The 71,754-nt window shown below is 42.9% G+C and overlaps 1 protein-coding gene across 1 annotated transcript; it reads left to right on the forward strand.

Annotated features, from left to right (window-relative positions):
• The first annotated feature begins 12,692 nt into the window (after positions 1-12,692).
• LONRF2 (LON peptidase N-terminal domain and ring finger 2) lies at positions 12,693-46,604 on the forward strand. Its single transcript, XM_053935567.1, has 12 exons — positions 12,693-13,452; positions 27,178-27,296; positions 30,432-30,554; positions 31,478-31,639; positions 32,109-32,334; positions 34,313-34,409; positions 34,772-34,886; positions 36,108-36,229; positions 37,039-37,197; positions 40,146-40,308; positions 42,227-42,376; positions 42,720-46,604. Exons 1-12 carry the CDS (start codon positions 12,693-12,695, stop codon positions 42,876-42,878), a joined length of 2,355 nt encoding a protein of 784 aa, XP_053791542.1. The 3' UTR covers positions 42,879-46,604.
• Positions 46,605-71,754: the final 25,150 nt, after the last annotated feature.

Consider the following 71,754-nt stretch of genomic DNA (forward strand, 5'->3'; position numbering starts at 1 on the left):
CAGTTGGTACAAAAGGCTGGGAAATACCAATACTAGGGACTTCCCCCATGCTCTTCTCACCCACACTTCTTAGCACAGAAGTTATTCTCATTATATTGTCACATGCTATTTTTTCTACAGAATTCATGTCTCATTCATTGTACTGGAGAAATGAGGCTCCTGGCTTGAGCAGATCTTGAAGATGAGTAAAATGCCTATGGTTCTTCTTTCTTACCTCTTGCAGAAAACAGGAGGTGGGTACTGAGGGAGGAGGGAACTGCATAAAGAAAAAGAATAATCTTGTAATGTGCAGGCAGTTGCCACAAAAGTTTTGCATAATGCCAATTATGTGACCTAACCATGAGTCTCACAAATCCTGTCACTGGTTACAGGTTCCTCATTCTTTAACTGCAAACCTTCAGCTATGACATTTTACAAGCCCTGTTTGTTCACAGCTGCAACTGAAGTCTGAGAAGGCAGGAGCCTCAATTGGACGCTTGGGTTTAGGTACCTCAGCTGACAGTCCAAACTGGATTTGTATTTTTTCTTTAGGCTGCTGTACAGTAGCTCTCCACTTAAAAACCCAGATTGCTCCATCTCACAGGCTTGCTTTTTGAGAAAGTAATTACTGGCTAGAAAAAGAAAACACGGGGAGTTTCTCAGTCTTGCTCTGGGCAGTGTCATATAAACATACTCTGAAGGACCAAAACTAAACAGAAAAGCTGCTCAGCCATGAAGGAGGAGAACCAGGCACAACACATAGATGTGAGGGGACAAGTTAGGGAGCCAGGATTAGCAAGCATGTTTCCCTAGAGACCAGCGTTTCTGGTATTAATGTTGGCTATGAAATCATAGACTGTCCAGAGCATGCCTTTGTAGAAGTTATGAGTGGGGGTAGAGCGTTTCTGTGAAATAAAGCTCTTACTGGCCATTCCTTTGATGCTGTTGTTCAAATGTCTTGTTCATGCAGCATGAAAACTGGACTCCTCACATGAGTGTGAACACCTAACAAGTCCTGCTGAATAGAAACCTCTCAAGTGTGGATATAGCATCCCCATTTAGTGATCCTGTCTTCTGCTAGACTTTTTTGTCCATCTGTTTAACATTACTTTCTTCAACCCCTTGGCATACAAGCAAGACACCTTGTAGAATTCCTTACATTCCAAATCCCCTCTTTGAGACACAAAGTTAGCTTGGCTGTACTCTTGACCTCCTTACCTTGTTTTCCACCAGCACCTTCGTACCCAGGCAATGTGATCTCCAGCTCACACGCTGTTTTCCAAGTAACATAGACTGGGTGTGACATGCTGGGCAGAACACAAACAGCAATTTCACTTGTCAGGGAGTTCCTCTGCCTTGACAACTCATGCTGTTGACTCACCAGGAGGCTTTTAACCTGGAGCACTACAGCTGTGGGACCCAGTTTTACTGAGGGCAGTCCCTTTGGCACACCTGAATGGCTCTGTGCAAGTACTGTGCCTTTCAAAGATACACAGTAAGTAAGTGTTTGATGGGTGCTACACATTGCCTTGATTGAAGCCTGACACCCACGTAGCAACTGGGACGTTCAGTGTATGGTGGGAAGGGAAACCACTCTTAGTAATCCTTCTACAGCTGCAGAAGCCGTAACATATTTGTGTGAAGGTAATAAAATGTGCATGGAGAAAATCCTTATAAAAGGGTAATGATTAGTTTACATCATTATTGCTTATTTGGCCTATCATGAGGGGTTTTGGTCATTTTACGTTTTGGGAGGAGGCCAGGGTCAGACTTCAGAAACAAAGAGAGTATTTTCTGTTAATTAAGAAAAATTATGCTTGAGTTCTAAATTAAATCAGAATACCCTAAAGCTGCCCTGCTGCAAATGCTTCTACGCAGATCTTCTGGCACCAAGTCAAGCACTGTCACCACTCCTGTGCCTACTATTTCTTATTTAGGCATGTACATGGGGATTTCTGGTGAAGACAGGGTAATATTAATGCTGCTGTGCAAGCCCTGGGTGAAACTTCATCCAAACATGGGCAAACAACTCCAAGAGAGACTTCTGAACCAGAATGAGTGCAGAGAAGCTTGGAAGAAGATGTGTTAAGGATCTGTGGCCTAGACTGATGCATAGGTTGTACAGACTTTGTAGTCATCTTTTCTGACTTTCTGTATTACACAGCCATTAAACTGTACTCCTGGATTGACTCTGTTTTGACCACAGGTGCATGTTTAGGAAATGGGAGGAGGAAGGAATCTGACCTCAATTTACAAAATTTCATTGATGGAGAAGTCATCACAGCTCTTGGTAAAAGAGCTGTGAAGGTCTTTATTACCTTCACAGGTAATTACCTTCCATTATCATCACCACAGTTAAATGCCTATTATTCATTTCTACTCTAAACTTTCTTCAAGCTTCATATGTTCAGGCTTGGGATGCTTTAGTTCGCTACAGCCAGGAGATTCGATGTGATGTCTGTTCTGGCACAGATGCCAGTGGAGGATCCAGCACCATACCAGAAGAATCATTAGAGGTGGGAAGAACTGGGATTTGACTTGTAGCAGAGGGGTTTGTAGCCTAGTATTCTCATGTATGTCACCACTCCAGTAACCCTCATGGAATAATGCTCTGTTCCTGGCATGCACTGCAGAAGCACGGTCAGCTTCTCAACTTCTTTGACCTTGTACGTCAGCCCCATGATACGTGGGATCAATAGAAATTCACTTTAAGAATCAAATCAAGCTGACGGAGCTAGGAATTAACAAGAGAGGCATTAGGAACTAATTTATTTCCTCATGGTGTAAATCTAAACCCCTGTCATGGTATCCAGAAGACATTTAATTTTGTAACTGCATAGCAGCAGTCTGTATCTTTCTGCAAATCACCTTCATCTATTCACACTTAACAGCACTGTTGTTTGTTCTCTTTGACCTGACAAACCAGAGATGAGAGAATTAGGTTTCCAGACATTGTGAGTCTTAATGACCAATTTGAATTTCAGGCTCAAGTGAGCCAGTTGACTGCCTGGTGAGATATGGCACACCTTGGAACTAATGAGCCTTGACTCTAGTTGTAATTCATCAGTGACACCTGCCTGTAATATTTTACCTGGTTAGCTGGCATTGACTGTGGTATGTGAAATCTGCTGGCTTTATTGAAGGATTGGGCAGGCTGCCGCACTTAGAAAACTAAAGACACTAAAAGACGCCATCTAAATAAGGTTTACAGAGGACCTAAGCCAAGCAATCTGGAAAGAAGAGACTGCTGGAAGAGATCAGTGGTGTGCAGTCTGCTGATTACTGTTTAATAAAACCAGAGAACAGGTGTGTGTATGTATGCAGGGAGAATTCAGGTAGACTGTGTAGACTATGTATTGTGCACAGGTTGCTTCAGAGTAAGCTGGAAAAAGATCTATACGTGTAATAATCAATACATTAATGGTCGGCTTTAGCGGTCAGCTGTGATTATCCCATAACAGTACTTTATAGGAATGACCATTTAAAGTAAACCTCCCTATAGGTCTTAAAAGTAAGTACCATGCATGTCTGTGACTGGAAATTGCACATTTTTGTTTATATCATATGGATAGGAGAATATGCTTTATGTATAAGCTTCACAAGCACTTAAAATCCATATCTGGTTCTGCATGATTCTGCTAGCTGTTCTGAGTACATTTCACTGGAAACCTTAACAATTTTCAGAGACTTCATTCTAAATATCTTGGAGGAAGACATTCTTAATATGTTCTTACTCATTGTAATCGTGGCTGCTTCCATTACAAAATATTTTGACTGAAAATTGCTACAAACTCCCTACACCTATTTTTGTACTCTTTTCCATGTACAAAATACTTTCTTGCATGCTAGCTAACACACTGCAATTGCAATTAATCACAGAAATATTTTCCCTCCTTGTCTTATTTCTTTTCAAATAATTAGTTTTAACTGGGGAGATGGTGATTATTACATAAGCACTCACTTTCCAGTGTTCTTTAGCTCCTGGACAGTGATTCACAAATGTGCCACTCTAATTCTACTTTAGGTCACTCCAGTATTTTTTTGTGTCCTACCCAATGTGTTCTTCAGTAACATCCTGTCCTGTGTGGAAACCTTGGGACCATTGCCTTCTGATTCCCTTTCTTTCGGATCTTAAGGCAGAAGAGTGCTGTCCATTAGAGCTTTCCTCTCCAATGCCCCTCTGAGTGATATGAACCACAAACACAGCTTCAGCTCTTAGCTTCATTCTGCCCACAGCTAACTCCCCACAAACAGGATTCATGCTCCTTGGTGGGTACCTAGCCCTTGGCTATCCCACTTGGTCACAATCATCAGTATCATTGTACTTCTTCTACATCAGACCTGTAATCTTGGTTTCCTATGGTTAGATCCTGATGTTCTGGTTTTGTCTCAATAATTTTATTCCTGTCTGCCCTGCATTTTCCAATCAAGATCTCATGTCTCTTCACAATCCTATATTATTTTCCTGGTCTCAGCCACACTGTTCCCATACAACTGAGTAGCCTGCTCTCTCTCTCTCTGGCCTCTTTTCAGATGATGCTCATTTATTAGTCAATTGTTCAAATCTCCTCCCCTTCCTGTTTGTTATTCTCTTATTTCTCCTTCAGGTTATCTTACTCCCTCACCTACTCCTGAGAAGGAAACCCCCTCAGACTCCTCCATAGCTTTGTTCAGCCCTACTTGCCTGGCTTTTTAGCTTCTGAAGCAGTCTGCTCTGCTATGGTGATCCAAAATCAGCTGTTAATTAAAATATGAGAAACCACTATACTGTTCTTCCAATCCTTGCCTCTCCCCCCAGAAAACCAACCAACCAAAAAAAAAAAAAAAAAAAAAGACAAACAGTCACTGCTTAGGAGATGAAAACTTGCCTTGTCCTGTCTGTTCCTTGCTGGCAAACAACAGCAGACGTTATAGTTTTGCTCTCCCCAAATTTTATCATCCAATGCATTTTGTACACTGCCAGACTCCTAGTACCAGGGATGTCATTGAGAGGTTTCTAGTGCTTGAGCTGATGAGAGTAATGTGGCTCAAGGTGACAGGTCCTCTGTGAGGGATCCACACTAAACATTTTACCAGGAATCACTGATAGCTGCAGCAGGGACTTCCAGAGCATTCCGTGAGTGGGGACGTGAAGACAGCGACTAGCAGTTTACAGAGCAAGCAAGGCATGGTACTGATCCCCACCTGTAAGAACATGATCTCTCTTCTACCTTAACACTGTCAGCTCTTCACAATGTTTTTCCCATCTGACCCACATTTAATTTTGCTAGCATAATGTCTGGGAGTTTTCATGAAAATGTGTCATAGGCTGACTCACAGTAAAATAGCAATCAAAACAGGACAAGAAAATCTCTTTCAGGCAAAATAGTATCTCATGTATGCATCCAACTGATGTTATTTGCCTTTTTAATACTAGATTGCCACTGAACAAGAATTTCAAAGTTGGAAAAGAAATTTGTGCTTGAGGTCCAGCTTTCCCTTCAGTGAATCCCAGGCAGCATTCCCTAAATGAATGCCCTCACACCTCTGTTAATAAGGGTAGTACCTGGGCCTCAGCACACAGAGCATAGGAACCTGTGACCACAGGTAGGATGCTCAAAAGCAGCACCAGAATGTTCTCCAGTCTCCTAGAAAACTCATTCCAGAGCACAGTCTCAGAGAAGACTTGCTGGCACGTGGTGTCACGCCAACACTGTAAAACTATAGAGGAATTGTTTATTAAAAGGATTTAAAGTGCTTAATTTCAATGGATATTTTTCCAACTAACAGTAGTAGCCAAAGAACAAGATTAAAAAAATGCCATTTGAAAAGAGAGATGTAAGATTATATGTACTCAAGTCAAGTGTGACATGGATGAGAGACAACATCTGAGAATATAATGGTGTCCTAGCAGGAATGGGAGAGAAGTTTGAGAAAGCTTCTCCCCAGCTACATTTCCAAGGGAGACCATCTCCCTGAAAAATGTTAGTGCAGGGCTGCAGAAATGGAAGAGGCCCCCAGATGCCAACAGATGTCTCTTGTCCCCATGAAGATGACACATGTGGTGCCTACCATCTGACTGGATGACCACCCTTGTGGATGGCTGGCACCAGAGGGAATTTGGTATGCCATGAACTGCAACATGCTGTCCTGCTTTTTAAAATGAGCTCAGTGCCAGATGCCAGAAGAGCCCCTTGCCAGGGCATGTGTAATCTCACTGAACTTCAGGATGCCTTGGTGCAACATGAGGCAGGAATCTGCTTACTACACATGCAGGGTAAATGCACCTGGCTGTTGCCTTTCAGCCTCAGCCACGTGCTGCTGCACTGCAGCATCTGCAGCAGCTCAGAGGAGTGTGAGATCTGCTTTGCTAAGTCACAGCTCAAACAGGGATTGCAAGCAAGTGTAACTTCACCCAATTTCACCATGGATTTGTTTGCAGAACCCCCTCCCCTCAGTGGGCAAACTGACCCCGGGTATCAAAAGTTGGACGGAGATCAGTCATCATGAGGACATCCTGCTTCAGCCCTGTGCCTGACAAAGGCCCTGATGATGCCAGCACCAGAGAGAAACACAGGTCTTGATATTTCTTCAGGTATGTGAACCAGCACAGTGGAAAATATCGGTGTATTATTCCGAAAATCCAAACTGATGTTTACCGAACAAGACCAAAAAGTTCCCTGATTCTGTGCTGGGAGAAAGCAAAGCAACTGGGACTGGGCTGTCCTTCAGTTTTTTTTACTTAAGCATGAAGAATGCTACCTCATTTAACTACAGTGTATAATGTGAACTAATGCATAAATTGAAAAAGATAATACACTTTCATTCTATAAAGACTGTTGTCATAGTTAGGGAAGGGGGTTTTCTTAGAAATGCTTATCTCAGAAGCTATTGGAAAGGAATCCGGTAGTACACTTTAATTGGCTGCTTTTGCATCATAAGATGTGTTAATGATTTGTTGGACAATTATTAAGCTGTTTAATCTTCCCATCAGCCCATGCAGGATGTAGTTATGAAAAACATCGCTTGTACAGAACACATGTGTGACTCTGGAAAGATGAGATCCATCTCCCTCTTTAGGATCTTGCAAAGAAAAATGAGAATCTCCAGAAACAGTCCTAGCTCCTGCAATTCACAGCAGCTGGATTAATGTATTACATGTCTTCTGGGGGGGAAAAAAGATCTTTTTTTATGTTTAACATCAGTAGATTTTTAGCTAGCACCTTTTTCATCACTGGCACTACTCTGCAACTTTCTTACAAAAATACTTCTGAAAGAAGGCTTTCTTGAAAAAAAAAAATTACACTATTGCTATATAAGGTGGGGAAAATTCATTAAACTGGCAAAGACTTTAGTAGTAATAATTATACAGTGACCTTTTCTTTTGAAAGCTGGAAAGCTTGTAATAAATGAGTCAGTGATTAGGGAAGGAGAAAAGCAGTTGAGTGCTGGCTGGAAGGACTGCATTCGGCACTGTGCTGTGGGTTTTCTCTGTGCCAAAGTGTAAGGCATTTATATCATGCCTTGGGAGGTGGTGGTGGTGCTAATTGTATAGCTCTTGTTTGCAGAGTGTTTTAGCTGAGGCCCAAACACAGACTGAAGTCTCAGCACCTCTGTCCAAGTTGCAGCCCAACCCAAGGAAGATGTACTTCTGAAATAATCTGCATATGTGAAAAATCATATTCTGAAATTTCATCTAAATTTCACTAAATCCAGTGCCTCAGGTTAGCAGCCACTCTGGACCTACCTCAATTTTCCAGCTCTCAGAGGGTGAACTATTATTCCTTTTGACTCAAACTCTTGTTGAAAATATAAATGTGTGTGTATTTGTGAATATTCCAGTGCTGTATCCTGAATTTTACAGAAAAACACACAAGTAAATTTATAATTCTGCAACTACAGCAAAGTATAACTAATACAAATTAAAAGGTGCAAGGGGACTGCACAGTGACCAAGGAGAACATTACACTTTGGATGCCCATTAATTATCTTCTTTCCTGTGACTAAACCAAGACAGGAATGCATCCTGTAGAGAAAATAGCATGTCATTAATTAAAATCATATCAGGTTAATGCATGAAGGAGACATTAAATAAGACTACACAGACTTAATTATACTGTACCCCAACTTTCATGTCTTTGACTTTACAGCTTCTGTAATATTTTATCAGGGTACCTGTATGTGTGCCTGTGCATTGATTATATCCTAATTAACTTATTCTGAAACAATAAAAGACAGATTTCCTCCAAAAAAATTATCAAAACAAACTGGAGTTTAATACTTCAAACTACCTTGGAACAGAAAAAATGTTAGAGGAATTAAAAATGCCCTCCAAATATGTAAATTCTGTCACTTCAAAGTTACTTCATCTCCTTTACCCTTCAAGCTCCAAGTAAATTCTACCCTGGGGAAAACCCTGTGGAAGCTGGGCCTCAGGAAGAAGTTGAAAATTAGGCTATGAACATAAAGGAAATCCCATGATAACTTTGAAGTGTGTAACCGTGACTCACTGGGGTAAGTACCTGTAATTCTCCCGTTGGGAAGTGGATGGACTTCTACACGTTGCTTGAGAGTGTGTGATGAGGCCAGTCCTAAGGGGAAGCACATTATTAACAGGAACATAATATTGCTAACGGAGAGAACCTCCAACAGCCTTCCACTGAGCAGCCAATTTTGGGTGATGGGGCTTTTTGAAAAATGATTAAGCCAGAAGCAGTTTTGCCTGCTGGTGAGTTTATGAGTACAAAAGATGGTTCTTTATTTCCTGTGGTAGGCAACATTTCAATCCGATGCAGTAGCTACAGCTTTTCTTCAAATAAAAATTATAAATCAACTTGGTGTTTCTGTCAGCTTTCAGTTCCTTTACGGAAAATCCATTCTGTTTTGTGGCTGTTGCAATCAGTTGCTTGTAGTTTGTCCAGGAAGAAGCCATAAACCACATGACCATGTCATGGGGCACCTGTTCGACTGGACTTTCCTGGCAGGAGTCCCCATGTCACGTTTGCTGTAGTAGGTATACTACTGATAATTTCAATAAGAAGAATGAGCTTCTTCATTTTTAATAATTTTACTTTTTTTTCTTTCCCCCTGGTTCTTGCTCTTTCTTAGTCTATCATTATCATTCTTTCCTGAAAATTATTAATACTTTGAGGTGGCTCAAGTGGTGAGTCCACATTTTCATCATCCCTCCAAGATCTGCAGCTCAGTGAATTCTTATCAATTTTGCAAAAGGCAGCTGCATTAAAATGGCTTTGTTGCTCAGATAAGAAAAAAGCAAATACAAGTGCACTCAGATGTACAAATGAACCATGTTCTGGAGTAAGAAGGCCTGTGAAAGAGCATGGCCCCCAAAATAGGCATTGGGGAGGAGAGTGATACAGGTGTGCTCAGATACAGGTGGCAAGCAGTTCTGCTCCTGGGAAGCAGGGAAAAGATGGCATGCTGGGCCAGTTTGAACAGCAGTGAGGTAATTTTGTTCCCTTGTAAATAAATGCCTTGGAAAAACATAGAGGCTGCGTGCCAAGAGGCTATTGATCACATTGCTAAACTAAAGTAGTAGCCTCACTTCATGGGAGGTTCTTCTAGAAGTGCCTGCTAAGCATTGATGAGGAAAGGACTGGAGCCATCCCAGCATGCCAGCCTGGCATGACACATGCACAGCAGCAGATGGAGGCCATGTTCAGTACCAGCACCTTCCAAATCACCACCCATCAGAAGGGACAGATGGAGCTGAAGGGCCATCACACAGCAGTCCAAAGACATGTGGGGAAAAGTGGCGTGACAGGATGGATTTGCCTGCTGTCTCCTTCCTCAGGAAAGCAAGGAGGGCTGCTAGGGAGTTCCCAGCCAAAGAGCCTAATCGCCAGATGAGTGGGATCGGGGCAGTCAGCAAAAATGCTGCTGTTCCTTATTGGGATCATAGGAATGACAGAATAATGCGGTGGGGTGGCTCAAGCAGTGAGTCCACATTTTCATTTTCTGTCCAAGATTCCATGGCTTGTCCTTGATACTACAGAATAGAACAAGCCACCGTGTTTCTGTCCTCTATGCTATCAATAATGTCCGTAAATGACTTAGATAAAATGGCAATGGGATTCCACCCTGTGATAAATGGATAGGATTCATGCTAACTAAATTGTAGAAAATATTTAAAAAAAAATTTAGAAAAATATTTTAGAAAAAATATTTTAGAAAAATTGTAGAAATTATTTTAGAAAATAATTGTTATAAAGTAATAAAGGAAAAGTATATGTGATTAGTTACAAAGCGGATGGGCCCCTTTGCAGATGTTACATGTGAAAAATAGGATACAGGATGTAGTATTGAGATAAGCAGAATCGGCCTTGGGATGAACAAAGTTGGGACAATTCCAGGTATGGAATCTAAGTTGTGGTTTTATCTGTGAAATAATAAGGCTTATTTTTGGAAGATAATGCTTACTTACATAGCACAAAGCTTAGTGCACATGTGCAACCTGTAAAGTTATTCAGAGGACAGCGAAGAAGACAGCAAGCCTTCCTCTGAAAAGACCACCAAAAAGCCAGGAGACCCCCTAACAACAAGTGGAGCATGCACCATGCAGTGTAGTGATGTAGATTTCAAGAATCAAAAATAGGAGGAGATTTATGGAAAAATATGATGAATATGTATTAGCATACAGTATATAAGTTTAGTTTGGATTCCTTTGTTTCATAGGTGAGGCAGGGTGAGAAGCCCTCCCAGTACCCCAGTCAGTTTTGCTTATGCTTTATATGAACCTTGATCATACTTAATTAATCACTGCCAATTTTTTTGTATATGCTTGATTATATTTAATATACTTGATTGTATTCATTTATATAAAATTGCTGTTCAATTAAAATTGTTGCTAAATTCAATTTTGTTGTTTATTAAATTAGACATATAGAACTTCATTCATAACAATCTCATCTTAATTCCAAGTGAACATGTCAAGAAAGGGAATGATGAAATACTAACAGGATGCCAGGGTCACCTTCTGAGTAGAAACCTTGAGCCAAGGAGGATGGCACAATTCTTGGAGCAGTGAGTATTGCTCAGAGAATCAACTGTTAGAAACACGAACAGTGCAAAATGGAAAAGTCCTGGAGCAATTTAGTGCAAACATATTACTGTTCTGAAAACCAGCAATACTTCGATAGCCATCATCCACCTGCTTCTTTATTGACTAGACATCCCAGAGTCAGTCTTGCTACAGTTTCTAATCTATGATGAAAGTAAGAGGAGGGTTTTACAGAGGTGCTGGAGGGGCTAGGATGGCTTTTGCTAGCTTGGTAGTCCCCGGGTATCCTTTATCTGTCATGAATGGCTTTGGGGATATGAGGAACAAAGGTCCTGTTCCTTGCTGTTAGCGGGGGTCCTTTGGTCATGCTTACTCCACCATGAATACTGATGCTTACCTAAGCCAGACTGTGCAGTATGATATCAACCACATACATCTAAAGAAAGTTAATACCTTACTATTTAGAAAATCAATACACTTTAATAGTATAAAGACTATTTGGTACAATAGTTAATGAATGAGATTTTCCTGATTTGCCGGAGGCCGGAGGCCTAACAGGAGAGAGGCAAAGCCAAAAATATCCTCTGCTGTCCAGCTGCAGCCCAAAAAGCAGCTGGAGGTGGGTTATCTCCCCATTGGATTGACAGGCTTTCCGCTTCTCAGAGAAGTTTGTTTACAGCTGTGTCTAAAATAAACGTTGCTTAACTTTTTTTTCCCCCCCCCCCCCCCCGCTCCTGTTATTCCTGCGGAGCAAGTTGGATTCCTCTCTGACTCACACATGATTAACTAACTTCCAGCTGCATTATCTTTATTGTTGCTGCCGATGCACAAGCCAGCGCTCAGCACGACTCGTGGATCCCAAGCTGTGCTGGCGAGGCTGCCACTTACAGAAAAGGATTTTTTTTTTTTTTCTAACAGTTGTGGTGTTTGGGAAATGTTATTATTTTTTTATTTGTGTATTTATTTATTTAAGAGACAGCAAGTACCTGCTTTCTCGGGGACCAGAGAAATAAAAAGAAACAAACGATAACGCTCCCCGACACACACGGTGCGGTTCTGCTGGTAGAGAGGCCGCGTCCGGCGGCGGGGGGGCACCTAGGGGGTCCAGGCGCACGGCGGGACGGGAGGCGATGGGACAGGAGGGTCCGGCAGCCCCGGCGAGGAAGCGGTTAACGCCGGGCACCAGGATACGGGAAGGAAGAGGCTGAGCTCGGCAGGAGCCGCACGGCGGAAGCTCCCCCGACCCCGCTCCCGCTGGGAGCCGCCGCCGCCGCCGGACCGGGAGCACGTGCGGGCGCGGCGGCGCAGGGGCACGTGCGGGGCGGGCACGTGCGGCACCGGCACCTGGCAGCGGCGGCCGGGCGGGCCGGAGGGAGGGGTGGAGGGAGGGAAGAGGAACTCCCGCCGCGCCACCGCTGCCCCCGGGGAGAGCGGGCGGGCGGTCTGTCGGCCTCGGGTGGTTTTACCCAGCCACTCGCCCCTTACATAAGCCCGGAGCCGCTCTCCTCCTCCCCCCACCCCCATCCCCCCCGTCGTTCCCCGTTCCCCCTTCCCCCTCCCGGGAGCCGCCCCCCTGCTGCAGAGATGTGACACGCCCCCTCTCCATCCCTCCCTCTCTTCCGTCGCCGTCCCCTCCCAGGAAGAAGCCGGAGTCGGCAGCGCCGCGGGCCCAGCATGGAGTAGGGCGGCCCGGGGCCGGCGGCGCCGCGCGGGCATGGAGCTGGGCCCGGGGCCCTGCGCGCTGCCGCCCGCCGCCGGGGCCGGGGCGAGGGCGGCGGCGGCGGGGGGACCCTGCGCCGAGATGCTGCAGGTGGCGGAGGAGGCCTTCCGCGGCGGCAACTTCGAGCTGGCGGCCGAGATCTACGGCTCAGAGCTGGCGGGGCTGCCGCAGCCCGAGCGGGGCCTGTGCCTCCGTCGCGCCGATGCGCTGGCCAGGGCCGGCCGCATGGCCGAGGCGCTGGACGCCTACGGCGCGGCGGCGCGGCTGGCGCGGCTGCGGCCCGAGGAGCTGCGGGAGCTGGCGGAGAGCGTCGCCCTCAGCATCCGCGACAAGGAGCTGCGCCTCCCGCCCTGGGGGAGCGGCGCGGCCGGCAGCGGCGGGGCGGAGGGCGAGGGTCTGGGCGACCCGGCGTGCTGCCGCCCGCCCGAGCTCTTCGCCTGCCCGCTGTGCCGGCGGCTGCTGTGCGAGCCGGTGACCCTGCACTGCGGGCACACCCACTGCCGCCGCTGCGCCGAGCCCGGCGACTGCGGCCGCTGCCACCGCCCGCGCCGCCCCGCCGAGCCGACCCCTGCCGCCGCCGCGCTGCCGCCGGCCGCGGGCCGCCCGCGGGTCAACGTGGTCCTGGGCAACCTGCTGCACAAGTGGTTCGGCGCCGAGAGCCGGGCGCGGCGGCTCCGCGCCGAGGGCGACGCGCTGCGGGAGCGCCAGGAGCTACCGGCCGCCCTGGAGAAGTACAACCAGGCCCTAGAGATGGGTGAGTGGCGCCGGCGGGGAGGAGGAGGAGGAGGGGGCGCGGCGGGGGCAGCGCTGCCCGCCGGCACCGGGCTGGCCCCCGCAGCCGTGCGGGGAGGGGGCTTGCGGTGAATGGTGGGAGAGGGCGCCTGGGGGAGGCTACGAGCGGGAATCCTGCCAGCGGGTCTCCTTACGCCCGCCCCCCGCTCCAGTGAATGGCTATTTTTGTTCCATTGGTATTTTTGTCCTTGCTCTGAAGGTGCTTGGCGTTTAGCTGTTCGCTGCCGATGACTCATTATGCAGTATTTCTAGAAAACCCGCTTTCCTATTTATGGGGAAGCCATTATTCAGTGTAGGATACGAGGTAGTGGTCGTGTTGAGCCGCGCCGCGGCTTTGTGGAAGAAATGAGTATGTGGATCAGATTCATTCAGCTACATGCAGCTGCACCTTCAGCAAGATAAAAGCTTTGAAAACACCTAATGAGATACCAGTAGGTGTGAAGGCTCAGAAAATTTCCTTTATCTTGCACTGTGCAAAATACTCAAGATGATCTGCGTTTAGCCTTGGAGAGATGGTCCACTCTTGTGGACCAAGAGTGTTTTGAGCGTAGCCTCTTTGTTGACATATGCAGGATTTCTATGTGCAGGGTGCTCTCTGAAGAGCTTGGCTTTAAATAAAAATGCCTGCCTTCGTCCTCTGCCAAACCGATGGCAGCCTTAGTTTATCAAAACTAGCTTGTTTTCAGGTTCTGCGCCGAGTAGTAGGTGGAACCCGTTCGCTCGGTTGTAGCCTTGTAGTAGTGGATGTGTGCGTGCGTGCGCCCGGCTTGTTTGCCCTGCTAGCGGTGGGGGTGGTACCACACCGTGGATGTCTGAGGGGCGTGGAGCCGGGGAGAGCCGCGGTCTCGGCAAATCCCCCGGGATCTGCCGCTCCTCCGGTCTCAGCGTGATGGATGTCCGGTTTAATCGAGGAGGAAGGGGGGAGAAAGCCTCGGTCGTTTTAACACTGACGAAATCCTGCGGGTAAATGTCTTTGAAAGACAAGTGTAGGGAAAACTGCCGCTCCTCTGTCAATGAGCTCCTTCCCTGCATTGACTAAAAATCGTCTTCCTTGATCCTAGCTGTCACATGCAGGGATAAATGGCTCTGATTTCTTTAAATTTCTTTTGCTTTGGAGATAACAATTTCACCGTTATTCCAGTCCTTGACTCACTTTCATTTTTTTGCTACGATTTAATGATAGGCATTGGAGATAAAAGAGTTTGGGATGGGATAGCATAACATAACTATCTCCTCACAGCTGATGCTGGCTGTGGAAACCATTACTTCTGCTGTTTCTTCCACTTTTCCAGCTAGATGTGACAAGTTTTCAGTCCTGAGTGTCTCTATAAAACTATTATGTGGTTTAGCTGAAGTAATCCCTATTAAAGTAGGGCAGGATGGAGCCCAAGAAGGAAGGTGAAGCAGAGGTGGAGGAGAGGCTTAATGTAGGTCACTGGTGGATATGGTGAGTTTGCTTCAGTATGGTAAGATGCTTCAGTAGGGAAGTATCCTAATATTTTGGGTTCAGAGTCCTACGGCTGGGAAAAACAGCATCTCATCAATGAAATTAATGTTTGAAGAGTTTTTCAGAGAACTGTTTCTCACTGTTGTCTCTGCTTCCTGCTGTATCTGCATGGGGGTGAAAGGAGAGGGAAGACTGGTGTGCTGCTGGTGTTGTCACACAACATGTGTCTTTCTCCTTCCTGTCCCCGGAGTACAATCTCCAGCCATGGCTGTTGTGCATCAGGGTCTCAAGATAACTCCTTTGCAGTGTCCTTATTTCTGTTTTCAGTGATTTCCCAAGCAGCCTGGGAATCTGTTCAGAAAGTCCTCTGAACTCTGTCAATGAACTTGAATTTTTTCTTTTTAATAAAATTGTAATTAGAAGTAATAAAAGGTATCTTGCTAGCTTTTGAAATCCAAAAGCCATAGGCTTATGTGTTGTGACTTCCCTGTAGTGGATCTAAATTCCTGCTGATGAAGGGCATAATCTTTTTGATGTTTTGTGCATGCTGTGCTGTTCCTCACAAATCGAACTATGTATGAGCCTCATGTTCTTAAATTCTTGCCACATGTTCATCAGGTACTGCTTTTCAGCATGCTGGAGTTGCCTTCTTGTTTTCCAGCCAAGTATCATGGTAAATAAGGAAGAAAAAGCCCACATCTCTTTTCTAATTGTTCAATATTTAAATATTAGCATATGGGTGACTTAAATGCACAGGACAGCCCTAAGAGTCACACCAGGTGCCTGAGAGCATTGTCCAAAAACTTCCTGAGCTGCCAAGCTTGTAGCTATGACCATTTCCCTGGGGAGCCTGTTCTAGTGCCCAGTCACCCTCTGGGTGAAAAATCTTTTCCTAAAATCCAACCTAAACTTCCCCAGACTCAGCTTCATGCTGTTTCCTCAGGTCCTATCCCTGGTCACCAGAGAAAAGAGATCTGTGCCTGGCCCTCCACTTCCCCTTGTGAGGAAGCTGTAAATTGTGATGTGGTGTCCCCTCAGTTTCTTCTACTCCTGGCTGAACACACTTCTGATATATGAGAAGATAAGTGCTTTTTACAACCTCTAAATGCTCGTGTATTGCACAAGCGTGTCAAGGGCCTGGGTATCATTAGAATTTCTTTTTAGTGACTGAAGGCACATGAACACATTGATTATACAATTATGATATAAAGTTAGGTAAAATTCCAGGTTTCTTGGCAGTACACATACTGGTGTTTTTTGTGGAATACTTTCCTACTCTATTTGTTACAACTAGCTTTGTGTGATGCAATATTAAAGCAAGTTTTCCTATCACTTTGGTCATTCTGATTGTGACCTCCTGATTCACACTTTAGTTCTTGAGGTGCTTCAATTCTTGAATTACATTTCTGGTGCAATCTGGAATGTCTGGTACATATTTCAGGCCTGGGAAGAGATCTACATGCCTTCAAGTTGTCAACTTTTTCCAGTTGAACTAGTTAGTCTTACAAACTCATAGTCTTAGTGAGTATATTCTTCTTTTGTCCTTAACTATCACATCTACAACAACAGTGCTGCTCCCATGCTCACTCCTGTAGTCTGCTATGGATTCAGGTGTGGTTGAGTGGGGTTTTTAGTTTTTAAGAAAATCAGCTTTGCTATTTGATCCTTCCAGTTCTCTTGAGATGTGATCTCTGCTGTATTATACAAAGTCACTACCTTTTTTTTTTCTGCTATAGACATTGTAATAGATCCTCCATTATTGTAAGGTATCTAATTACCACAGCTTCAAAGCAAGCATATGTCAAGCTGCTTGAAAGAAAGCACTTGTTTCCAGATGGATCATTTTTTGTGCCAAGCTTTATGCTGTTCAGCCATCATAATAAAAAGTATTGTCCAAATGTTGCTCTCATGGCCATTACCCCAGCTTTCTGAATTTCATTTGTGTGGGGGTCAGAGCTGGGCTTCCTCTCTGACATCCCTTCTCTTCCAACTGGTCTTTTAGTCTGGGCTCCTAGGTTAATTAAACTGAGCTATATGATATATGTGTGCAGGATTGCTTTGTTTGTGGGGTTGTTTTCTTTGTTTATTTGGGTTTGGGGCTTCTTTGTGCAGTATGTGCTTTCTGCACCCTTTTTTCTTTCAACTGCTGCTCTCTTGCTGATGGAGATACTCTCTGGAGGAACTGTACTTGGGAGGAGTACAGTAATTTCCTTATATCCAGGCATACAGACTCTTTAAGCTGAAGAGCTCTGAGCTCTTTAAGCTGTGCCTGAAGTTAAAGTAAGCTAGATTTCAGTGTATTTTGAGAAATGTATTTTGAGAAGCTTTTGGGAGTGTGTTCTAGTTTGGTTTTTTTTTTTTTAATTTTTCCAAAGCAGTTCTCAGTTACAGAAGCAACAGGTAGCTTCATTGGGAAGATTGTGAATAGAGCTTTTCCCAAGCACAGCTCTAAAAGAGATGATGCTCTCGTTGGGATGAGGGTACATTCATTAGACAACATGCGTGTTACAGGTCTTGGGTGGTCTCTCAAGCCTGCTCTCAGGGCTGTGGTTCTGCTGGAAATGGCTGTGACCTTGTGCCCACCTGACCCTAATCTCGAATTTCTTTGGGTGTGGAGGGGTGACCCTACTTTGGCTCCTGTGGTGTGATGTGTGGCGTTTTTTTTGCTTGCTGTGTGCTGTACAGTTAGGTCCCAGCCCGGAGTGTGGCACATATCCTGTCTAGTTGCTGGCGTTTGGGACACCTTGTTTCTACGTGAGGTGTGTTGGCTTCAGTGTGTAGTTACCCACTGCTGCAAAGTTTATCAGGCCCAAGAAGATCATTGTTTCTGGAGGGCTGCAAGAGCTCAGCAAACACCCAAAGTGGTTGTGTTTACTTCTAGTGTGATGGACTCTTTCTGAGCAGAAGTATGTTTGTCCTGGGGCGGGGGGGATAGCTAATGCATGCAGCCACTCACATTGCCCAGGATTTTTCATCCCTGCCAAGGGTTCCAGAATGAGCATATAGGAGATAAAGCTCAGCTGTATGATAGAGTTCTCAAAACACAGTGAAAGATTGAGGCCTTAGGAAGAAAAGACTCCTTTGCTCATATGTCTCTGTGGATCTTTGTTTTAAGTGATAAAGGATGGTGTAGGAAAGGCCAAGGAGAGGAGGTGAGTTTGTACCAAGCCCAAAGTAGTGTTAGAGGTAGCAGTGCTACAGAGCAAGCAAGGGGGATGCTGCTGTGTGGCTGCTGGGGATGCTCCATCTTCAGTCTCTAGGAGTGGAGAGCTGCTCACTGACCTCTGGCCCACAGGGTGGTGGTTGTGGTGTTGCTAGAAACAAAATGCAGAAGCTTTCTTGAGCTTTGGTGGAAAGAAGAGAATCTGCCTCTCTTGGCCGGACCTTGGAGAACCCTCCCCTCTCATCCCAGTGGATGATCATCATAAATTGGTCTCATCCAAAAGAAAGCTAATTGTGGCCACTCAACACTAATTACTTTTGTGGTAAAGCAATTAATGGAAATTTATCTGATGCCTACCACATTCTCTCTTTGTAAGAATTGAATTAAGGGGGTGAGGCAGGCCAGGAGGCAGTAGAAAAAAGACATAGAGGAAACTACAGACCTTCAGTGTGAGTTGATTCAAGAGCAGTTGCTGTAGATTTTCCTGCTAAGTAAATGACAGATTGTGGGGTTGCACTTCTTCCTGGAGAGCATGGCATAGGTAAAGTTCAAGCCAAGCATTCTTGGAGTTAGACTGAGTGCTTACAGCCATAAAATAGGTGTTGGCAAACGTTCTGCCATGCCCCAGAAATAATTTGCTTGGGCATTTTCCTTCTATTTCTGTGTCTAAGTTGTTTCAGATAAGGGAGGGAAGGGATGATCAGAATTTCTTGTGGACTGGTGGAACACCCTTCAGGTGCTTTCCTACTGCAGCCCTGACTAGTGATGGATTTCTCTGTTAGTCCTAGGTCAAGGTCAGAAGAAGCAGAGTCCCAGTCTGTAAAGGGACTGAGCTGTCTTTATAGAGAGCTGTGTTTAAGTTTTTGTAGAGATGACTGATGCCATTGTATGCATTTTATTAATTCTGCCATTTTCTAAAGTTGTGTGCTTGTTAATGGTGCACTTGCACCAAAGTCTTGTTCAAAGAAAACTGCTAGAGAGCATCCATATTCACCTGTATGTGCATTATATGTATTAGAGCACTTTAATGGTCTCTTTTGTATACCATTTCTACGAGGCTGCCATTAAAAGATAAGGTCATTTGTCTTTTCCTGATGTGGTAAAAAAAGATGTTGGCCAAATCTTCCTTCCTCACAGGGTCTTGGGTACACTTTCCTGTTTGCAGTAGTAGAGAAGTAAGTCTTTGATGTTGTACCAGCCATTTAGCAAAAACAACAAAAAAGCCATGGTATACAGCTGTCATGACTCCTGCAACGGCAGCTGGTTCAGTCATTTTAATAATTTATCAGAAGAATATTTAATTTTTTACCTCCTAATGTAAGGTGACTTTAAGAGAAGAATGAGAGGTAGTGTTTCTGAAATTACCTGCTACAAAAAATAGCAGTTGCTTGCTGCTTAGAGGAGCTGTGCTAAAAAAGGAACTTTCCCATCACTCTATAAAATCATGTCTTGGAATCTGCTTAAAGTGTGCGTCCAAAACCTCTTCGCTCTGTTCTGTTCTACATGGACGGAAAAACGTGTAAAAGTAGGAGTCAAGGTTACCTGGAGACTGTTGCAGTAATCCCAGAGTTATTTTTAAATCAAAATATTTTGCAGAGTTCTGCCCCTCAGTGACTCCCCACCTTCTTCCCCCCCCCCCCCCCCCCCCCCCACCTTTACTGTGAATTAGTGCTTGAAAAATAGTAGTAAATACTTCACGTATGTCACTACTGAAAACATGCCAGGTCATTTGGAGAAGAAGCTCATGTTACTCTTGCTTTGTACAGAGCTTGTGGTTGAGTGCGCCGGTCCTGTAGTTGGGTCTCTGGAAGTTTTTGCCTGCTTGCAGAGGGTCTGCTGAAGGCAGAGGCATTGCCGAGCTGCAAGACCAGAGCCGGGGTGGTCAGGAGGCTTATTCGTCAGTGGCAAAGGGGAGAAGGCATCATGCTGTACAGTAGACAGTCTTGCTGTGGGTTTTTTGGTGTGTTTTTTAAAAAAGTAATTAACCTTGCTCATGTTACTTAGCCCATCTTAAATGGTACAGAACTGTATTTTCCCCTCCCCCTTCATGTATGTAACCCAGATGTAATTTCCTATAAATAATTCTCAGTAATTGCTGAGAATGAACTATACCTACTTAAGAAAGTCTGAAGAATTTTTGAAGTCTCTTCAAACAGCATACTCTTTTTTTTAAGTGTAACAGAATGTCTTTTGCTTTTGAAAGAAGATGCTTATAGAACTGACTTGTGCTTCCTTATCTTAAAATTAGTAGGATATTGCAGTACTCTTTTCTTTTTTGCAAATGTAGTTTTGCAAATGCTCCTTTTGAGGACAGAAGAAGTGAGGTAGTAACAGAGAAACAAGAGGGTCCTTTTATTGCAAAAGTCAGAAATTCTGAAACAAGCTTTAACTGGAGAAAGAGCTTACAGACACCTGAAGGGTAACTTCTAGAAATGTAGCCTATATAGGAATCATGTCAAAGAAGGCAACTATATTGTCACTAGTAAAGTAGTTTTATAATAGAATATCTTGTTGCATTATCTGGCTGTAAACTGATCTTGTTATATAAACTCTGATTGTGGGAGATCTACTTGGCTGGTCATGCCTTGTCTGCAAAGTACAATGGTGTCTTTGGAGTCTCCTTGCAATCAGGTTATTTTGCACCTAGCAAAGGTCCCTGTTCCTTTGGGAAGGTCAGAACTTTTCCTTGGGTGCTTTGAAGATCTGGCAGGGGAGTTGACCCCTTGATGTTTTTTTGTTTTGGTTTTTAATCTTGCTTGTTATATCATACCTCAGTCAGTAGATATCTTGATTTGGGGCAATCTCTGTACCTGCTGTTTGCGAGGATAATTCCATTCTGTCTGGTAGGAAACCTTTCCCAGCCTTGAACTAAATGCTGGGTGAATTAGTAAGCATTGAAAAATGACTCATATTTGTGTACTTACTGCTTTTATTATACTGGTGGCAAGAGGCCATAGATGAGCTTGGGGTACATCATGTGAAGCAGCCTAAATGTCCAAAGGGTAGAGTGGGAACTGAAAATACAGGGAGACTGTGTTGTTTCATGCTGTATTATCTGGAAAGGGTAGCAGGCGTCTAGCAGAGTGTTGAAATATTAGGATTTGCATAGGAGGGAGCAATGATCTCATATATTGTGCTTAGCTCTATGCTGGGATGTTCTTGAATTTGGGACTTCTGCTGCTGCTGCAATTCATGACATGGATTTGGGAACAAGGTTATCATTGGCTTTGGAGCTGTGGACATGGAACCTAAACTGTAGGTTAATGTAATTGGTAATACATTTGTTTGTAATAATGTAATGTAATGGGCATGTTTCTTCCTCATGAGGCCAGAGCTACAGCACAAAAGCAAGGATGCAAAGTTAGCTGCATCATCTGTAGCAGCTCTTCTGGGTAGCATACAACTTCCCTTATGGTGTTTCTCCTGAGTAATAATGGGAACAGTGATTAGCTGTGCTTAGCAGTGATGACAGTCCAGCTTTAAATAACATATGGAGCTTCCTAACTGAGGACTTACTGAGCCTGAAATAAAACTGCTGAGAATCTAAAGCATTTTGTTCAGCACACTGCAAGAGCTGAGTTCTTAAGCCTGGACTTTGGAGCAGCAAAATACAGGGGCCCGAGAGAAATTAGTATCAATCTTAAAATTACATCTTCCTTAAAAACTGGTGGCACAGGCTCCAAGTGGAGGATGGTGGTGCCCTGTGCTCCTCATCCTCACTACAGCCTATTTCAAGGGTGCCTAAGGCAGTACACTGCTGTCTGCCAGTATTGGTCCCTTGGTCCCCCAGGGAAAATGTCTGCAGAATCCTGTTCACAATTGCGTGCCTCAGAAGTGCTGTGGAACGGTGCTGGGTTGCACAAGTAGACTTCTGGAGGGAGAGCCATCTTTTATTGCATTCTCTGTGCGCTAAAAGCTCTTGCACATTTCCTCTGGGGCCTTTGGTTACTCCACTTCAGGAAGATGCCAGTGATGTAAATGCAAGGAGGAAGAGCTATGTTATTCAGAAAATATGTATACCTTTTAAAGTCCAGTTGTTAATCCAATTAAGGTGGACTGATGATTTAGAAATCATGGGTTTGCTGATTGCAAGTAGGTGGTCATGTTCGTTGTCCCCCTTAATCAGGTTTGGGAAGCTAACCCTAGTTTTCATCTTTGCTGTGAAATGAAGTTTTAGTTTAAAGTCCTGAATGTCTTTATTCTGCTAATTATTTTATCTAAGCTGCACCTTTCTCTTTGCCACCCCCTCTTTCCCTACCAAACAACCCTGTGCATCCATTTTTTCTGTGTGGAATTGTCATGCTTACATGAAGTTGGAGATGAAAAGCTAATTTGCTATTCAGTTAATTACTAAAACTTGCTAATTTCTCACTGAAATGAAAATATATGTTTCATATTATTTTTCAAGCTTATTAAAAGGCTTTCAATACTGAATTGTTCAGAACTAAATGCATAATGTAGCATAACAAGCCAAGTTTCTTTCTCTCTCCAGGGTGGAAATTTCTTTAAAATGTGAGAGAAGTTTCTACTGAAATACTGTGCAGGCTGACTCTTACAAACAAGACTGAAAAGTGTTTGTGATGACACTATTTCAGTTCTGCTCATGCCTTCAGGAAATATGCTTAGTATTGAAATAGGTGTGAATAAGATGCAATTTTCTAGGAAGAATTGTCAGATAAGGAGAGTTAGAAAGTTCTAGCAACTTCAAACTTGTTCTTTCTATTCTGAGCTCCTGGAAGAAATCACAGTGTAGTTTATTGCAATAAAACTTCTGTCATCACCTATGGTCAGTTGGGCAAATTGTCATAATTCCTCTAACTGCCTTCCAGGCACAAGGAGATTTTGGGGAGCCCTGTTCTCCTACCAGCCTCTTGAACTCAGCAGAACAGTTTTTTAAAAAATTTGAATTCTTGGGCATATCTAGAAAAGTAATTCTGGGTGATAGCCTCTGCATAAGTAAAAGCATAATATAACAAACATGCAGATGAGCACAGACATGGTGTGAGAGGAAAATTAATGATTTTGAAGAAATCCAAGCTGACAACCATGCTCAGCATAGGCAATATTTAATGGTCCAAAGGAAGGTCCAGGAGGCAAAGACCCAAACATACCTCTGCTTTGAGCCCTGTATGGGCCAGGGTTTTGTCTGGTACAGTGGGATTATGGCTGGGGGGAAGGGAGATGCTTGGGAAGACTTCCAGGACTTGTGTCTTGGAGGAAGTTCCCTGTGTTTGAGCTGCCCAGAACCGCAGATCCTGAGAGCCTCAGTACTGCATCCCTGATGCTGACAAGGACATAAATTTTGCTGTGCAGCTGTAGATTCCCAGGAGGGGATGGATTCACAAAATGCCATGTGCTGGTATTGTGGAAACAGTAAAATTTTTTTATGCTTTTCTTTTTTAATATGGCCTGAAATAATAAGTCATTTCATAAAATAAACCTTCTTTTTATCTGCTTTTTATCTCCAAAAAAGAGATAGGGTGCATTATTTTAAAACAAACTTTTGACTATTGTACAGCTTTTTCTTTTAGGGTTGTTTCTTTGGGTTTGTTTTGTTTGTGTTTTTGCTTGTTTTTGTTTTGTTTTTGTTTGGGGTTTTTTTGTTTGTTTTTTTAATTGAAAAAAATAAACTTGACAGTTATAGTGTTGAATCAAAATGTTAGGAGTTGGAAGGGACCTTAAAGATCATCTAGTCCCATGGGCTGGGACACTTTCCACTAGATGACTGGATTGAGTTGCTCAAGGCATTGCCAGCCCTGGCCTTGAACACTGGCATACTTGTATACTGGCATCCAGCAGCGTTCACAAATTCTGTATATCCTCAAGCCCTCTTCTTCTACCTTCTGTGACTAATTATTTTCACCACAACATTTGCTGTGGCATGGAACAACTCAATATCATGGTGCTCTCAAGAAATCCTGTAGTTATTTAGGCTGTTGGTGCGTATACACTTTTTGATCCCACTTCCCACATGAACCTTGAGTTGGAGTCAGACAGCTGATAGCTCAGTTCCGCTGACAAAGAATGAGGTTTCAGTCCACCTAGCTTGGCCCTGATGAGATGCAGACCCTCCTGGGACAATCCTGCTGATAGCAGGAGGCTGGGAATTAGGGATGCATGGGTTGGGTTTAGAGCCAGCAAGATTTCAGGCTGCATTTTCTGTGCTGTGAGTGAGGTGAGCCTGAATGGAGGTGGCTAGGCACCACTCTAGCTATGGCATCTAGTCTAGATGCTTCATCTCCCTATAGAAGACCTGTTGCACTGTGGCCTCATAAATACTGTTGTCTTTAGCAAAGTTGTTTGGTTTGTTGGGTTTTTTATCCTTTCTCTCAGTTAACTAAACATTCCTTGCCAGTTACTCATTAAGATGGGCCACACCTTATGCTTTCTGACTGAGTCTCAGTGAATGAGAGGTGCTAGCCCTGAATACACGTAACTTTTTCTGGCTTGCCTCCAGTTTGGTTTATTTTCCTTTCATATTGTGAGACACTTTGGACTGTGCTTCAGGAGGATCTGCAGCCACTGCCACACTGTTGTGCTCTGCAATGGCTTTTTTTTGCTTAAAACTTTTGCAGTGAAGATAAGTTCCTGAAGAAGAGCTGATGAACCTGTTCTCTCTCTGAGTCTTTTGGGTGTGTGAACTGTTTTGAAAGAGTGCTGGAAAGCATCAGTATGACTTGCTTTGTCCCTAATCTCACACTGCTTCCTTTCCCTATGGTGCCAGAAATACCCCACCCTGCACCCTGCTTTCCAGAGGAGTGCCTAACTCTGCTTGCTGCTTCCACCCACCTCAGCATACCCTGCAACTGGGCACCCTAGAGCAGTTACAAAGATGGAAATACAGTATGAATTCCTTACTGTTCAAATGCAGCTAAATAATTTAATATTTGAGTATTTGCTAAAAGAAACAAAAAGCTTACTTGAAGATCTTAGGTTAATTGCTTTTCAATTTCATTTAACTTGCAGTCTTTTTAAAAACTATCAGGTGGAAATGTGGATTGCTGAATGCAGCAGTCTGCATGTGTAGTAGTTAAAAAAACCCCACAACAAATCATGGTAAAACCACACAAGCAAAACCCAGCACAGAACCTACCTCCTGAGCTTTTGCACTACACTCGCTACGCTTTTGAAGTGTAGTCTCTAGCTGTCACTGTCTGAGACCAGTTGGAGAAGCCCTGGTATGTCATGCTGCAGTTAGTATATCTGGCATCAGTCCACACTAGAGCCAAAAAAGGCAGCGCTCCTTGCTGCTTCTTTCCTTCTCATCCGGTGTCCTGGCACTCAAGTTTGTGTGGCTGTACAGTGAACTCGTTGAGGGGAAACTGATCCTCTTAAACCTTTCTATTTATTTGTTGCTGTTGAATTAACTTCCAGTCAATTGATTCTTTGCTCTGGTTCTTGGTGCAACCATGCGAGCCTGGTTTGCTGTACAAGCAGTAGCGTCAGCCCAAGAGAGGGGAGGAGGTGGGAGGGGGATGTGATGCTGGACCATCCCTCCTTGTAGGTCCTTGAACTTAAAGAGTGATGGCAACTGCAGCAGTTGTGCTTGCTCTGTCTGTGTCCATGCATATGTGTTTGTACCTGGGCTGCGTATGGGCAATGTGTTCTTACTAAGGGTGTGTTTAGGATGCTGGTGCTGAAGTGAGATCCAAACACTGAAGCCAAAGCAGGCTGAAGAGAGCAGGAGAAGTATGGAGACAGGAGCCCTGTGTGTGAACACACATAAGGTGACATTTCTTGGAAAAGTTTAGATGTGAGCTAGTTTGGATGTGAAGTTTAAAATTTACGGAAATGTGATACTGTCTCTCAGCACACCTTGGAGCCTTTGTAAAGTTTCTTACCTGTTCTGACAGTTTTAACCAGCTCGCGTTTGGGAAAGGATTACTGCACTTAGCTGCCAGCAGCCCCCTTCCAGTCTTCCAGAGGCCTCTCCCAGTACATGATGGTCACTGTTGACCAAGAGTAAATCTCTCAAAAATCTCATCACCTATGATGACATATCTGTTCTAGTGAACAAAAGCAGAGCATTTGTGACTTAGTGCGTATTTTGCAGGGACACTGCCTGCTGCAGTGTCCTTGCCAAGCTGGGGTTGTTGTGGCAGGGAGGTGGAGAATTGACTGGACCATGGGCATGAAGTGGTTGCTAGTGGCTTGAGAGCTGCTGGGTGGATGGCTGCCAGTGTCGTTGTCCAGGCATTGGTAATGGGGTTGACACAGTTCAGCACCTTACTAACAGCTTCCATCACAGGCAAGAGCACACTGTCAGCAACACCAAACTGGGAAAGGAAGAAGCAATTCATGTGTTGCAAGGTAGGGCTGCCATTCAAACCAACAACCTGGAGCATGGGCTGACCAGTGTTGCCTACTTCTGTGAAGGAAGTACACCTGGGACACAGTAACTCTGCAATAGGATGGGCTGGACTAGACAGCAGATCTGCAAAAAAAGAGCTGGAGGTCCTGGTGGACAGGCTGAACATGGACCAGCCAGTGTTTCTGTGGTTCTGTGAAATTAAAATGTGTTCTAGAGACCTTAAGAAAGGACAGATTAATAATGCTTGGGAACTTTACAATCCATGTGAACTGAATGATTCATGAATTTTTGGAGGCAAGGTGTGTGATCATGAGAGGTTTGCTTGCCCTGGGGAAGGCAAGCGGATATGAAGTGTAAATGCTGCATTCATTTTTGTTATTTAATGGCTTCTGGGAACGTTTTACCTGAAGTCCTGCGCTGGTGATTTCTTTCTCCATACTGAGGGTAGAAACACTTGCAACTTTTTTCTTTTTGCATTCTGAAGTACCCTGTAAGCAAGATGGGGAAAAGAGCAGTGGCATCCTGTTTGTGGATATGAAGTATGTCCTGCTAGATAAAACACAGAGATTGCTTCAGGTGAGAAGAATATTCATTTTAAGCAGGAAAGAATGAAGGAATTGCCTTTTTTCCATTACAGGAGAGTATAAATGCAGTGGGTGGAAAGTAGTGGTTTTTTGGTTATGGTGGTTGGATATGAGGTTATAGTATTTAACATGTCCTGGTTCTTCTTTTAATGAAGTTTCTTGCAACTGTTTTTGTTTTCCAGCTCCTTGCAAGTGTTCGTTAATAGCACAGCGGGCGGAGCTCTGTACGCTGATGAAGAACTACCAGCAAGCTCTTCACGATGCAGACATCCTGTGCCGGAACAAACCCCACTGGCCCGCGGTACGGTGCTCGCCTTTTGTAAAGACCAAAATGAAAACTGCTTCTCCTCAGGGCTTCTCTCTCTGCTGGGGACAGTGCTGCTGGGAGTGTTGTTGGAAGAACATTGTGGCATTAACAGGGCCAAAAATGTCTTAAGTTCTTTAAAGAATAAGTCTGGAAGGTTCTCAGAATCTCTCCAGCTGGTGGGATTTTGGTAGTGGCCAGCTGGTGGTGTGGTTTTGTTCATGCTGATGCCTTTTACCTGTTACAGCTTGTGCTGCAGCTTGGCAGCAGAATCAGTCCATAAGGCTCTGGCAGCCCGGGATGGCCCTGCAGGTCCTTGTGGGATGATGTTTTCCCAGGAAGTGTGTGGCTTTGACAGCCTGCTGGCCAGTGTGTTTTTCTGAGAAGCCACCCAGACTGTATTTCAGGATTATTTTTTTTCCCTCTTTTATTCTAAGATTTCATATCTGTGCTGTCTACCTGTGTCATGGTGTTTCATAGAGGGGTTAGGATTTTTTTCATTACCAAAGCATGTGCTACAAGGAGCAGTGGGCAGTTTGAAGCAAGTATCAGAAATGATGTTAGGAGAGAGAAATGGAAGAAGCACGTGGTGCCCATCATTATTACTGGTTGTCTGAGGCTGGACTGAGTGTCCAACAGTTCACCCCACCTAGGATTACACCTGCAGTCAGTCTCTCTCCTATCAGCAGCAAAACTGCAGCACAGGTTTGAGCAGATAAAGCCTCTGGCTCCATACTAGGGAGAGCTACACATGGGGAATTGGGGAAGAATTTTAGGCAGACATTGTCTTCCTATGGAGACTAAGAAGGTGTTGCATAAATGCCTCGGCCTCCTGCCTCAGCAAGCAGGGCCATGAATCTAGTGCTCCATTCCCAGTCAGGTGTGATGCAGGGCAGGCAGAGAGGTGCTGTCTGAAACAACGAGTCTCTGGCAAGTTAGGTAATTTTCTCTGAAGGCTATCTGTGCTGCCACCCATTAAAACCTTTCATGTTGGAAGGCAGTTCATAATCTTCCTCTGCATCCAGTTTGCTTCTCTATCTTCTCATCAAGTCAGAAATCCCATCTTGGGTGATGCTGGCTGGGTTTCTATGCAGAGGGAGAAAAAATAATAATGCACATTCAGATATTTTCTTGAAGTGTGTTCTGTTTGCCTGAATCCATGGAAATGTGATGCGTGTCAGTCGTAGGCGGATAAAGGTTTCATTAATCACATCTCTGAAGAATGTTAATTGAAAATGAAATTTCTCATCATGGCATAACCAGCAGTGTCTCAGACGTACTTCAGTTGTGCTTTCATGTTTGTGAGGACATCGACATAAGCTGTGCTGACCCAGAATCTATGTTCTCAGGGGTTCTGGGCATCTGCTTTGTTTTGTGTATTGCAGCATCTCATCCAGCTCAAACATTTGCTGTGTAGTTAAAAAAAATAAACCCAACAGAAAATTTAACTTCATTCTGGGAGTTGCTCCTAGGATGCAAGTGTTCACCTACCGGTATCTTTTGGCTTATTGATAACAGATGTAGGCTTGCTGAGTAACTTGTGAAACTCCTTGATATGCTGTAGTCATTGGATCTATAGATAAGTTGGTTTCTTTTCAGTTGCTATGAAAACTGGGACTCCATAAGTCAGGGAGAAGTTTCCAGTTGTGTTTTTTTATAGAGGGTAGACAGAGGTGCCCTCTGTCCTACTTGGATCTCCCCTTCAGGAAAGGGAAGGTGGCAGCAATAGTCTCTGAAGTAAAGGGGCCTCTAGTCCCTGGGCCTAACGTCTGGTGTTGGATCTTTGTCTGTGGACAGCCCAACTCAGTCCTTCCTTGCAGGTCAGATAAGGACATTGCTCTTATGGCCTCGAAGGACAAGTCCAAACAAGCTTGTAGGCTCCCCAGTGCAGTGCAGTAATGCTGACAGTGATGGCAGGCATGTAAAAGGTTATGGAGGCTGTGCAAGCATCCAGGTAAGAAGGTCAGGGTCAGGCCTCACTGTATCTCTCTTCTTACTGCACTGAGGAAGAATCAGTGCCTGGAGAGAATCAGTGCGTACTGAGACTTCTTGTACAGGTCACCAAATTATAATTGTGTTAATTAACCTGGCTTATGCTTGCTACTTGCTTTTGGAATAAGCCTCCTTCTTCCAATTCCAGTGGAATGGTAAAGATCTTAACAGGTCTCAGCTTGGACAGCAGTATTGAAAGAATGAGGGAGTTACTTGCTCAGGAAGATTATGTGATAGTGGACCCTTCAATGTTATTATGAAGCAAGAAAAGTGGATCTGCTTATCTAGCCAGTCTCTTAGATAAATGAAGCTGTACTTTCAGTACAGCCTAGAGACGGTCACATGGGTCAGGGGTGGACTTGCAGAGCACGCTTCTGTCTAATTGCAAGATGGAAAAGCTTAAATGCACATGTGGTTTCTTTTCATTGTAAAGGAAGTAATTTCCATAGTAGATTAGAACTGTAGTTCAATATCTGCATGTAAGTTCAGAGGTGAAGCATTCCACTTCTACTAATAACAAGTAAAGTAAAGTAGGATTTATTCCAAAGCTGGCTACCATAGCTGTTGGCCATGGATGTGTTACTCCAGAACATGGGAGAGGTAGGGTGGGCTAAAATGCTTCAGGTTAAGCATTGGTACATTGCCCTAAATTCATTATGTTTTTGGGCCAAAAAAAACAGGTAAAAAATTATCACTGTCCTAGTAAGACATCTAGGAGAAGTGACTATCATGAGCTCTCTCAGCTACCAGTTCCAGGCAGCCCTGTGCCACTGCCTTTTCTGTGCAGATGTCTTACTTTTTAAGTTTGTCCTGGTATGTGAAACTGTTTTCTGGTGTAGCCAAGCACAGTGAGATGTATAGTAGACTTTGTCCCTGGGGGGAAAAACACCCTTCCTTATTCCCAGTTCTTCTCTCAAGAAATGAGAAATGCCTTTGGCAAGGGATGGTGCAGCAGAGGGTTCCCGGGGAATCTTATTTCACCAGAAGGGACTGAATTTCTTTCAGTCACACATATCAAAGAGGTTGTTACCTCTTGTTCTTCACCTACAGAATGATTTGGACTTTCAGGTTTGTTTTCAGGTGTATTTCTGCCACTTCAGAAATGATCTCTAGATTTGTACGTTTCCTTTGTGTGAACAGGGCCATTATGTGAAAGCAAAAGCTCTTTCTGGATTGGAAAGGACTGAGGAAGCATTGAAGGAGTTTCTTTATTGTGTTGCCTTAAATCCTGAATGGAGCTCAATGAAGAAAGAAGCCCAAAAGGTATAAAATGTATTTACTGGCTATTTGGCCATTGTGCTGCTTTTAATCCCACAACCAAGTAAAATTCATGGTATTTCAGGTGATAGTAAACACCCAGAGGATAGTTTGATTCAGGAGATTCTCCAATAAACCTTTTTAGCATTATGCTTTGTGAGGCACCTCTTGGTTTTGGTTGATGCCTCAGCCAGAGGGATTATATATTTGTGAATTCCACTGCGTAGGCTTGAGGCTGCTAATTTTAGTATCCATCAAAACTGACTTTTATGTGGGAAGTGGCAGAGGATTGAGGAGAGGAAGCTGTGTACTGCCCTGTGCTGGAAAAATCCTGCAGTCTTTGTAGCATTTTGTTCCTTATGGGAAGTTAGACACATTAAGTGCTAACAGCCCATCGTCAGGTTCTCTGTGACCATCCATACAGGCAGCTTTTTATAAAAATAAGATGAGGATTTGGCAAGATGCTTGATGTGGACTGGTGAGAAGAGGAGCAGGCTTTAAGCTAGGGTTTAAATCTGCTTGAGGATGGAGGAGATAGATGAAGAACACAAGGAATGTTTAAACACATCTCTGTTAAATGGTTTTGATGGGAAAGCATGGTCTGAAGACTTCTGGAGGCAGGGTCAAAATGGAGATGGGTAGGATCAGGAGAAAGATGCAACAAACTGCTGCCCTGGATGCTGCTGGGGAGCAGAATCCTTTGGTAAGGGAGATGGGCACCCGAAGAGCACCCTGGAATGTGATTGTGGTTGTGGTGGGCGCTGCCATTCAGGTTTCCCATGGGCATTGGGGAATGCAGGATGTCTTGGATGTTGCAAGCTTCTTGGCTTCTAGAAACTGTGGAATTTGTGCATCTGTGTTCACATAAACATAAATATCTATGCTGTAATTACTACCTTTTCTTTTTTTTTTTCTCTCTAATTGACTAGATAATGTGTGAGATGTTTTTCCCAGCCTTTGAAAATGTGCATGATAGTCTAACAGCACCTTTCTCTAGTCGAACATCCCATACAAGATTGAAACCTGCATTTCTGAGTAGCATAAACACACAGTCAGCTGTGGAAGATAACTCTGTTGCTGGGTCCTCAAAGGTAAAGCAAAAATGTTCAACATAAAAATAGCAAAAATAGTATATGGATCTTTCCGGTCTGTGTGACATTGTCTTTGTCTGCAACTGAGTAGGCTTGGTGGTAAGCCTTACTTTTATGGTCAGCCTGTTCTCTTCATTGCTGTTGGATCTCTTACTGGGATGTACTTCTTCAGAAAAATAGAGTGCACCTTTTTCTTCAGAAAAAAATATGATGCCTTCATGTGGGGGTCAGTTGTGTTTGTGTTTTTTTCTACTGAAGATCTTAGTCTGACAGGAACATAATTTCTAGAGACAGGAGCTGTAGGCACAGACATGGCCCTACTTCATGCAATTGGGAAGTGACCTTTGATACAGATCTTTCTCTATTGCTAGGCTCCTTGTGGGAACATTGATCTATTGCTGATAAAACTAATAGATAAAAGCAAACCAAAATTGACTCATGCTGTATATAACTGTTCTTATTCTTTTAGGATACTATGTTCAGGTTAACAAAAACCCCGTCCCAAGAATCTGATGTATTCAGAAACACTGATTCTTCTGTTACCCATCATGTTCTGGACCTCTACTTTGATGACAACAAGAAGTCTTTGGGAGCTATTCTCTCCAGTTTACCTGGGGTTGGCTTAAAAAGAAAGCTGTCCAGTGATATGAGGGATTTGCAGAGTTTGGATGTCCCCAATAAGATTCTTAAAAAAGGTTAGTGTTGTGGCTTAGAAAAGTGATTTCTCTTGCACATACTGCAAAACTGTAAACTTTTTTACTCTTCTCTTTTTATAGGGGTCAATAAAACATTCCCTACAGGAATTGGGATAATATTTTGTTCTCTGGTGTGTCTGTTTCTGCTCTAACAACCTATTCACCTTATTCCAGAGCAGTTTAAGTTCACTGACAGAAAACTTTTTTCTTTCTCAAATGGACCATTTCCAATGTAGTGTGTGTAATGCACTCACAGTCTACTCTTCCTGTTGGTAGTGCCATTTCCATTTTCTAGGTCTCAGCTATAGCTGGACTTCATTGTCTTTCTATATGATTGAAAGGCGGAGTAAGCCTGGACACTAATCTTTAACTGGCATTAGAAACGGTCACATGCAACTTTACATGAAATTTTCTGAGCAAACAAAGAAGCCTTTTAAAGGGTAATAAGCCCCCACCCCCCAGTTTTCTGTTACTTGATAGTTGTGCTTACAATTTATGTGCTTCTCAAGCTTCTAACAAAGACCTCCAGAGTGGCTTTAGTACTCAGGGCTAAAACTGCTGAAGGCAATACTTTACAGAGTAGTGTAATAATTGATTAACATAGACTTTGAAAATGTTGCTGTGCTGATGTGAATATTTTCCCTTCAAGAAAAAAAAGACAACCCACACCTTGACGAGTTTGACTTGTGCCTGAAAATGTTGCAAGTCTTCAAGTACAGCTGTCTGTCTTTGACCTCTGCAAAAGATCAATAATATGGCCAGTTTTTGATCACCTTGCTGTGGAGGAAAAAACCCTCTACTTGCCTGTGAACTGCAGACTGAGTAAATAGATTGTGAAATGTGACCCACTTGTATCTTCACAGGCAAGGCCACAGATCATGTTTTACCCATAAGCACTAATTTCTGGTGTGTTCTAGGTCCCAGTGCCATGTTACTATTTGCAGAATTAACTCAGCCAGGTTCTTGCAATTACTAAATGCTAACATGTGAGATGTAGGTTAAAGATAGCACTGTTTTTCTTTATAGGCCACACACCACCTTATCCTGTCTGTGCTGGAGATAAACCAGATGCTGAGCATAAGTTACTCTTTAACAAAGCATCCTAGTATTTTAACTCAACTTAAAAAGTAGAGCTTTTAAATGATCAAGAATTTGGTTAATAAAAAACATGTGGAGGCAGCAGTCACGCCTCTGTTGCAACTCATCACAAAGATGCAAATTGTAAAAGAAGTTGCAGAATTTGCTTGTGTAAATGTCAACAGAAGCTGGAGCTCATAGCTTTTGAGCCTAAATAATGCTGCTATGAAGTTTGAAGTGCATACCCTTAAACCCAGAGATATAACCCCCCCCCCCCCCCCCCCCCCAAAAATCAATCTGGGTAGAATTTTAAGTGAAGTGAAAGCCTCTCTCTTTGTAGTTTGTTGAGCTAGTAAAGCTGTGTTAGCTAATGCAGCTCCAGTAGTCCTTTTAACTTTTAAGCTGTCTGAAATTTGGGATTTCTACAACAGCCTAGTCTAGAAAAATGTAAGCCTTTTTATATTTGTAAGAAAAATTACCCCTGCTGAGAAATCTATAATAAACAGTGATGAAATATTTTGACTGTGTGTAAACAAATTAAATTCTGGACTTAATGTACTTGAAAACATCTGGCCTGGCTGATGTGGGGGTGGTGGTGGGAAAGCAATAGCAGAATATTTTAAAAACTAGCCTAGAAAAACCCACAACACAATAATTTTTGGAGAAGCAAATAATGGGTATTCAGCTCTAAAGTGTATTCTCTGGCCGCAGACATCATCCTCTGCTCTCCAAAAGATCTCCTGCCAAAAAATCTAAAACTTAGATGGGAAGTATGTTTGTTAGAAACAAAACTTAAGAAAAGACATGAATCAGATTTTTAATGGAAAAGTCAACATTGTAAAGATTGGAAAATTGCAGTAATGCTTACATCTTTACTGTAATAATCTTCTTGACTACTTAGATGGAGATGTTTTACCTGAAAACACCACTGACACTTCAAGTGAAATACCAACAACTCTGGTGGATGCATCAGACTTTGAGTGTTCCCTCTGCATGAGGTATGACTTCATTCACCTGGCATTAACATAACAAAGCCTCCCTAGCTTCTGAAAAAAGTTATCCTGGTGTAAGAAGAGAAACCTGCCAGAGAATGTCTAAATCATTACTCTGTTCATTTTGCTGAACATTACATCTGGTGAATCTTTACAGATGTGGTTTTCTCCATTACATATGCAGTTCTCCATTGTTTACCACTGGTAAAAATGAAAACCTTTTTTGTATCCTTGGATAACACTGTCACCTGTGCTTTATAAAAAAGCAGAAAAAAAAAGAAAGAGCTAGGACTAGTCACTCCTCTCCACACATTGGGAATTGTTTCTGTTGACAGCTTAGCTTTTTTGTTCCATGTTTTCATGTTAAGGTTGTTCTACGAACCTGTTACCACACCCTGTGGACACACCTTTTGCCTCAAATGCCTTGAGCGTTGCCTTGACCATAATCCACTTTGCCCGCTCTGCAAGGAAAAGCTGTCAGAAGTAAGTATGTCCTTGCCCCAGTTAACAAAACTGCACAAACTTGTGTTCTTCTGAAAGCATCTGTGTGGAGATTTTCTGTGCTCTACTTGTGAGCTGCATCCAAAGCATGTGGCCAGCAGGGTGGGGGAGGGGATTCTGTCCCTCTACTCCTCTCTGGTGAGACCCACCTGGAGTGTTGCATCCACCTCTGGGGTCCCCAGCACAGGGGAGAAGTCCAGAGAAGGGCCATGAATGTGGTCTGGGGCTGGAGCACCTCTCGTATGAAGAAAGCATGAGTGTTGTGGTTGTTCAGCCTGTTGAGAAAAAGGCTCTGGGAAGACCTGCTCTTGGCCTTACAGTATTTCAAAGGGGGTTTATAAAAAGTTAGGGACAGGCATTTTAGTAGAGGGTAATGCTTTTAAAGTGAAAGAGAGTTGATTTAAAGAGATTCGATGTAAGTAAGAAACTTTTTACCATGAGGGTGATGAAACATTGAAGAGGTTGCCCAGGGAGTTGGCAGATTCTCCATCACTGGAAACATTAAAGGTCATGTTGGATGGGGGGCTCTGAGCAGTCTGATCCATTTGAAAATGTCCCTGCTCAAAGGGTTGGACTAGATGACATTTAAAGGACGCTTCCAACCCAAACTTCTATGATTCTGTGAAAGCAGAACAAGACAGTACTGACAAAATTCAGCTGTGCACAGACCTCATTTACTCAAGGATATATTTGGCATTCATTGGGAATACAGGTGGTTTCACTGGTTCTTAAAAAAAATGGAGGCTTCCAGTACCACATCAGGCTCATGCCTGGGGACCCCTAGCCATAGCCATGTTCATTCCAAATTTCCAGTTTGTGTGGAAACTGTGGTATATGAGGAATGGTTGCTCCTTGGTCTACACTTGTCAGCAGCAGACACAAGGTATCCCATACCTAGTGCTTCTTGCCAGTAAGCTGACAGCTGTAGATGAAGAAGATACATGTATCTTTGCAAAAGAGAGGATGGACTGCCTTTTCTTCCTGGTAGTACAACTTTGCCAACAAAGGGAATGGGGTTAAAAGGACAGTGGGGTGAACCACATAGGCTGAAGTGAAAGTTTTGGTGCCCGGAGACTGAAAAGGGTAAGGAATTGGTACAGTCCTAACTAATGTGCATTTCGACCTCGGGGAAGAATGGGCTGGGAGGAAGAGATGTTACTTCTTTTCTTGTTACCAGACTTAAGAGTTGACTCTTCCTTGTAGTTTCTGGCAAGCAGAACATACAAGAAGACCGTCCTTACAGAAGAGCTCATAGTCCGTTACTTGCCAGAGGAATTATCTGAAAGGAAGAAAGTTAATGAGGAAGAAATGAAGGAATTGTCAAAGTAGGCTCTCTTTATAGTACTGACAGCTGTTACAAAAATGTATTTTCAGTCTAAATTACTGAAGAAGATTAATTTGCTTATGAAAATGCACCAAAGGAATGAATTTGTAAATGAACCTGCCAGATGTTTTGTATTTTTGACGTGTATGTTGCAGATAAACAAGTAACAATGTGTTTGGATGGTGGAGAGGCAAAACAATATTCTTAAAATAAAGATAATTGCATTTCCTATGAAACAACGTAATAGCTTTAGAAGTTACAGTGGGGGTTTTCTGGGAGTAGAATTCAAATTATCAATGGGTTATACTTCAGGTCAGGAAAAGTTCAAGGATCCAGTTTTGTCAGTGACTTGTGAATGTTGTGCTATAACTCAGCTAAAAAGTAAAACAAAACATGCAGTTAATCCTGAAAAAAATGAAGTGGATTAATGGCTTTGAAATCAAAGGGGTTTACTGAGTTTGGGGATTCTCTGCCATCTTGCTTTGAACATGGCTGGGTCTTAAGTACTTTATTACTGTGAAAAGTTGTTACCAAAATCTTGCCATGTGTATAAGATGTATCACTGGGCATGTTTTGAGGAAATTGGCTATTTCTTGATTTTTTTCCTTTATGAAAGTGGCTTAGAGGGATTATTTACTTAATGTATTAAGGAAAAGAGTCCTGAAATATTGTTTGTCTTGTGAAAATGACAAATCTCAAAGAGATATGCATTTACAAAGATTGAGTCTATTTGTCTTGTATTAAGTATATATGCTGAATATAGCAGCACCCAGAAAAAAAGGTGATTTTTTTTTAACAATTTTATTACAGTTTGAATAAAGATGTTCCCATCTTCGTATGTACCATGGCCTTTCCTACCATCCCTTGTCCACTCCATGTCTTTGAACCTCGTTATCGCCTAATGATAAGAAGATGCATGGAAACTGGTACCAAGCAGTTTGGCATGTGCTTAGCTGATGAATTAAAAGGGTAAGGAGATGAGCTGAGAATGTCCTGTTGTTGCAGAGGCTGCTGTGAGCTAATGGAATACTGCAGCACAGTATACTTGTCTCCCCAAACCACTGTGGTTCCTTTCAGTCCTGTATGAACCAATACTAAAGTTACTTCTTAGTTTTGAACTTTAAACATTCCTTTTTACACAAAGATGCAATTTTATTACTCCCCTGTTGGATAATAGTAAGAATGCGACTAATTCTGCTACTACAGGCTCCAAAAATAGCATTTAATTGGCTGCATTTTTGGAAAGCTTGCTGGCCTGTTTGTTCCAGTGAAAACTGACTGTCTGGGTAAGGTTCCCCCTCTGTCTACTCAGTTTAAAAAGAAACAAAACAAAAATAAAGCAAAACGTCCAGACCTCACATAGTTTTCCTGAAAGAGTGGTATCATTTTAATGAGACAAAGTATACACTGGGCTGAGAAGTCTGTTTTGCTGCTGGATGTTGAATTTGAATGTTTGTCTTTACTGCTGTGTTGCAATGTCTAAACTATCTGCAGTGAGTGGGTTACATTGTCTTTCTATATGATCATACCTTTCATTCATTTTTGTGAATTCTGACACTGGTGTTTTTCCAGCTCCCTATGCAGAGACTGACTAGATTAAAGGTCCCTTACAACACAAAACTATTCCCTGATTCTACGAAAGCCTTCAAGTTTAAGTGTTTCACAGATAATGGGGTTTTGAGACCATGCTTATGGGAGAAGCATGAGGTGATCTTGAGAGGTTTGCCTTATGAAATGCAATAGTTGCTGACTTCAGAAGCTACATTGGCAGGCTGTAGAATGTACGATGAACATGGGAATTTTTAAGAAAACATTAGACAGGCATCCTCAGGAGCAGCATTTTTGTATGTGATCATCACTGGAGCTGAGAGGGAGGCAGTCTTTACTAAGGCTTGGCAGCCTTTCCTTGTCCACTCCATGCTTCTTGGGGGGGGGATTTTATTTTTCTCCCAGACTGAACAGTAAGGCAGCTGTAAGAATACAGGAGATGCTGCAGCTTCCAGTCAGCTGTGGCTGTGCTGCAATGCCATTTGGCATGCTGTCAGTACTGCACTCCATGGAGTTCAGACTCCAGCAGCAGCTGATGCTCCACAGTCCATTTCAGGTCTATTACCAATTTTCTGGGAGTGAATACCTGTGAGAGTCAGGACAGAATTACCCTAGGACTTCAGTGATAACTCTTCTTACATCCCTGCAGGCTTGTGAAAGGCCAAACTTACTTGGAATCAGGTATAATAATACAGAGGGCCAAGGCATTACAATCCCCAAAACATAATAATTGGTTTGTTGATAACATCATGAAGGATATTTTAAAATGCAACAGTATGGTTAGATTTCTATGTCCTGTCTGTTTTAAGTTACTAAAATAATCAAATTTTTTGAGCATGATGACTTAAATAAAACACTGAAGCGCAGGAAACCTTAATCTGCAGACACCTGGCAGGCTGTTCCAGCTTCTTACAAATAAAGAAGTTCTCCTGTTTATTCAAAATTGCAAAATCAGCTTGGGAATACAAGAAGTAGGGAAACTTGTTTTGCCTCATCTGCTGAGACATGGATACATACCTCCCTTTAAAAACACAGTGACAAAGCATGTTTTGTTCATTAACTTCCTCTGTTATACTTCTCAATTTTAACTTGTCATTGGTAAAAGAATATAAGCTCTTAATGTGTCAGCACATTTTATGCCTGTCTCCAGGTGCTTTCTTGTCTCTCTGATTCAGGTCCCTGTCTACCCAAAAGTAACTCCTCTAAGGAAAAAAAAAAGAAAAAATCATCACTTCTATATTAATTTCTAAATCCAGTATGAATGTCACTAAAATAGTTAATTAATAACAATTGTTATGTAGCTGTTTAAATAGTGTATATTGTAATAATGCTATAATAAACTAACAGACCTACTTTTTTAAATCAGTCCCACTGGTAGAGCACCAGGACTTAGCTGTGTGCAGCTCTGCTCCTCCTGCTCTTCCTGATTTTTTTTCCTGTACACTGGCTGGGAGAAAACAGTTGTTAGCAGTGGTGACCTTGCCCCCCTACCCCTCCCAAACCCACGATTTCTGGTAGAGCAGAAACAGGAGTAATTTCTTCATCACTCCATTGTAAGAAATGACCAAGCCCTAGTAAAACAAGCATTTCCATGATAAAGAATTTATCAGACCCTGTAGGGTTTGGTGTCTTGAGATAAGACTAGAAACAGTGCTTTCTCCTGCTTAACAGTAGGCTGAGGTGTAGACCTGCATATGTATTGTAGTGAAGAGTCATTGTGCAATCAGCCTTTCTAGTGAAATGACAAAGGTAGAGTTAAGTAAGCTTGATAAAGTAAAAATTAATTTCGTGCCTGTTTCCAGGGTGTGATTAAAACACACTACTACTTTAAGTATAGTGGATATAAATGTGTTTTTTGAAGAGGGTATTTTGAGTTTGATTTGACTTTTTTTTTTAAAGGAAACAAATGCAAGAAAATACTTGTTATGTAGAAAGCCTTTCCCTTCTAAAGCCTGCAGTCTTCTGCTTACACCTTGGAGTAGGGGAATAGCCCTCACAGCCATGCATTTGTTTCTCACTTTCTGTACTTTCCTTACAGTATCTTTACCCATCTTGTTTTCTTTGCAAACCAGATGAATTTGCCACCAGCAGCTGGTAATTGCCAGCGTGAAACATGCTTCATTTAGTTTGCTATCCCTTTCCAGCCCTCTCACCCCACAAACCTGCCCTGAAAATGCTGCTGCCCAGGTCCTCTGAGGGAAGGCAGAAAGGGTGGGGGTTGTGTGGCTTATGTGAATAAGCAGAAATGTATTGTCACCAAAGCAGAATCCTCTTTCAAGTAAGAAATGGTGAATTAGGCCCAGTATTTGTCCTGATGTCTATAAACACTTGTTGATGACTTCCGCTTTTATGCCCTTCTGTCATTTCAGATTTGCAGATCATGGCTGTATATTAGAGATCAGGGACGTAAAGTTTTTTCCTGATGGACGCTCAGTTGTTGATACAGTTGGTGTCCGTCGTTTTAGGGTCTTAAGCCATGGCCAGCGAGATGGATATAACACAGCAAACATCGAGTATCTTGAAGATAAAAAGGTGATCTATGGTGCAAAGTTATTCATACCCATGTATTGCTGGATTCACTTAAATAGCCTTTCCTTGTTGCATTTCAAGCTAGCTATGCATTATTTTTAAGCCAGTATCATTACAAATACACTAAAACTCTGTTTTAAAAACCATGGAACAAACTTTGTATCTTCTTTCCCTTTCTTCCTTTCTTCCCTTATAATTATCTCTGCTTAAAGTGTTACACTCCTTTCATGGATCTCAAAGTAGCTTCTGGGATGCTGAGGTCATGGTGTGTAGGTGAGGTCAGAGTAACATTTTGAAACTGGCACAGAATTTAAAGCCTTCTAAAAGCACATGTTGGTAGAGAACTGACTGTTATCTTGCACTGAACAGACAGTTGGCACATTTCACATGTCCTCCCAAGTTCTCATTTACAGAACAGGTCCTCAAATAAATGTGGGAGTCTGCTTTTAAAATGAGTTCTTAGGGGCACGTAGTTAACCGTGCCCTGTACCAAGCATCCATTAGAGCTGACTGAGAGCAGAGAAATGCAGAGAGGAGAGTAGCTTCTGAAAACAAATCCTCTTAGCAAAGCAGCATGAAGGCAGGTGTTTATGATGGGTGTTGGCCAAAGGCTGAATTTTTGGCCATACTTTCTGGATCATCTTCAGACTGTGTCAATAAAACCTGTTAACATTGAGCTTAGCAGTAATCTCCTGCCAGTTGATGAAGTCAGTTTGGTCATACAGCTCTGGAGCACTCTCACAATTGAAGTGAAAGTCTGTAAAGCCATAGCAGTGCTTTTCTGACCTGTGCAGGGTGATACAATTGTTTGCCAGGGCATGAACAGTTGAGCTCATGGAGGTGCCTCTGCTCAGAGTGAGGGCTATGCTCTGTTTAAATCCTTAGTGAAGAGTAGTGGAACTCAGGTATACAAGCATTGTTTATGGATGGTGCCAGAGATCCACCTCTTCATAATTAGAATGAGATTTACCTTGTCTCATGGTGGAGGCTGGTGTCTGTTCAGTGCCCTACATCCATATGTCTGATGGTCAAAAATCTCAGTCCAAAGATACCTGTTTTATATGCTCTTAGATACTTACCTTAAGATGAGATTAATTGTTCTGTAGAATTGCTTCTTGATTGTGAAGGGCATCTAGAGCAGGTAGATCAGATGTGTACCTGAGTGAGTAGTGTAGGTGAAATCACCCATGTGATGTGCACATGTTAAAAGGGAAAAAAACCCAACCACCCCCAAACAAAAATCCAGAATCAAAACCCCCAAAAAACCCGACAAACCACGAATTTGTAGTGGTTTTTGCTTATGCTTTTTTTTTTTTTTTTTTTTTTTTTTTCCTCTAATAGCTAATAGTAGGCCTGTGCAACTAATGCTTCAATTCGGGTGTTTCTTCATGGCTGTTTCTGGTATTGGGAAAGCATCACTTTCCCTGCTTCCTACCTGCTCGGGTGTCTACCCTCCTCCTTCTCCTTGGCTGTCCTACCATGGCCTTACCACTTCTATAAAATAGTGCTGGTCTCTTAAGTGCTGTAGCCCCCCCCGTCTCTGTTCTCGGTGGCAGTAGTGTTTGTTTTGTTTTGCCAGATGATGTACCACTGTCCAGAGGTCATTCTGTGACAGGGACTCAAGGTTGTGGGTTTGAGATGATAATAGAGAGCATACTCTGCTATTATGCCAGCATTTAGGAATGGATACTAGTGAGGCAGTTACTGCTCCAAGAAATATCACTTCAAAACACCTAGGGGAGGGTAAAAAGACTCCAGCATCACAGATTTGAAATCTGAGACTTAGGCACAGTTGGTTTACATAAGGGCATTTGAACAGCTGTAGTCACTGCATTATTTTGCTTCGTTTGCTTCTGGGGAAGCATATGGACTCCACGGTATCAAACCTGTTTTGTTCCATCTTCCTTTTTTTAACAATAAGGTTGAAGGACCAGAATATGAAGAACTTGTCCGCCTTCATGATTCAGTCTATGATCAAGCTGTTGCCTGGTTCACTTCACTTAAAGACAATATGAAAGTGCAAATTCTCAATCATTTTGGATCTATGCCAGGAAAAGAACCAGAGCCACAGGTAATAAAACCTGCCTACTTATGCAGCCTTATTCTACACAGAATTTTAACACTAGACTATTTTCTGACAGATTTTTGCTGTGGTTTATACATTCTAGACTCTATTTGGTCTCTAATTTTGGTCTCTTGGCATGAAGCATGGTAAACATTACCTGTGTAATTTGGTAGCTGAAGAGAGAAGTCTTAATGATGTATACAGATAAAGAGAACGCCTGCAATTAAGTGTTCAGTTGTTGCTTGTTTTGTGGTGACTCTTAGCAAATAGAAGGTGACAAGGAAGGTGATGTTCTTCATGGGGCTGGGCTGGTGAATACATAACTGTGTGTTTTTCTGTTGTTTTGCAGAGCAACCCCAGTGGTCCTGCCTGGTACTGGTGGCTCTTGGCAGTGTTGCCTCTGGAAAACAGAGCTCAGCTGGCTATACTGGCTATGACCTCCCTGAAGGATCGTCTGATTGCCATCAGGCGCGTATTGATATTTGTGACTCGCAAAAGACCCAGATAACATGGACTTTTGTTGTGAGTGGGCACCAAAAACATCTCATGACAGGTTGTTCTGGGGGAGGGCAAAAGGGGAGGGGTTGTTTTTTGTATTTTTTTAAGATTCCTTCAAGAAGGAACAGCCCTTTCTGACTGCGTCCTGCATCCATTGATTGCATTGGTTTGTTATCTGGGTATTCACCAAACCTTGCGCACTCTCCTGTTGTCCTGGTGAAAACTGAGCCTCTGCAGAGCTGTGCTACATTTAGAATGTAGCTGATGGATGTGGATAATTGCTTCAAAGTACTTTGATAGAATTGATGTTTTTAGCCAAGAGAGTTAAGTACTAGAGTAGTGCCATTGGCCTGCATGTGATCTGAATTTTCACTCAGTAGGAAGAGGAAACTGGACAGTGGATTGAAGAGGTGTTTCCTAGACTTTCTTGAAGGTAGTGAATAGGAGTAACGCTGCCCAGCAGTATGCATGACAACTATAACCAACAGTAGTCTCTGTTAGTGAATTGGAAGGCAGTCTGTCATACACCCACATCTCTCTCTCTCTTCAGCAAATAACAGTCTGAGGAAAAAACAGGTTAAGCTGTTTGTAGTCAAGGCATCTGAGGATGTTTATCTGAAAGAATAATAGCTACTGAATAAGCACACTATTTGGTAGCCTTAGGTAATCCCTCCTTTGTGATTTACATGTTGTAGCAGAATAAGTATATACAAAATATTTGGAAATATGTACTTTGGTTTCTTTGAAGAGAAAACCCAAAGTAATCCTAGCCAGTCTTACTGCTAAATTCAAACCAAACCTCTCACTAAAGTATAATAAACACTGCTGTGAAATAATGATTTCACCCCACGTACGAGGGAGGCATGCTGCAGTGTACTCTGCACACCTGCTCTGTGAGTGGAACCAGTGAGGATGAAAGGTGAGGAGGTTTCCATCTCCCTCCTTCCTGCAGTGTCATGCCGACCTCCCGTTACGTTGGGGTGGTCTCTACTGAACGTGTTTCAAACCGAAAGTATTGTAGTTAAGTACCAGTTGCTGTATGTGACGGAAATCAGTCCACAGTAACACCATGAAAGGAGTCACAAACCGAACCTACAAAGGCACGTCTCAATGCAAGCTTCAGTCAGGTGTTAACCTTCATTTGTCTTTTTGATTATTTTTTATGCATTGTTTTGTTAATATCTAACTTTGATATCTATTAAATTGATCGCTTGTCAGTCAAATGATCACCATATGCTCAACTGCCAATGAAATAACTCAGTGTTACCAATTCAATTGGCATAGTTTTATATAACTAGAACTGATACTACCAACAGGGAAAAAAAGTTGACTTGAATCTCCATGTGCTGCAAGCATAGCAAGACCAATGTAAAGACTTGTTCATGTGCAGAAGTCTGGTAAGAAGAAATGGCTGCTTACCTAAATGGTCAAAGTGCCTGGTTTCTTTTTTAGTTCTTTTCTCCTTATTTGTCAGTGAAGAGGTATTTAAACTTTTTTTTTTTTCCACTTTGTACATGAATTCTGGAAGAAGACTGCATTAAAATGCAGTGATTGGGATATATTACCTGCTCTCTTTGGGTATTTTAGTTATAACCTCTGTGGTCTGGGAAACAAAAATTTTAGTTTTTTTTCCTTTCAGCAAATGGCTACCACAAATGGTTTCTGTAACATACCCTGAATGTACTGTAACTGCCTCTACCTTGAACACGCCTTTTCTATTTAAGTGGTTTGTAAGTGTATTCGCTGAATTGTGAAGTGCATAATGTACAGCCAATGATGTCATAACCTCTACAGTAGCCTTCTGCAAGTTCTGCTACCACCACCAAAATACTCAAAATTCAAGTTGAATGCATTTCCTCCAGGATTTGAAGATGATGAAGAGGAATTCACTGAAGTATAAGGAATTGTTGTATTTGTGGGGAGGAAATGTCAGAAGTCAGTAGGTCTTCAGCCGACTGTCAGCTGAGGTACTGAATGGTGATTTCACAAACTAATTCTCGGACCAGAAGATGGACTGTGTTTGATCTCACAATCCTTTCTGTTTAGCTTCCTGTTCTTCCCATTCTTTTCCATGCTGTGTATTTCTTCAAGACTCATTCATCTTGCTTGTTTGTGTGTCTGGCCTAGTTCTGAATATTACTAGTTTAGCTGGAAGAGGATGTTGATGGTATTTGTATATTGCTGGTCTCTGATCTTATATGTGCTTAATTTTACAAATAGGAGTGCATTTAAGAAAAAAAATATCAAGGTGCTAGTTAGTGTCTTCTTGGCTTTGCCTCAGTAAATGTTAATGTTAATATTCTTCTCTGCAAAAGTGATTTTTTCCAGGTATCTACTTTTGAGGTACTTCTGACAGAAAACCCTATGAAATGAGAGGTTGTTTACTGCTGTTTTGTAATGTGTAAAGACATTCTACATGGGAAGTGACATTACTGTGTTCATGAAGGCCTGCATAGTTAATAGAGTGATAGTTATTGAAAAGAAAGCTGAACTGTAGAGGGATTTTTTTTTAGTCAAGGTTTAAAGCAGTTTGTGAATATTTCAGTGACCGATGTTTTGGATAAATGATAACAACAAAGGAATTGTCTGTGTTTGGATGCAAGTAATAATATAAGCAGCCCAAAGCTGACATTTCTTCCAAAACATTGAATGCTGATCAAATAGCAAAGCTTTAATAAATAGATAAAATCACCACTGCCCTGTGGTACTTGCTTTTTAAGGGGAAGTACCAGTTTCATTTTTACCAAATCACCTCTGCCATATAATATCTGCAGCATCCAGTGGTACCTCACGGGAAAAGCTGTCTCGTTGCTGTCTAGAGGAAATGTCCATGTTACAGCCAGTCTGCTCTTAGGTGTAACTTGTTGCCAAGGTACATGTGGAAGCATTGGAGCTGAGCTCCTGGAAGAGATAGACAAGATTTGTTGCCTTTCTAGCTCATTAAACTTTTCTTGCTTGCTGTCCAAGCAAGGATGCTGGGATATATGATGATTCTTTTCACTGTGGTGAATGTGGCCCTTCTTTATACATCGTAAAGAGGCCAAAAAGAAAAAAAGAAAAAAAAAAATCCCTCTACCTCTACACCTGTTGTTCACCTGTAAAATTTCAAGCTACAAAATGATATATATATATATATATTTTAACTTTTTTTGTCTTTCAGAAGCATACTAATTGTTTGCCACTGAGGCCTTTTATCTACTGTATTTTAATATGTTCATTTGATAGTCATCGAGATCTCTTTGTACTTCTAACCTGTAGAACTTGTCATGTTTCTTACTGCTCCTTTTTCCTTCTTCTCCAGTCCACTTTTAAATTGATAAATAGAAAGCTGTACACTCTATTCCTGTTACATTTTACACTAGTGGAACTGGTATTTTGGTAGCGCCTTAATTTTGCAGTTGTGAAATGATTGTATCAACTCTTATCTGGGGCTTCTGACCAGATGTAAATGAGTATGTTTAATGTAGATAAACTTGAAACCATTTTTTACTGTTTTAAAGCTAGAAATGAAATGGAGTGTGTACATATGTATAAATATAAATTATTAATCTGCACCTTTTTGTATCCAGTAAATACAGGAGAAGTTCATGTTCTAACCACATTTGGCACTTCTTGTTGCATAAACAAAGCCAAAACCTTTTTTAAAAACTGCAGTGTTCATTTCATGTGTATTTGCAATATTCATGGGAAATGTGTTTAATTTATGTGATATTTGGAATAAACCAGGTTGAATTTATGCGAGTGTTGAGTTCATGGGGAAGCTTTATCACTGTGAGGACTAAGCTAGAGCTGAGGTGAATACAGTCTGAATGAAACAAAGCACTGATGTGCTGCTGTCAGAAAAGGGGTGATAGTTTGGTTTTCCTGACAGCAGTCCAAGGGCTGACGATCGGTCTGATGAGGCTTTAAGAAGCCGATGGCATCCCAGAAGCAGTGGTTAGATGTTGGAGTTCATAAGTTGCAGGGAAATTGTTTTAGCCCCTGTGCAAGGAAGTGGGGAGGCTGCAGAGGTTGTGGCAGAGTGGGGTTCAGCTGGGTACCCAGGGCAGACTCTGTCACTGGGTGTGAATGTGAGGGGTGGATTTAAGGAGGGTTGGTGGGCCTCAAAACAGGGAGACTGAAGAAGTTGAGGGGCTCTCAGCAAGGGCTGGGATAGAGGAGGTGGACCTTTAGCTTTCTCAGGAGTGGGTTGTGACAAAGATGGGGTATAATCATGAAAGTGGGCTGTTCCTTTTGTAGTTTATTGGATTATTTTGTGGCCCTAAGCATGACCTGACTGGCTCGTAAACTAAGCTCTAAAAAAAGACACGGTTACAATGAAGAACAACAAATGCTATGTTGTCTAAGCCCAGTGAAATAAAATACCTTCAGGGTGCTGTGAGGGAGGCAATGTTCCAGAGCAAGGCAACTGGACATGGCTAGCACCAGTGTATTTGGGGGTGAGACACTGGTCAGCAGCAAAACTTTGATGGTCCTCATGGGTTCCTTCCAACTGGGGATATTCTCTTCTAAAGCAAGAGTTATGTGAAGGCAAAAGCCAAGCCAGATTGTGGAAAGCATATCACATTCATCAGTTACATCTTCCTGCCAGCTAAGCTGTGGAGTAAAACTGCTGTGAAGGCACTTTTGTAAATACTAGCCTTTTTTTTTTTTTTCATTTTGGTGTTGGATTGACTGACCCTTGTGTCTGTATCAATGAAATGTCTGAGCATACAAACATCAGTTACAGGACTGCTCTTTTAGTTGCAAGTGTGTATGAGAACGTCTGTAAATGCTGCTTGAGTTGCTTCAATACCCTGGACAACAGCTTTTTGAAACAACATTCCTTTCACTGAAGAAAGGAGGTTATCAAGGTTCCCTTTTTATTAGCCAGATCCTCGTGCTCCTTGAGACTTGAGAAGAATAGAGGTAAAGTAACTGCATGGAGTTAGTAAATAACTTTTTCCCCCCCTTATTCTGCATGTCCTTTGCTAGTAGATAGATACCAAGCCCTGGAAAGGCAGCATCTCAGACTATGCCTGCTTCCCTGAATAATGCCATTCTTAGAGTGCGGAAACCTTAGTGGTCTGTTGTCTTGCCTCTAATCAAACCAGGAACCAAAAATAATGCTGCTTAACTGTCCAACAGCATTTGCTTGAAACTGTTACCTATTGAATAATAGAGTAAGAAAGATCAGGAGAAAACCTGATACTATCAGGTGCAAAAAAGAATAAAAAGAAAGCGAATCTATGCCAGCACTTTGCTTAGTTCTTCTAACGACTGTGCCTACTACGCTTGCAGCTAAAAGACAAGCATGTTTTCCATTGCATTTACGTTACATGGTAGGAACAAGTTGTTTCTAAATTGAGATGAATATCACTTGCTGACAACTTTTATAGCTCTGTTCTGCCATATGTGAGGTTCTGCCTTGTCTGCTAAATTTGGGACTTCATGCATCCATGGAAGAAATGTCTACACTTGTAAATGTTGCTTACGTTTTTTCTCATAAACATCTGCTGCTCTTTTTGTGCAACAGCCATATTGGAGCCCTGCTCCTGGGAGGACCTGGATTTAGAACACAGAGGCTTTTGTTGTGGTCAGGTTAGTTAACCTCACCATAGACAAAGTTCTAGAAACAGCTCTGGTCCCCTTTTCTCTGTCCAGTGTGCTCCAGAGGCAGAGCTGGAACTTTCGAAGTTTTAGACCTGTGTCCTTGCAAACCTGAGGATGGCATGTCGAGAATGGTATACAGCAAGTGACCAAGCGCGTAATCTGTCTTTACCATAGCCAAAGGGAGGCACCTCTCTGTAGCCCCTTCAGCCTATCAACCTATTCCTGTTCACATCATAAAATCCTCCTACTCTCAGTTCAGCTCACAAAGCCCTCAGGAGACCCACTACTCATTATCCTCAATCTCGCCTGTGATTCCCTGCTCCTTCTCATCACAACATCTTGTTCTTCCCTTGCTGACCCACTGACTTTCTTTTCAAGGGAGAAAAGAGAGAAAAGATAAATAAACCAAAAGCCCAGGAAGGTTTTGCTGACTGGTAGCTCCAGTTGTCAGTTTTTTGGCCAAAGCTATAGTAAGAGAGCAGGTTCAGGCTGCAGGACTTCTTAAATCAGAGTAGATCTAGCAGGGAAAGAAAGATTCTTCTAAAGCAGAAGGAGGGAGGAACTATAGTGTCCATCATCATAAGTGGAGAGATCTCCAACTTCAGTCTTGGCCCTGCCCTGGAGTGAGTACCTCATGTTTTCTGCTAGTGGCTGGGATACCTCACAGTGCTGGCTGGTTGCCCTTGTTGGCTAAGAGAACACAGACTTGCTGTGGTTAAGTAGTCATGGTATCAGAAAATGCCTAACTGCTTTGTGCCAGCTTTATTTTCTTTTACCTGAAATTATTCAGCTTGGGCAGAAGGAGGAAGATCATCAGATGCCAGAATGGAAGTCCACCTAACAAGGGTTCAGCACCAATGTATTTCCCTCTGTGTTCAGGGAAGATCTATCACCATGAGGCTGCATGGAGATCTGAACCTGCCACCAACATGTCTTTCATCAGTTCCAGTTAAACCACCAGTGACAATGTGTTACAGAGAACAGGTCTTATATTGAGAGGTGTACCAAAACTGTCAAGGTAAATTTGCTTTCTGCCACTTAGGTATGTGTCACCAGAGCTTAAGCTGCATCAGGGGCATTGCTAAAGGGTGAATTCATTCCTAATACCTTCATGCACCTTCGTGCCTGGAGCCCTGCCTATACTTAGAGAAACACTGTGGAAAGGACATTGTTGTCTACAGGCACGTCAAGAGGTGCTTCTTCATGTGGAGCACGCTCAGATCAACTTTTTAAGTAAATATGTGAAGCCTTATGTTGTAGACCCAAAGTTAATTTGCCAATGGAAACCAAGATTCAAATAGATATATATTCAAAGAAAACAGGAGTTACTTACCCAGAAATCACTATGTAATTTCCCCTTCCTCCTGGTTCTTTGTTTTCTTGGTCTCTACTGGAAGTGGAGGGCAGGAGGGCACACGAGGGAACATCCAAACCTCAGGCACTGAGCTCTGTGGTGGGACCACAGTAAATTCCAGAGGAAAGGTGAATGCTGAAATACTCAGCCTGGTTTGCTTAAGGTGCAGTGTTCCCAAACTTTATGTGTATTTGTGGAAAAACTGTTTGGAAGATAGGAAATTATTTTAGGGTAAGTTTTTATTCTCCCTTGCTCGCTGTTCTTATGAATCGACTCTGCCCCCACACCAAGTTTACCTGCAAAGTTCAAGATTAAGCTAATTTTCACCCAGGCAGAGTAAATCCTCCATAAGAATTGGATCAGTTTGCAAGTAGTCTAATGTTCTTTCTCAATATGGAATACTAGCAGACACTTGAAAAGAACAAGAAATTCTTGAATGGGAAAAATAAAAAGAATCTGGCAAGATGTTTCTCCCAAGTCCCTCAATCTGATTCTTCTACACATCCTGGAAAACTTTTTATTTTCCAAATTTATATATAGAATTTGAGGGAGGCTCTGAGTCTGAGCAAGTAATGTGGCATAATCATGGTATTCATAAAAAACAATAGATTCCTTCTATAATTCTGCAATATTGTGACCTCAGTACCACAGTGTATCAATTCCTCAGATTAATTGTACATAAAGATCTTCCATTTTTCCTCATTTTTGCATTGTTTTGTCTAGACTCAGAGCTTCTGTTATTTTAGGTATGTTTTGTGTTGCTTAGAGAGGCCCAAATCGATAACACTTTCCTAAATAAAGGAACTGTACAAAAAAATGCGCCTCCCACTCTTCACACACTGAAGTGTTTTGTTTGCCATGTAGACAGTTACAAGGTTGTGTTCAGAACTCTTTATCTGAATCACGAGCTTCTCATTTCACAGAGGTGCCTCCTTACCAGATGGTGCTTTCAAGAAAGTAATTTTCTTGTTTACTTTGCAGCAATTGACTCTGCCTAAATGCTGGCTTTGGCTAGTTATTTTCAAATATTTTCAGTATGTGCTAATTCTACAGTGCGGAGGCTTCTTCATTTTATTGTTGAGAGTAGTAAGAGGTAATTCCTCTTGGAGAATGTGTACTAAAGCATCGGTAAGGGTTGATGTTCTTCCAGTTGTAAGACAGCCTGGGTTTACATCCTTTTCTTAGCAGCAGTATCTGTTCCCCTTTAGACAGACGGCTGCTGATTGCAGTTTGCCTTTTGCTCAGCACTCTGTTTCTTCTGCGTCTGGTGCTGGAAAATCTCCTGGCACAGAGGAGTTAAATATTTCTGAGCTCTCGCTTGAGTCATCTGTCCCCGAGTGGGGAGTGGGTTTGCTTGCAAGCACGTACTGCTTTGGAGCTGGTCCTGGAGCAGGAGTGCAGAGCTCACGTCCCACATGCACCGCCCGGGCAGGAACCAAGGCACAGGCACTGCAAATCCAAACACACCAGTGGAGGCAGGGAGCCCAGGAGTAGCCAATGGCACTGTTGTTTTGCCTCCGTTCATTCCAGGTAGAAGAAGGAATACAGGGAAAGCAGGGATGGTTTTGGCTCTGCCTCTGTTCATAAGCTGCATTTGAGATGTTTTCTGGCACAGGCACTGCTTGCCACAGAAGAGATGTGTGGCCGCAGTGTGAAATCCTCTTTCCCACCCAAAATACACAGCTTCACACAAACTACCTGTTGGGGATGGTTCCTGAATTGTACAAATTTAAGGAGCTGGGGAGGAAGCAGGTGTCACATTATCTGGAGTCCAGGGAAATACTAGTACTTCATCTCTCAGCCTCTAGCACTGAAGAGACTTCCTAAGCCAGATGTGACATCTGTGTGTTTCAGAGCCCTCAAGTACATCTCATGCCTTTGTTTTTTGTAGCATCATTTTGAACCCACAGACTTTTTTGGCGAGGATGTCCACAGGCTGACTGGAGGATCTGTAAAGGACTGCTTTTCATTTTGGACTAGGATCTTACTGGCTCTTGCACTGGAAGATTGGAGGTAAACAACAGGGACTTAGACTTTGGGGGGCTCAGGTGGGTGAAGATGGGCTAGTGAAGGCAGATTTTTGGAAGAAGCCATGGGCAGGTGGCCTTAACATCTCATAATTTCTTCCAATAGATGAAATAAAGGGGCACTAAGAGCTGAACAAGGAAAGGGATTGTTCCTCCAAGCCGGTGATTTCTTTTTTTCCACTTCTGCTGCGCTGCTAGAATTTTATCCGACCAGAGAGTCCAGGCTTAGTCTCCCACATAGATCCGTTCTGTAATTTCTCAAGGACAGCCTTCATTGGTATAAACCTGAATTATCAAGAGAATAATCCTGTGAGGGGCTAAGGGGGCTGGTGTTGTTTAGCCTGGAGAAAGGGAAGCTCAGAGGAGCCTCTTCAGCTCTACTCTCCCTCTACTCTCTCTCTACAACTACTCGAAAAGAACTTGTGGTGAGATGGGGGTTGGCATCTTCTCACAAGTAACAAGCAAGAGCACAAGAACAAACAGTCTCAGTTTTACATCAAGGGAGGTTTATATCAGGAAAAAGTTCTTCACCAAAAGGGTTGTCAAGCGTTGAAACAGGCTGCTCAGGGAAGTGGTAGAGCTGCCATCCCTGGAGGTATTTGAAAGACCAGCAGATGTGGTACTTGGGGACATGGTTTAGTGGCGAACTTGGCAGTGCTGGGGTAAGAGTTAGACAAGTTGACCTTAAGCATAATTTCCAACTTAAAAGATTCTATTATTCTATGCTTCATCCAAATGCTTTCCTTCTGAAATCATCTAAGTCTAGCAGTCCTTTGCTGACTTTTCCTGTTCTTCTTTGCCTAGGCCTTTTCTGTCTATCTTTCCCTTTCCTGTACTGGAATACAAAGGAGCTCGAGAGTATGGATGGGAGCAGAGGGAGCCTGAAAAGAAGCCAGAACTTGGGTGTTTTTGCTAAACCAACTCATTGACATCCTAGCCTGATTCACTGCACTCCATCACTCACACCAGCCCCTCCTGGATGATGCAGGAGATCATGGAATTGTGTGCAGCTGTTGTTGTGGTGTGCTGGTTTTGGCTGAGATAGAGTTGGTTTTCTCTGCAGTAGCTCATTTGGGGCTGAGTTTTGGAATTGTGCTGGAAACAGTGTTGACAACACAGATGTTTCAACTGTTGCTGAGCTGTGCTTAGAGAGTCAAGGCCTTTTCTTCTCCTCACCTCACCAATGAAAAAGCCAGGGGTGCACAAGGGGCTGGAAGGGGACACAGCCAGGACAGCTGACTTCAACTGACCAAAGGGATACCCTGCACCCTATGGACTCATGATATAAAGCTGTGGGAAGAAGGAGAAAGGGGGAAAATTCAGAGTGATGACATTTGTCTTCTCAAGTCACCATTATGTGTGATGGGGCCCTGCTTTTCTAGAGCTGACTGAACATCTGATTGTCTGTGGGAAGGGGTGCATTAATTCCTTCCTTCACTTTGCTGATGTGTGTGGCTTTTGCTTTACCTATTACTGTCTTTAGAACTGTCTTTATCTGAACCCATAAGTTTTTCTACGTCTACCCTCCCAGTTCTCACCCTGTCCCACAGGGGAAGGCAGTGAGTGGCTGTGTGGTGCTTCATTGCTGTCTGGGGTTGAGCCATGTTATACAACATGCACACAAATCCTTTATTTTGGTTACCACTGGTTATCCAGCTCCCCTCATTGCATAACATCTGACAGGAGCACCAGGTGACTTGTCACCCTATCTTCTGTCACCTCCACTCACCTCTTGGTTCTTGCTAGGCAAAAAGGCAGCTGCCTGTGCTGCACTGAGCCAGCCCCAAGGGCTGCACCCTGACCCTAACCTGGAGCCACTTCCAGGCACCACAGAGAGGGGCCCTACAGCAATCTTCTGTGCCATGCCCACCAATTCTGTTCTTGACCATAACTTTATGCCTTCAGGGCTGTACAGATGCAAGTATTTTTCCTAGGCACATTTGTACTTTCTGCACCCCTCTGGGAGTTTTTAGTACTTTGGGAAAATTAGTATCTTTATTCCTGGGAGGCAGGAGTTCAATGCATGTTCCCAAAAGAAGCTTAGGAAGAGCCTTATGAACCTGTTTGCTAGAACCTGCTCAAAGAAACTTTGTTGCTGATTGCTTCTGGAAAGAGGCACTGAGACTCCTTCTAATGCCTCATTTCTCTTGCTAAATTTTTAGATAGAAAACCCAGCCTGGGTGCAAGGTTTTGCCTCTGTTGTCAGCCACACCAGTGCAAGATGACTGAAACCAGCTACCTCTCCCAAGAACTACTGGGAGGTAATTACATTATCCTGCCCCTGCAGACTGCTGGGACTGAACCATGACAACCACTGACAGAGACAGGGTCATGTTGCAACCGCTAGTTATTATTGTGGTTAAAATATACCCAGAGCACATAAAACATGAAGTAATCCTTCCCATCTTTCTAGAGGGCTCCAAGTGCTGCTGCCAGCTGGGACAATAACAGTGGGAGTCTGTAAGGTCTCATGGCTGGAGCAGCAGTCCTTCCCTCCACAAAATTTTAAGCTGCTTGGTTTATTTCAGCAAGATTTTCCAGTGAGAGAGAAGCCTCAGTTCTTGTAGCTTTAGTGAAAAGTGGTGGCCACACAGAGGACAAAGACACTAATTCCAATTCCTGTTCCTGCTAAGGAAAGATCTTCATTTTAAAAGATTATTGATCAAGCAGAAGGAACAAATATTGAGAAAATAAGATGGATGGTTCTGAGAGCCCTGGGAATGTCTTGTTTTAGTATTAATCTGCTGTGTTGTCTTGTTCCCTCAGAGCATGACTAATCCTGCAGTACACTGCAGGGGTCTGCCTGTTGCTTTGCCCAAGTGTGACCAGAGCAGTGTTTGGCCTCTGGACTTGTGACTAATTCAGGATTGCTTTTATTTTTGTAGGCTTCCAGGCAGGAACCTGGTGATCCTGCCCTTGAACCCCTCCCACCCCCTTACCCAGACTACTGTGGGTTTCCCCTTATCCTTTTGCTGCGCTCTGGGATGTGGTGGTGCTTCTCTCACAAGTGTGTCTTGCCTGGTGGGCAGCGCCCTGGTGCTGGCCCCATGCTTGTGGAGCACTTTAGCCCAGTAATCACAGGGATGCTGTGCCTCAGCTTCAAGGAGAACCCCATGTCTCAGACACTGGCCAGGAGGACAGCTACATTACTGTAAATGACCATGCATCACTTCAAAGAAAGGTAATTAAACATCTGAAGGCCAGAGACCTGGATTAATGGCAAGAGAGATCAATCAAAAGCTGTTTGGGGTAGTGTCACTGCCTAGGTGAAATGCTGACCCCTGGCTGTGCTGCTGTCAGTCGGCTGTTTCTGAAACTCGAGAAAGAATTTTTGAGACCTATGGAAATTTGGAAATCATATTAAGTGATGAATCTTAAAAGGTAATTATAGAGAAAGAAAAACAAGCAAAACAAACAGTGCTTTTTTTCCCCTTCCTCCCCCATGTGAAATGGTAATGGAATATGCTTTCCTGGTGTGATGTTTTAAGTACTGCATGTCCCAGTTTCACAGCGTTCAGTACAATGTGTACAAAAAATAATATGAGAATGTTGTGGTTAGGCTGTTTATCAGCTACCTACTTTATTAAGGCGATATTTCTATAAAAGTGGTGTTTTCACTATGAATTAACTATATAAGTAAAGAAAATGAAAAATTTGTTACCAATAAATTAAATCTCACAGGATCCTGAAAAGAAGCTGCAGGAGACAGTCAATGTCAGGAAGGTAATCTTCTGGGTTTTTTTCCTTCCCTTTTTAAAGTGTGACATAGTTTGGGTTTTTTTTGGTGGGGAGGAGGAGGGATGATGTTATTTGTTTTAATAAATGGTTCCTGGATAAAGAAAGCAACTACAGTGTCACTTTGCAAAACTTACTGTGTCTCCTATCCTCTGCTGTAAGTCCTCTGAATATGAGATTAATGTGTAAAGTTGGCATCATTCAACCATCATTTTGTGCCAATAGCTGCAGCTGACAGCATGTTCCAGAAATCCATTGACAAACCCTGGTTCACATTTCTAATGACTGGTCAAGTGTGTACTCCTCTTTATTTGCCCTTCATGGAACGGTTTGTTTTCTTCCATAAATGTAAGTTGTTGCTTTTGTCTTTTCCATGATGTATATGGAAGGGGTGTTTAAACTTCCTTTTGCTACACATCATTCTGTTTGCAGTCCCTTCAGGCTCCTCACATGATGATGGGACTTGGATCCTTCACCTACTGCAGACACCAACTGGTCAAAGCAAAGACTGCAAAAACTTCTAGGTTCAGTTTTTGGTGTATGCTCTACAGATTTCCCCTTCCATGTCCTCCAGCCCAACTAGAACTGTGCAGAATAATCATAATTTTCTTCTCCTTTTGCTGGCTGGAGCAGGAGAGCTTTTCCTCTTCTCTGACAGTCAAAGTAGCCCATCTCTTCATTAGATCATCTTTCAAGTTCCTGTGTCCTTATTATACATGCCTAGAAATGCACACTGTATTATATTCCAATATTTCCCCACATGGATAGGACACACTCCTCTCAAGACTGAATCTTCCCTTTAATGGATCCCAGCATCATTAATGGACCATCAGAAGTTCACTCTTTCTTTCTCTTTCTTTCTTTCTTTCTTTCTTTCTTTCTTTCTTTCTTTCTTTCTTTCTTTCTTTCTTTCTTTCTTTCTTCTTTCTTTCTTTCTTTCTTTCTTTCTTCTTTCTTTCTTCTTTCTTTCTTTCTTTCTTTCTTTCTTCTTTCTTTCTTCTTTCTTTCTTTCTTTCTTTCTTCTTTCTTTCTTTCTTTCTTCTTTCTTTCTTTCTTTCTTTCTTCTTTCTTTCTTTCTTCTTCTTTCTTTCTTCCTTTCCTTCCTTCCTTTCCTTCCTTCCTTCCTTCCTTCTTCCTTCCTTCCTTCCTTCCTTCCTTCCTTCCTTCCTTCCTTCCTTCCTTCCTTCCTTCCTTCCTTCCTTCCTTCCTTCCTTCTTCCTTCCTTCCTTCCTTCCTTCCTTCCTTCCTTCCTTCCTTCCTTCCTTCCTTCCTTCCTTCCTTCCTTCCTTCCTTCCCTTCCTTCCTTCCTTCCTTCCTTCCTTCCTTCCCTTCCTTCCTTCCTTCCTTCCCTTCCTTCCTTCCTTCCTTCCTTCCTTCCTTCCTTCCTTCCTTCCTTCCTCCTTCCTTCCTTCCTTCCTTCCTTCCTTCCTTCCTTCCTTCCTTCCTTCCTTCCTTCCTTCCTTCCTTCCTTCCTTCCTTCCTTCCTTCCTTCCTTCCTTCCTTCCTTCCTTCCTTCCTTCCTTCCTTCCCTTCCTTCCTTCCTTCCTTCCTTCCTTCCTTCCTTCCTTCCTTCCTTCCTTCCTTCCTTCCTTCCTTCCTTCCTTCCTTCCTTCCTTCCTTCCTTCCTTCCTTCCTTCCTTCCTTCCTTCCTTCCTTCCTTCCTTCCTTCCTTCCTTCCTTCCTTCCTTCCTTCCTTCCTTCCTTCCTTCCTTCCTTCCTTCCTTCCTTCCTTCCTTCCTTCCTTCCTTCCTTCCTTCCTTCCTTCCTTCCTTCCTTCCTTCCTTCCTTCCTTCCTTCCTTCCTTTTCTTTTCTTTTCTTTTCTTTCTCTTTTCTTTTCTTTTCTTCTCTTTTCTTCTTTTCTTTTCTTTTCTTCTCTGAACTGTTCAAGGCCAGGTTGGATGGGGCTCTGAGCAACCTGGTCTAGTGGAGTGTCCCTGCCCAAAGCAGGGAGTTGGAACTAGATGATCTTCAAGGTCTGTCCCAACCCAAACCATTCTGCATTTCAATGAAAGAGATATTCATGCCCTGTGTTTATTCATCTGGTCTTTCTGCAAAAACTTACCAGCCTTTGACCAGAGTGTAGATGAGACTCAGCATAAAGCTCAGGCTCCTGGTTTCAAACAATGCTAACTGCAGACCATGTGTCTGTTTATGACCTTGAGAAGCCACAGCAAGGGCTAAGCCCAAGTATAAAGTGGCACAACATGGAGCTGGACACAAAAAAGAGAGGTATGGTGCAGAACATCCTGTGACACTAGTCCAAAACTGCATTTTGTGTCTGAAGTCAAAAGACAAATTTGTTAGCCCAGGTGAAGTTACTACTGACTGGTTTTGCTCAGGCAGATGTAACATCTTTAATTGGAAATACCAAAGTCTGTCCATGACTTCTGGTTACAGTAGCATACTTAATTAGTAAACCTCAAGCCCATCCATTTATTTTTTAAACCAACTCTCTTCCTGTTCAATAAATGTATTATTTTCCTTTAGAACTTAAAGATCTGGTACACCGAAGTCAGGGATCTAGTAATAAACTTGGTCAAGGGAGAATTTGTTTCTTCTTTTATTAAGTTACAAATGTATTAGAAATGCCAACAAATGGATCCAAAACTACCACCAGGTTAAAATAACTTGAATTAGAAAAGATTTTGGAAATATCCACAAGAGGTCACTGTTATCATTAGCAATAGCTAAACAGAGCTTCACACTTGAGAGCCGAGCATCCTTTCTCCCTTAGAGGAAACATAAGGTCGTTCAGAATAAATGTTCCCCCAATAATATCTGTCCCATCTATCTTACAAAAAAAGAAAAAAATCATTGAGATAACAGTTCTTTATTAGTAAATTAGTCCTAAGAATCCTAGATTTTAAAGAAACTAAAACTATGCAACTTTTGCCTTGTCAAATAATGTCCTTTGCAAACCAAGATATTTTATTTGGAAGGATTTAAAGGGCTATGCACACAGTTTGCTTTATGGTTTCCCAGGGTACTACATCAGAAAATACAAATAAATAAGCCTCAAAATTTAGTCTTTCTTAGGTTGGTCGAGGATGGCAATCTCCCTTTGGGGAGAAAGGGGAGAAAGGCTGGGGCCTTTTCTTATCTTAAAAGACATGCAGACTGGGGAAAATATGTGAAAATGCCTGCAGAAGTAAAATCTTGCAATATAATCTTTTTTTAAGATTAAACCTTTTAATCTTACAATATATGAGCCATAAATTTCTTTAGGCTATATGAAATAGTAACCTGATACCCTGACAGTTAAATGTGGTGGTAAAACAAAGGGGCAATTTTGATCTGGGACCTTCAGAATGCCAAATTTTCAATCCCACAGAAATACAGGGGCTGCCAGTAATTTCCACCATGCCAAACACAAGGGGAGCGTAGGATCCATGTTATTTGAGCATTCTCCTTTTTCAACGAAATTGCTTTCTCTTACCTTGAAAGAATCACTGAAAAGCATCATATTTGAATGATTATGATGCAGACAAAGGTGCCTTTCCTTTCTAGGTCCTCATATGAAATGGAAAAAGAAAGTAGGGAGGTCACCATAATGTGCTATAGACAGTAATTCATAGCAGCAGCATTGCCTACTTAGCGTGATTGCTCCAAAGTACTCTGCTGTCCAATGGAGGCAGTCACTCCTCACAGAAACAGCAGTCTGCTTCCTCAGAGGGAAACAAACAGGATGGAAAGGGCAGAGGGATATTACTTTAGGACAGATGCAGATCAAATGAAGCAGTGCTTGACTTGGGCCTTCTGCCCAAATGACAGTGTAACTGCTGTGTTAATGGAAACCCTGGAGGTGGAATGAATATGGGCCTTTCTCTGGGCAGGCAGTCGCTGGACCAGAGTAATTCTATACTGTGATTGAGGCACAGATGACAAGAGACAAAAATAGGCTTTGCCTTTTTTTCAGCATCAGTTTTGAGCCTGCTAAGTAAAATCTTCCATTCTGCTCCTTATTGCTCCTTAACCTCTGGGCAAGTTGGTCCAAGAGCATTTCTGGTCAGCACATCTCCTGAGCTTTTTTACCTGAGCAAATTTGCTGTAATAACTGTTACAGAATATATCATCTCCCAGTAGTTGCTTGGAAGTGGTTCTCACTAGGTTGTGCTAGTCAAAGGAAAGCCACTGCATTTCCAGAGGCCAGTGATTATGCATGGGAAATAATCTTTTTCAGGAAAGCAGACCCACCTGATGAGCTATTCTAGAGCAACTATGGCAGCGTGTTTGTTTTGGAACGGCTGTTCTGGTCTAAAAAGGCCAGAGGATTATCAGATAACCTGGTGTTCACACACACCCACACCCTGCAGCTGGCTGGGAGTGTGCAGTTGTGCACCTATCTACACAATTATGTGGATATATTATGTGGCCAGGCACTGACAAGTCTTAGTGGCGAGTGGCATTTATTGATCACAAAAGATGCGTTCTGTAGGCAGTGGGAAATATTGGACAAATGTTGTAGTTTTTCATATCACAAATTCATAGAATTGGTAGGAATGGAAAAGACCTTCAAGTTCATCAAGCCAAACATTACCCTTGCACCACTATGTTCACTACTAAGCCATGTCCCTGAGTGCCATATCCACATGTTTTTTGAATGCTTCCAGAGATGGTGATTCCACCCCTTCCCTAGGAAACCCATTCCAATGCCTGGCAACCCTTTTGGTGAAGAATTTTTTCTAAATATCCAGTGATGATATTAGCCCTTGGCTATAACATATAAGGGTGCCTTTGTGATCGAGGTGGACAACTTCAATTTCTCCTCAAGTATCTTAAAATCTTTAAACTTCCCTTTTGACAAAGATCATTTGACTTTTTCCTTTCCATAAAGCACTATTACAAACTGTGTCTACCACCATAATTACTTGACAGTGGCATAAAGTACAGCTTGTTTGTGAGCTTGCTCATGAACCATTTTTGCAGTTGATGGAAAGCACGGTAGCATCTGAGCCCAGGCATTGAAGAGGTAAATCCTGTGAGTGAGAGACAAGCAGAGATGGCAGCACAGCACAGAGCTGGAAATCCTTTTGCAGTGGTTTTCCTGTGGGAAGTGAAAAAAAGTTTTCTTGAAGCACAATTAAGTGAAAGGCAAATGCTAAAATTGGTGCTTTGAAAAATGAATGTAGACTTTTCTAGGCCATCTGTTTCCTAAATCTGGGAGGCAATCCAGTCTGGAAGTGTGTTTCCAACCACCTTTCATGTACAGTAGGGGGCTTCTCCCACCCAAAGCTGAAATTTTTTTCCAGGAGTAGATGCCCTGTAGTGTTCCCGAGCTCATCATATTACCTTAGATGATAACTAAAGAATGGGAACTTGAGTGATTTTTTTTTTCTGATTCAGCTATAGTTACTATAAGGAAGGGTAATCTGTGGAGTGCACTCAGATATACCTTGTGATTGAAGTCCACATCTGTGACACAGTTTGATTCACACTCGCTGAATATTAGAAAGGCAACATTCATGATAGCAATCAATATATGTGCTGCATATAACAATGGCAGTTCAGGTAATTAGGAAGGATGCCTAGAATGAAGCTGGCATCTGAAACCTGTAGGTTTCCCTTCAGAGAAAGGCATAAAAGAGTAAAGCAGGAGGAATTAGCACATTTGGCTTTCAAGCCCTGTGGAAAAATTCTCTTTGCCAGTGGCAGAGGCTCTATCAATCAGAGGAGGATTGCCGCCTTTGAACCTCTTTGCTTTCTTACCTCATAGAGCTTTGGATCATATCAAACGAGGGATGTTGGCATGAATGTGTGTGCACACACAACAGCAGCAGGTAAGGACATTGTAGCCACCAGAAAGAAAGGTTTCTTCATTCAGCCCTTGTAATCCTTGGGCAGGGCTTTATTTAGATGTTTCTAATTACCACAGTATGTTTAAACAGATACCCAGAGTAATCAGCAGGGAGCAACAGCTCTCCTCACTGCCTGGCAGGGCTGATGATGACAAGGGTCATGTAATGGCTTAATATGATGCCACTTAATATCCTACTTAAGCAGTGTAATTATGGGGTTTATTTGATAGAGCAAGAAGGTTTATCTCCTGCAGAAGGCGTGAATGAGATTGCCAGATGCAGGTGCTGCTGCATTATAAGATTCATTTTTTATATCATATAGTTTTTACAGCCCTGTCCACTTGGGTGATTATGATTTTCTAAATCCAATGCAGTCTGTCTCTTCAGTCTGTCTCAGTGGTGCCTCTGTATAAATAAGCCACTTTCCTCTAGTAGTTGGCAGCTCTCATTACAAATATTTTCTGCCAGCTGCTCTTGGAAGATTTCTTTATTTTAGCTTTTCACCACAAAATGGAGATCTCAGACACTCATCCCATGTTTTAATGTAGTATGCCTCAAAGGAAGTGATTCAGTCTTTGTATACAGTCTTGGTCGACAGCAAAGTTTTCATGCAGAAACATAAAAAAGAGATTTATGTAACTAATATAACACTGAAAACAAACAAGCCCTCCAACCAAGTTCAAAGCACCAGGTTAACGTGTACTCTCTAAATAAATATGGTGCTTTCAAGTTCGTCTAGACCTCACGATTTAAATCTTAAGATGCTCAAAAGAACTGAGGGGGAGGGAGAGGGGGACTGTGCTAAAATTTCAGAGCCATTGGGGATTTTCTGTAAGAATTCACAAGTGCTGAGCTCTTGCCACATCTTCTGAAGGACTGTAACAGGAGAGGAGAGTGCCAGGCATTGAGGGCAAGGGCAAGGCCCTCTGGGGAAGTGTACCCCCATCAGTGCAACACTGGTTCCTGCAAAAAATACTGAAACAAATAATCTGACACCTGGGAGGGAGCAGGGAAGGAGTAGCTGCCAATGTAGGCTTGTCAAGCCAGTCTTATTCCTTTATGTGACAGGGTGACAGATCTGGCTGACAGAAGCAAATGCATGTCTGGTCACGGCGTCTCCCACAGAGCGCTCACAGGCAAGTGCAGCAAGTGTGTGGTCTAGACAGATCTACTGTGTGGTGGGCACAAAACAGCCTGGAAAACATTACTCAGAGAGTAACAGTGATTAACTCATTATCAAAATGGAAGTTTTGATCAAGAAGGGCTCAGTGGGAGGTTGCTGTGGCCCTGTGATTGCTCAAAGTCTTGGGCAGTGCAGTCAGCGGTGCCAGTGATGGACTCCAGAATGAGACTGGCACATTTACAGACAGCAGCAAGGAGTAAGCACCTCAGTGGTGCTGGGGGCAGGCTTCAAAAGGCTTGAGGTATTTAAGATATGTCCTTGTAAAGAAAAGAACAAAAAAACAATTTAATGCAATTTAAAAGGAAAGTGTCCAAAGTCCAAATGCCAAAGAGGGATCAGCTCTGCAAATAAACAAATCTATAAAAAAATTAAAAACTCTAGTGGACTGGTTGTTTAAAGTAAGTCTACTGTGTCATGCTGTAGTAAAAATGATAAATCTCATGTTCCTACATGTACATAAGGATATGTAAAATAATGCTTTAACTCTGTTCAGTTCAGGCATGGTCTTTGCTGGAAGGCTATGTCAGGTTTGTGGTACTGCACTGGACAAAAGGTGAGACCCAAGAGGAAACAACGCAGAAGAGACCCCTGGAAAAGACAGAGTTAAGAAAGCAGGATCTGCTTGTGGGATGTACCCCAGCAGCTCAGGGATGCCCTGGGAGACTGCATTTGTGTAGAACACTTTCCCAGAGTTCCCTGCTTCCCCATGCAGATGAACACATGTCTGTCATCTGTCAGTTCATGCTTGTCATCTCCCCAAGTTCTAGAAAGTTCCCTGTTCTCAAGAACCCCATTGGTTCCCTCTGCAAACCACTCCTTCCCTTCTCCCTCATTGGTTCAGTTTGTGTCACCCCATCCCTGCTCCTCCCTTAAGCCTTTTTCCCATTGGACAGTTTGTACCCCAACCACGCCTATCCTCCCTGTCATATACCCTGGCCCCTCCTTCCCTAGTTGCTCTTGGAGCTGTCTCCCCCTGCACGTGGTTGTCTCTCTGCTCCTGTTCCTGCTCCCTTTGACCTGTCCTCAATAAACCCACGTGGATTTCAGCAGCACGAGAGTCCTCCTGTCTTTTGGTGGAGCTGCATTACTCTATCTGGGCACCTGTTGATCAGCCAGCAGCGGGTCACCTGCAGGACTCGGTCTGGGGCAGCCCGCATCTGCTTCCCAGGCCTGAAAGACATGGGTTTGGTTTAACCTGAGGAGAGACAGCCAATCTGCCCTTCATGCCTCTCCTGGAGGAGACAACTGAACCAATGTTACAGCAAAGATGGTCTCTTGCTGAGGCAAGAGACATTGTCAGGCCTCATTACCAGTGGCTGAAGGAGAGCTGACACAGACGTCTCTGTGGAGCAGCCTCCATGCAGCAAACACAAAGTGTCTGAGGGTGGTGGTAGGTGACCCTCCATAATTTTGCTGAGACTGGTGGCCAAGGAGGTCACCCTTCTTCCAGCTCTTAAACTCTGCTTGCTCCCTCTGCTAAATGATGAGAAAAATAATGGAAAACATTGCTGAAAGGCTTAAAGTTGTTCTTAGAACCTAGGAAGTATATGCAAGCAACCTTGATGTGCTGCCTGCCTGGTGTGCCTATGTACACATGCCTTCACCTTGAGGTCAGTGAGACAATAACCTGTGGTTGGGTCAGCACCTCTCTTCAAATTTCTGCAAGGCTTATCTGTATGTTACTCAAATGGCACAGTTACAACAAGGTGTTATTTTACAAATGCTATTTAAAGTATTGAGTCTTCTGGAGAAACCAGTGAGTTGTGGGCTGTATGGAGTCCTGTGGTTTGAAATTCTCAAATATATGTAGGTGTCTTGTGGTGAGCTGAAGTGCAGGGCACTAACATCTAACCTTTCTTTAAATAGACAGTTTCTTGCTTTGCTTCCTGTCCTCCATCTAGTACAAGGGCATGGCACAATCACCAGACATCTTAGGCTTTAAAAGAAAATGAAATGAAATTGAAATGAAAATCAATGAAAAGAACCTGCTACCATTCTTATCTCAAGAAGAAACAGCTTTTTGACCCTGGGGAGAACACAGGTTTGTGACAAACTAAGGGGAAGGACATCCTGCACTGCCTGCCAGCTTTTGAAAGCCATATCATGCCCTCTCAGCTGGTACAACCAAGGAACTGGCTCTCTTCATGTCCGAGGGGAATTAAGGCTGGCTAAAGGAACGTAGAAAATCTGAAGTGATTCAGACAAGTATGACTCAGCCACCCTGTCACAGTAAGTTTATAATGCTGAGGAAGAAATTTACTCTTGAACATATTTTAATTGACACACCAGATAATATACACTGAAAGAATATCTTTCAAAATAAAAGATGACAGACTTTCAACATCTGGTCTAATTCCCTGCAACTATATGAGCAGATGTAAACTGTTATGTATATTCCATTAGCAAATATCCTTCCTTTATTTCCTTTTTCTAAGTATATAAATGCAGATGTATATATTTTTATTACAGCTATAATAAGCTATCTTAATTTTATATATTCATGCTTGAATTCTGGATTTAAGCAAAAACTGCTCATGGTGCACAAAATTCTGCTTGCTGAAATGGCAAGGAGTTTTGCTAATTGCTTATGTGAGGCCAGGATTTTGCTCAATGAGATTATTCATGTCTTGGGAGTTTCCAGAAGCAGTATAAACTGTGAGTCTGAAGCTGGAGTTGTGTTTATAGGAACCATAATTGCACCAGAAAAATTCTGGGGTTTTTGTTGTTGTTGTTGAGCTTATTTGCATTTTTTCCTCTGGAGCTGATTGAATGAGGACTGCTTATCAGCTCTTATTTTGGCTGTCTCATGGTGATCAGAGAATGACAGAGTGGAAGAGCTGTGCCAGCTTCACTCACTGCACTCTGTCCCATGAGGCCTCAGGGAGGTTTTGCAGGGATCCAAGAAGTGCTCCCAAGCGGGTCACTCAGGCCAGGGAAGAAAACCTGCCAAACTACTGGTTCAGATGATTTAAAATTTAATTTTAATTTTTATTTATATTTTTTCCTGCCTGCAGGAGTTCCTCACAAAGAAGATTCCCAGCTTTGGCTGCCTTTAGACCTGCCAGCTCTCTGCTCTGGTGCACACCACCTAACCTCTGTCAGTCCCAAAAGCTGACTTAGCACAGACTCACCATTTCTCCCTCATTTTCACATGGGCACCTCAGCTGCTAAATTCGGGGGGTAGTAACTTCCAGCAAAGCTGTAGTGGAAGTAATTGGGGTGGGTGACCTTAGCCACTGGAGCAGAACCAGCTGGGACAGGATGTGTCACATCCTGTGCCCCACTGCCCACTACAGCCAGTGTTAAAATCCCTGCTTTTGTTGACCACACAGAATTGTTTTGGTAGGGCATTGCTCAAAGCATCTAGCACAGCATCTTCTCAGACAAAGTGTGTTAATGGAATGGGAGGGGGAAGCCAGCCTCTGAAACAGCAGTAGGCTGTCAACAGACACAATATAGTGCTCATTCATCCAACATCAGCCTCTCCAAATATCTGAGTTAAAAAGTGAGCTTTGAAGCCAGCCTGGGAGGTAAAAATTGAAGGAGATGAGAAATTTGCATCTTTTTGTGCATTCAAAAACTGCTCCTGCAAAAACACATAAAAGCCTCTAACTATTATGGATTTGTATATGTAGATTTAGTTTTTCAGCTGCTTTACAATAAGACAGAGAAACCTGTCAACAGAAGCACTGTCACTATGTTCCATTATCATGTATTCATTTACATGACTATCAGAGAGCAGCCACTTAAATATATCATTGTTTGGGAAGTGGTCTACTTAAAGAATGTGTGGCCCATTCACCCATAAAACACTAATTATCACAGCAGCACCTCTCCAATGAATCACTGGTAATGAGACACCATTATGGAAAGTATCAATTTTCAGTGCAACTCAGCCACACTGTATATGGTCAAGTAATTGTACTGAAGTGCCTAACAAATAAAACTTTTCCATGAAAATACATCACTCTCTGAGCAAAATCATTTTCCAAGAGGGCTTAGCAGTTTTTTTTGTTATTTATATTAAGAGCAAATAACACCTTGGTTTGTGTGTTGCCTGTTGCTCTTAGGAAACCTGGATAGATCATTACTAACAACAAGAGGAAATCTGTCACAACCTGTCATCCTCAGATATAAGGTCACATTTGTGCTTCCTATCAGGAGGGAAGAAGATTTACAAGGCTTTTAATCAGAATCACGGAATTACAGAATGGGAGTTGTTGGAAGGGACCACAGTGGGACATCCGGTCCAACCTCCCTGCTCGAGCAAGGTCATCCCAGAGCATATGGACAGGATTGCCTCAAATGGTTCTTGAATATCTTCAATAACGGGAAACTCCACAACCTCTCTGGGCAATCTGTGGCAGTGCTTGGTCACCCACACAGTAAAGAAATTCTTCTTCATGTAATGTGATTTCATGATGTGGACATGCAACTGAAAATATTCTCTGATATTTCTGTCCACTTCTTGGTAGCATCTAGAGGCAGTGCATCTTTGCATGAAGCAGACAAAACAGGTTTCTCAGATTTTCTGATTATCTTTGTTAGATTCCCTCAGGAGCATATTTCCATATACTGAGGGGAAGAAGAGGCGGTTTCGTACAGGTGTAAAATAGGGCAGGGCTTTGGTTCACAGAAAAATAAAATCTGCTTTCTCTGAAAAGTAGATATCTATCTCAGATGTTCTGTGAATCAAGAGTCCCTTTTCTGAAGCAGGTGCTCTGCATCCCTGCCCTGACAGCCCACATTACAGAGAATCAGAGCTCATTGTGACCTTCAGGTTCATTTTAATGGAAGGAGCTGGTGCCTCTTGCTGCAAAGTGAATAGAACAGCTGGAAGGAAATCTGCAAAGCAACGTGCCTCTCTTTCCTCCTTTGGAAGGAAAGCAAGTGAAAGGACAAGGCATGTCTGCGCAGGGCTCAGGAGGTGGCAGCCTCAGGCAGTGGAAAGTTCTCAAAGCAGGTGCCTTGGCAGTGTATTAGGTAACCTCCACTGCTGCTGGCAGAGCTTTCCAGGCCATGGAAGAAGGCAGCAAGGAGAAAGACAGTGCTTGTGTTAAGCCAGGGAGCTTTTTACACCATGTGAGGCCCCTGTGTCAGGATGCTCAAAGCTGGACAAAGATACTGTTCTGCCAACAACTTCCAGAGGCTGGTTTCCTCCTAAGTACATCAAGGAGACAAAGCAGGCCCAGGCTGATAATCATGGTTAGCCCTTACCATGGGGGCTCTAAATAAGAGAACATGCCATGGTTTTTCTCGTTCTTGATCTATGTGCACACTGAAGGCCTATTGTAAAAGCTATTCAACGGTGAGCACATGGCATCAAAGGGATCAAGGGATCAAATACTTCCTCCTGTCTGCTCCAGCTGCAGTGTCTGGTTTAATTTTGAATGCATTCTTGCAGGGGTGTGGATATGGGCCTCTCCTTCATCCTCTGAGGACCACAGCTGCACACTCACAAGCATCACAGTTCTGCATGTCTCACATGTATAGACGTATTTCCCTAAAAAAAGTCAATTTTCTGTGTTGATCTCTGTAGGCTGTCTCTAGCTAGACAATTTTGCTCAATTTTTGCATTTACAAGAGCATCTCCTAGTGTCCGTGGGGTGCATTTACATAGCCATGCACTACTTTTATCTTACAACATCTACATGAAATATATTAATTTGGAGGTTTCTCTTGTGAGGGATCTGCTGATGCCTGGGATGTGGTTGGGAACAAGACAGCAGGGCATTTACATTCTTCTCTTTCCTTAAGCAGCTGCCTCTTCCTGACTCTCTTGTGTGAACTTGAATCTCCCAGCTCAGTTGTTCACTGCTAAGTATCTTTTTGCTTTCTTTGATATGTGACTGTGCCAGGGATATAAGTGGGTCATAAGAGGATAGGTATTTAGATTTTTTCAGTTGGAATGGGCACTTAGTGGGCATGCTGCCTGCCTCATTCCAGAACAGTGTAGGCTTGTGAGTAGGATTTTATGGGGCCTGATTTATTACAGATTTGTTTATCATGGATTCAAGCAGCTGGCAGGAGTGGCAGGTGCTTGTTCTCCAGTGCACAGGGCTCTGTGGCTGCAGGCAAAGCAGACCCACAACTCTCACCCACATCCTGTTCTCGGGTGCTGCCCTTATTGGCTGCTTAATTGCTCCTGCCAATGTGTAATTCAAAATCACTGGTAGGCAGCTCTGGTTTTGGCAGGACAGGAGCTTCCTCTGATCCATGAAATACTTCTGGCTGTTGACTCTACACATCAGGTTTCTCCCTGCAGAAAGCTCAAGGCAGCAGCAGATGTGCACTTTGTGGGTTGGGCTTTTTTGAACCTGCATTTCTCAAATAACTGCCCCTTGTCAAGCCTGGATCTGGTCCAGGGAACAAGACTTACCCCCACATTCTTAAAAAACATAGTATTTCTTTTTTTTGAATTAAACACCCAAGTGAGCTATAAACAGAGACTAACTGCCATCAACAAGAACAAAGGGTTTGCTAAGCAGTGATAAATAATAAATTGCCTGGGAAAAATGCATCCTATACTTTGAGTTTTATTTTGCTTTGGCTTAGCACAATTTCCACAAAATTTTTGCAATCATGCTGCCATTATCTTTTCATGACAGAGGCCCTAGGAACTTGTCCAGCCCACAGTGAGAGCCCTTTATGTACCTACTAATGTGCTGGTTCACAGACAGACAGAGGAGGATGCTGATCTGAATAGCAATCAGATGCCAGCGTACACCGCCTCTCTACAAGAACTGTGGACATTAATAATGTCTCTGGGGAGTGGCTGCAGCTGTAATAAAGAAAAGATATCTGCAGTGTTTGCACAGCTCTCTTCATTCATCCTGATATGTAGTGAAGTGTGATAATAAGGACTTTACAAAATCTGTCAGTTTTGGGGGGAGATTCATTACGGGGGGAAAAAGACGGAAGAAAGATTTGGTTCTGCTAAGCATAGTTGAAACACAGAGATATTCTTAAAAGTGACCCTCTTCTATTTTGTTTTGGTTTTTGGATTTTGGGGGGGGGGGGGGGGTTGGTTATTTTTTGTACATGAAACAAGGGTCACAACACAGTCACTTCTGAGTACAACCAAAGAGGTTTCGATTTGGAGCTCTGACTCTGGAAAAATGTCACAACACAGGCATGCATACCTTTTATTTTCCATCCACAACAATGGTTGTGATTAAAGCAAGTTCAGAAAAAATAATTGTTTTTCCTCTGAAGGTCCAGATACAACAACAGATCAGTTACATGGTGAAAAACCAAAACTGGCTATCTGGTAGTTTTGAAAATATTATAGACCAGTTCCTGTGAATGCAGCATGTCCTGAATCAGGCCCTTTGTGCTTCCTCCAAGACAGCAGGAGCTAAGTATGAGTCAGTAGACACAGGATAACCACTAGGATAACTTGCACTGCTGCATAACCTCCTGGGGCTTCAAGAGCTGCTCATCTTCACAGAGCAAATCAATGCCTCAGGTGCCTTCCTGAGAATCACAGGGCCTGAACTTGGATGCAGTCCCCAGTGTTTCCCTCCTCGGGAAGTGCCACCAGATGCCCATGAGTCGGGTCATAGCCAGGCTCCATGTCTCAGTGTTGAATCACACCTCATCAGAGCTAAGAAAACGCAAGGGGAGACTTGAGGCACAGCAAAGCTGACTTTGCATTATGTTTCCAATCTAACATTTTTCTTTTGGTGGCTTTTAGGCATGTAACTTTTCATTTGTAATGTGGCAACAGCATGCAATCACCTCCTTGCTCCAAAAATGAGGGAGAATTCAGAAACACCAAGACAAAAGTGTTGTGCCAATTTAGTGACTCACATCTCTGACTTGCACAGCAGGTCAGTCTGAGCCTCAGCAAAGAGGAGGAGATACATCTCTGCAGTTGCTGCCCAACGAGACAGAGATGACAAGGTACCTCAAAGTGTTTGGAGCACAGTTTAAGGTGTTTCAACCTTAGTTTCAGTGCAAAATCACATTTCCACCAGCAGTATCACTTGGAGCCGTTAAGAACCTGGGGCAGCTCTATATTCTCTGTCACAGGAGTGCTTTTGGAGACAGGCAAAAATGCAAGATGGGAAAGTACCTGTGGATGACAGAAGTGCCATTTAAATTAAATGCAAGAAAACTTACATAAATACAAAGGTAAACAGGCACAGTGTCAAAAAATGGAAAACTTAATGTCTCATAGCAGTGTTGCCAGGTCTTTTTACAAGCTTCTGACTAATTGAATTTTAAAAAAATCTCAGCTGCTGGAGTCTTTTGATTGTGGAAGGATCTCATCTTCCACTTCAAATACCAGTTGGACTGCTAGTTCTTTTGGCTGAGTATAAATACCCTGAAATTATGATTTAGGGATTCAGAACCAAAAAGACAAATAAAAAGAACTCCACATTTATTAATTTTAAAACACTTTTGACTCTTAATTGGCCCACATTGCATTTTGTGAAGGCTTCAATTTTAGCTCATCTGAGCATCTTACACATGCTCAGTGTAAGATATTTCTCCACATAGCAAGTATATGACAGGCATAAGGGTAGAAGTAATCCCATATGCACATATTAATGTATCCCTACATTCTCAGGAATGTGGATGTCAAAAAAAAAAAAAGTCCCTAAGTATAAAGATGTCAGCAGTTTCTTATAGGGGTTGGTTGTTTGCGGGGGGGGGGGTTTCAGTTTATGACAAACTAAGATGTAGTGCTGGGCATGTCCTCACCGTGAGTCCCCTTGTGCTGCCTTAGGGGTAGTCTGGGGCAAGAAGAGCCTCATAAAACCAGTTTGAGACAAAAACTGATGCTCTCTCAAAACTGTGAGTGGCTCCACTGGCCAATGCTCCTGTCTGGTTGTCAGCAGTGCTCCACCACAAATGCTTTTCTTCGCTGTCAATGAGCAATTCAGAGAAAAACATGATCCTTCGTCTTCTGGCTCATGTTTGGGTTGGTTCCAGCTCCCAATTATCCAGGATTGGCTTAGCTCAGAAAGCATGTCCGAAGCACTTCAGCAGCATGGCGTGGCTGTGTGCTGGGGGCCTTCCCCGTGTCCCTGTCAGAAACATCACCTCCCTCTCCACCACACAGAGGGATTTCAGAAGATGCCCAGCAAGGGTTGGGACAGCACAGAGTGGGGATATCTAAGCCATAGCAAAGAGAGCTCTCAGTGGGGCACCATTGGCAGTGAGAATTAATGAAAAGTGAGATACGAACCCA

This window comes from Vidua chalybeata, chromosome 2, assembly GCF_026979565.1.
Source record: "Vidua chalybeata isolate OUT-0048 chromosome 2, bVidCha1 merged haplotype, whole genome shotgun sequence".
Lineage (NCBI taxonomy): Eukaryota > Metazoa > Chordata > Aves > Passeriformes > Viduidae > Vidua > Vidua chalybeata.

What these genes read in the sequence shown, in the direction of transcription:
- LONRF2 (XM_053935567.1), top strand. Translation starts at nt 12,693, where the DNA reads ATGGAGCTGGGCCCGGGGCCCTGCGCGCTGCCGCCCGCCGCCGGGGCC. An exon ending in GCAAGGAAAAGCTGTCAGAA is followed by an intron (nt 34,887 to 36,107) that starts GTAAGTATGTCC and finishes TCTTCCTTGTAG; the next exon opens with TTTCTGGCAAGCAGAACATA. An exon ending in AGTATCTTGAAGATAAAAAG is followed by an intron (nt 40,309 to 42,226) that starts GTGATCTATGGT and finishes TTTAACAATAAG; the next exon opens with GTTGAAGGACCAGAATATGA.